This window comes from Enhydra lutris, unplaced genomic scaffold, assembly GCF_002288905.1.
Source record: "Enhydra lutris kenyoni isolate GAN:26980312 unplaced genomic scaffold, ASM228890v2 scaffoldscaffold41, whole genome shotgun sequence".
Classification (NCBI taxonomy): domain Eukaryota; kingdom Metazoa; phylum Chordata; class Mammalia; order Carnivora; family Mustelidae; genus Enhydra; species Enhydra lutris.
The window spans coordinates 15,039,905-15,111,993 of record NW_019154125.1 but is presented as its reverse complement, the minus strand read 5'-3'; the positions used below and the strand labels follow the sequence as shown (position 1 = coordinate 15,111,993).

Here is a 72,089-nt window from a genome sequence, read left to right as displayed (position 1 = left end):
TAAGCTGTTTATATACACTAACTCATTTAATCCTCATGGCAACCTTAAAAGTAGGTACTAATATTGTTCCTATTTTATGGGTAAGAACATGGAGTTTAAACAGATTTCCCTAAATCCTCTAGCAAGTTACAAAAGCAGGAAAAATGAGAAATGCTTGTGTGTGTGTGTGTGTGTGTGTGTGTGTGTGTGTGTGTGTGTTTGGAAGTACATAAATGAAATATCAGTCCCAGTAATTAACTAAAAGTTGGGGGTATTAGAAAGGTGGGTAAGCTTTTTACTTGTTTGTTTTTTATTTATAATCAGACATGAGAGAAACAAGGCTCAGTGATTGGGTGTTTGATCTTATGAATTGCTCTGTGGTGATGTTCTACTTTAGAATGTGCTTTGTTTAGAATGTACTTTGTTAGCAATGCCTGATGTCTCAAATTCATGAGATTACAACCAGTGTCTTCACAGTGGAATCTTTCAATGAAAGTAACAGGTCATCCCTCTAGGGGTGGATTCTCTTTATAAATTGAGACTATATTACACAAAATTTGTAAATATAGTGGGAGGTGTTATAACAGCAGGGTTACACCAAGACACATTATAATTATATTGTCAAAAGTGAAAGACAAAGAAAAAAATTGAAGCAGTAGGAGAAAAGAGAGGTTACATAATTCATATGACTGTTGGCAAATTTTTAACAGAAATGAATGATATATTCAAATTATTGAAAGAAAAAACTGTCAACCAAAAATTCTATATCTAGTGATGATGAACATTTTTTCATATGTCTGACAGCCATTTTTATGTCTTCATTGGAGAAGTGTCTGTTCATATCTTCTGCCCATTTTTTGATATGATTCTCTGTTTTGTGTGTGTTGAGTTTGAGGAGTTCTTTATAGATCCTGGATATCAATCTTTTGTCTGTACTGTCATTTGCAAATATCTTCTCCCATTCCGTGGGTTGCCTCTTTGTTTTCTTGACTGTTTCCTTTGCTGTGCAGAAGCTTTTGATTTTGATGAAGTCCCAAAAGTTTATTTTGGCTTTTGTTTCCTTTGCCTTTGGAGACATATCTTGAAAGAAGTTGCTGTGGCTGATATCGAAGAGATTACTGCCTATGTTCTCCTCTAGGATTCTGATGGATTCCTGTCTCACGTTGAGGTCTTTTATCCATTTTGAGTTTATCTTTGTGTACAGTGTAAGAGAATGGTCGAGTTTCATTCTTCTACATATAGCTGCCCAGTTTTCCCAGCACCATTTATTGAAGAGACTGTCTTTTTTCCACTGTATATTTTTTCCTGTTTTGTCGAAGATTAACTGACCATAGAGTTGAGGGTCCATATCTGGGCTCTCTACTCTGTTCCACTGGTCTATGTGTCTGTTTTTATGCCAGTACCATGCTGTCTTGGTGATCACAGCTTTGTAGTAAAGCTTGAAATCAGGTAACGTGCTGCCCCCAGTTTTATATTTGCTTTTCAACATTTCCTTAGCGATTCGGGGTCTCTTCTGGTTCCATACAAATTTTTGGATTATTTGCTCCAGCTCTTTGAAAAATACCGGTGGAATTTTGATTGGAATGGCATCTAGTAAAGTTTTCCTTCAGAAATGAATTATGAAGACTGTCCCAAAACAAACAAATGAAACAAAAACTGAAGGAGTTCATTACCACAAGATGTGCCTTATAAGAAATGTTAAAGGGAGTTCTTTAAGTGGAAGTAAGAAGACATTGATAAAAGTCATAAAATTATTTTAAAAAGGTAGCATTAAACTTGCTGGTAATGGTAAACACATGGTCAAAATTATATTCTGTAATTTTGTTATGGTGGTCCATAATTCACCTACAAGTCTAGATTAAAAGAGGGGGAAAAAAAGAGAAAAAGAAAAATAACCATAACAACCAAAATATGTTATTACAAATATATCTGTCCTCATACCAAAAGCAGATAAGGACACTAATAGATAAGAAAAACACAGGCTGATATCCATAACGAATATAGATGTAAAAATTTTCAATAAAATATTCACACATTGACTTTAGCTGCACATTAAAAATATCATTCACCATGATCAAGTGGGATTTATCCCTGGAGTGCAAAGGGGTGGTTCCACATACACAAATCAATCAATGTCATATATTACCTTCATAAAAGAAAAGCAAAGCATCATACAATCCTCTCAATAGGTGCAGAAAAAGCTTTTGATAAAATTCAACACCAATTCACATTAAAAACCCTTTAACAATTTAGGCATAAAAAGAACATGTCTCAACATAATAAAGGCCATATATGATAAGCCCATAGCTAACATCTTATGTACTCAACAGTGAAAGGTTGGAAGCATTTCCTTTAAGACCAGGAACAAGATGAGGGTGCTCCCTCTAATCACTTCTATTCAAGATCATACCAGAAGCCTTAAATAGAATAATCAGACAAGAAAAAGAAATAAAAGTTACAACAATTGGAAAGTATGAAGTAAAATTGTCTTTATTTGCAGATGGTATGATTTTATATAGAGAAAAATCCTAAAAATCCAACCAAAAAACTGTTAGATCTAATCAATGAATTCAGTTAACTTGCAGGATACAAAATTGAGATTAAAAAATCGGTATCGTTTCTATACACTAACAATGAATTTTCTGAAAAACAAAGGTATTAATACCATTTATGATATTGTCAAAACCAATATAATACTTAGAAAGTAGTTTAACCAAGGAAGGGAAAGATATGTACTCTGAACACTACAACACTAATGAAAGAAACCAAAGAAGACACAAATAAATAGAAAGGCATTCTATGTTTACGGATTGAAAAAGAATGTTAAAATGTCAATATTACCAAAACCATTTATACATTCAAGGCAATCCTTATTAAGATTCCAATGGCATTTATTACAGAAATAGAAAACAAATTCTAAAATTTATATGGAACAAAAGACCTCAAATACCCAACAAAATCCTGAGAAAGAAGAATAAAACAGGAGACATCACACTCTCTGATCTCAAGTTTTATTGTAAACCTATAGTCATCAAAGCAGTATGATACTAACATAAAAACAGACAGATAGACCAATAGAACAGAATGAAGAGTCCAGAAGTCAACTCAAGCATATATGGTCATCTAATATTTGACAAAGGAATCAAGAACACTCAATGGAGAAAAGACAGTGTCTTCAATAAATCGTACTGGAATAATTGGATATTCACATGTAAAAAAATGAAACTGGACACCTATCTTATTCTGTTAAAAAATTTACTCAAAATAAATTGAAGACTTAAGTGTAATGCCTAAAACTGTAAAACTTGTAGGGAAAAAAAAAAGGAATAAATTTCTTTGACATGGGCCTTGTTAATGATATTTTGGGTATAACAAGGCACAAGCAACAAAATAAAAAATAAACAAGTGGGACTACACCAAACTAAAAAGCTTCTGCACAACAAGGCACTTGGGTGGCTCAGTCATTAAGTGTCTGCCTTCAGCTCAGGTCATGATCCTGGGGTCTTGGAATCAAGCCCCACATCGGGCTCCCTGCTAAGTGGGGAGCCTAATTCTTCCACTCCCCCGCTTGTGTTCCCTCTCTTGCTGTCTCTCTCTCTGTCAAATAAATAAATAAAATCTTTAAAAAAAAACATAAAAAATTAAAGTAAAAACTTCTGCACAGCAAAGAAACCATTAAAAAAGTGAAAAGACGACCTATGGAATGGGAAAAAAAAATATTTTCAAACTGTATATCTGATATAAGATTAATACATAAAGAACAAATATAACTCAGTAGCAAAAAAACAAATAATCCATTTTAAGAAATGGTCTGAATAGATCTTTTTCCAAAGAAGATACATAATAAATAGGTCAGCAGCTACATGAAAAATGTTCAACACCACTAGTCATTAGGGAAATGTAAATAAAATCCCCAATGAGATATCTCCTCATGTATGTTAGAATGACCATCACCAAAAAGACAAGAATAACAAGTGCTGGCATGGATATGGAGAAAAAGGATTCCTTTGCACTGTTGCTGAGATTTCATATTAGTACAAACACTATGGAAAGTAGGATGAAAGATCCTCAAAAAATTACAAATGGAACTATCATTGATCCAGCAATTCCATTTCTTCAAATATATCCAAATATGATGAGAACATTAACTCAAAAATACCTGTACCTTTATATTTATAGTAGCATTATTTACCATACTTAAGACATGGAATCAACCTAATTGTCCGCTGATAGATGAATGGAGAAAGTTGTGGCATATTCATACAATGAAATAGTATTCAGCCATAAAAAATGAGGAAATCCTACCATTTGTGACAACATGAGTAGATCCCGAAGGTATTAAGCAAATTCCAATAAATCTGACAGAGTGTGGGCATTCATAGTGCCTGGATAGATAAGATTTAGGTGAAATACGTCTTCCAAGGTGAGACCAAGTAAAAAGCAAAAGAGGGTGCCTGGAATGCTGGGTCTTCTTTAAATTTTCTGAGCTGTCGGGGTGCCTGGGTGGCTCAGTTGGTTAAGCAGCTGCCTTCCACTCAGGTCATGATCCCAGAGTCCTGGACCGAGCCCCACATTGGGCTCCCTACTTTGTGGAGAGCCTGCTTCCCCCTCTCCCTCTGCCTGCTGCTCTGCCTACTTGTGCTCTCTCTCTCTATCTCTCTGTCAAATAAATAAATAAAATCTTAAAAAAAAAAAGAAGTTTCTGAGCTGAAAACAGCCAGATCCTAACGGGCTGAACCCTCTTACCTAGGGACTAAACGTTTAACTTAGATGAGAAACACTCACCTTTTAGTCATGTATTCATCATACCCTTAGCCTACACGCATATCACGAACACCCTTTGCTTCAATCATGCGTTGCTCCATATGTCTATATCTTGATTATTAAAGCCTAACATTCCTTTCTATTTTTCTGCTCTTACTTGGTGCATTGTTAAGACTTGCAATAAAAGTGGAGACTAAATCTGGCTCTGGGCTTTTAGCCACTAGAGCAACTGAGCCCCTTGCCTTCTCCTTTCTCTTATGTAGGTGTCTGGAGTAATCTTTTCACTCACCACCTCAGGGTTTGCTGGCCAAACCCAGCAACAGAGAAAGACGAATACTATCCAATCTCACTTATATGCGGGATTAAAAAAACTCGCACAAAAAGAGATTAGACATGTTGCATGTTGTTACCAAATGCAAAGGTTTGGGGGAGAATGTGGTCAAAAGATACAGATTTCCAGTTATAAGGCAGATAAGTACTAGGGAAGCAATTTACAACATGATGACTATACTTAACACTACTATATGATATATGAGTTCACCTCAAAAGGAGAAAATTTGCTTCTTTTCTTCTTTCTCTTTTTATTGTATCTATATGAGATGATGGACAGTACATGAACCTATCTCAATAATCATTTCACAATATATGTAAATCTAACCATCATTAGTGTTTTAAACATATTGAATGATGAATGCCAATTATTTCTCAAGAAAACTAAAGAAAGAAAAACAGAGAGTGATTAAAGGGAAATCAAGACATTCACAGGTTAAGTAAAACCAAGAAAATTATGAGCCATAGACTCACTCCAAAAGAACGGCTAAAATATCTTTTGTAAGCATAAAAGAAATTACTAAAAGCATGATCTTGGCATATTAGGAAGTAAAAAGAAACAATAGAAAAAGTAAACCTGATTAAAAACAAGTTTAGCTTCTCATTTTGAGCTTTCTAAATTATAAATGATGGTTGAAACAAAACTAATCACACTAAATATGTTTCCAATGCTATATCATGAATATGACTGTAATATAATATTATATAAAAATTATAATAATTCATTCACTAGTATTTAGGATAGGAGACTGTAAGCAATCAAATTGATTACCCCAGGCTACCATAAAGCAAATATATTGCTGCCTCTTTATTACTGCATGAATTGTTACACTTGTAAATAAATATGAATTTCTTTTTCACATTATATTTTCTTTTTTGATGTCTAGGGTTGGTAACATGTAAACATCTACAGTGTTTTATATCATGTAAGTCAATATTAAAGTAGGAACTAACAGATGACTAATCTTGCAAACACATGACATAAACTTATGGTATCAATAAATACAGTAGTTTTATAAATGTATTTTCTCTTCCTTATGATTTTTTAGTAAACTTTTCTTTCACTAGTTGACTTTATTATAAGAATATAGTACGTAATATATTTAATAAATGAAACATGCAAAATATGTTACCTACTGTGTGTTATTGGTAAGGATTCCAGTCAACTCTAGGCTATTAGTAATTAAATTGGTGGAGAGTCAAAAGACTTAGGTAAATTTTCAACTTCACAGGAATTGGTGCCCTGCACCTCTGCATTGTTCAAGGGTCAACTGTACTTTTTTATACCTGAGAAGCAGCATACTGTTATTTAAGACTAAAATTCAAGTTGTTGTAAATATATATTGTAAACTGTAGGGCAACTATCCAAAAAAAGTTAAAAAGAAAAGTAATCAATATATTAAGACAAAATTAAAAAATGGAATTCTATAAGCTGCTCAAATTAGACAGAAAAAGAGAGCAAGATAAAAAGGGAAAAAAAGAGTAACTGCATAAATTTAAAAAACTATCCTTATATACATGCTAGATATTAAATCAGCTATATAAATAATGACATCAATGTCAGCAGTATAAATATAGTAATGAAATGCAAAGATTTTCAGAGTGTATAAAAAAAGGCCAACTATATGTTATCTTCAAGAAACTCATTTTAAATAATAGAGACATAAGGAGAATGGAGAAAGGTATTCTATGCTCACACCAATAAAAAAAGAGAAGTAGCTATTGCAGTTTGCAATAAGGCAGATAACAGAATGAGGAGACAGGGATAAAGAAAGGCATTATATAATGATGAAAGGGTCATTTCCTCAGGAAGACACAGCAATCCTTAATGTGTATGTGCCTAAAAGAGAGTATCAAAATTTAGGAGTTGGGGAGGAAAGCCCTGGGGTAGAACTACAAGAAGAAATAGGTAAATTGGTGACATTGGAGAGGTCAATACCTTTCTTTCAATAACTGATAGATTTTGCAGGCAGAAAAATGAAAAGTGGTTTAACTGAATAGCAACATTAATGAAATCTAATTGACATTTATAGATTAATCCACCTTTCAATAGCAGAATACACATTATAGTCAAGCTCATATGGAAAATTCACCAAGATAGACCACATTCTAGGCCATAAAAACCAATTTACCAAATTAAGAATAAATAGAAAATATGTAAAATATGTTCTCAGGCAACAATGGCATCAAATTAGAAACAAATTGCAGAAAGATAGCTATAAAATACTAAAATACTTGGATATTAAATAATAAACAGTAATACATGGGTTTAAGAAATCACAGATAATTTTACAATATTATTAAATGCATAAATAAAAATAAATAATAATTTGAAAAATATTCTGCATTCATGGTTTGAAGATTCAAATTGTTGTCAATTTAACTAATGAGCTACAGATTCAAAGTAGTCCCCAGTTAAAATTCCAACTAGCTTTTTTATGGATATCCACAAACAAATTTTTACAGATTATCTCAAAAAGTGAAGAATCAAAAAATAGCCAACACATTACTGAAAGAGAAGGACAAAGTTGGATGTTTCATATTATCCAAGTTCAAGTATTAAAGTTACAATAATCAATACAGCATGATATTGGTAAAATAATAGACACAGTGGGGGCGCTTGGGTGGCTCAGTGGGTTAAGCCTCTCCCTTCAGCTCAGGTCATGATCTCAGGTTCTGGGATTGAGCCCCGCATTGGGCTCTCTGCTCAGCAGGGAGTCTGCTTTCCCCTCTCTCTCTCTGTCTGCCTCTCTGCCTACTTGTAATCTCTGTCAAATAAATAAATAAAATCTTTAAAAAATAATAGACACAGTGATTAATGGAATAGAATGCAATGCCCAGGCATAGATCTACACAAATACAGTCAGTGAATCTTTGACTAAATAACAAATATAATTACATGGAGAAAGGTTAGACTTTTCAAGTAATGGTGTAGGATCACTTGGATACATACACAATCTAGAAACAAAGCTTATGTTGTTTTAAAAGTTAACTTTAAATGGATCACTGACCTAAATGTAAAATACAAAACTATAAAAATTCCAGGAGGAAATATAAGAGAAAATGTAGGTTGCTTTCTGTTTATTGATGAGCTTTTAGATACAACACAGAAAGCATGATCCATTAAAGAAAAAATTGATAAATTAGACTTTATTAAACCTTTATCAAAAACTTGTGCTCTGTGAATGATATTATTAAGAAAAAGAAAAGACAGACTAAGAAAAATTCTTCCCAAACACACATGTGATAAAGGAATGTTACAAAAAAATCCTCTTAAAACTCAACAATAAGAATACAAGGCAATCAAAGAAGGGCAAAATGTCTGAACAGATACCTCATAAAAGAAGATCTAAAGATGACATGGATATGAAAATATATTCAAAATTATGTTTTAGAAAACTAAAAATTTTAAAAATAGATTTTAATACACATCTATTAGAATTGCTAAAATTCAAAACACAACACCAAATTCTAAGATGTGAAGCAATGTGATCTTCCTTTAGTAATGGTGAGAATGAAAATGGTACAGCCACTTGGAGGACACTTTGTTTGTTTCTTAAAATCTAAAGATAAGCTTATTGTACAATCTAGCAGTTGTGCATCTTGATATTTACCTGATTGACTTGAAAAATTATGCCACATGAAAACCCGCATAAACATGTTTATTGCTGTTTTATTTATAATTGCCAAAAAATAGAAGCCTCCAAGATGGACTTTAACAGGAGAATGGATTAAAAAAAAAATCGGTGGTTCATCCATATATCTACACATCAATCAGCAATAAAAAGAAATGAGCTCTCAAGCCACATGATGATGTAGAAGGACTTTAAATGTATATTGCTAAGTGAAGAAAGCTAGGGTGAAAAGACTACATACTATAGGTTTCTAATTACATGGTGTTCTGGAAAAGAAAAAATATATATAGGGACAGTAAAAAGATCAAGGGTTGCCTGGGTTTAGAGAGGAGGTATAAGGGTTGAATAAGTGAAACACAGAGGAGTTTGTGTCTTAGTCCGTTGAGGCTGCTAAACAGAATACCACAGACTGTCTGGCTATGGAAAAGAGATTATTCCTCACAGTTCTGGAGGCTGGGAAGTCCAAGCTCAATGCATCAGCAGATTTGGTGTTTGATGAAAACCTGCTTCCTTACACACATCCATAAACAGCCATCTTTTTACTGTATTCTCACATGGCACAGGGGGCATGGGAATTCTCAGGGGACTCTTTCAAGGGTGCTAATTCCATTGATGAGGCCTCTGCTATCATGACCTAATTGTGAACCAAAGGCCCCATTTCCTAATACGTTCACGTTGGGAGTTAGTATTTCAATAAATTAATTTTGAGGAGACATGAATATTCAGTCTATAACAGGCAGTAAATCTATTTTTTTATGCTACTGCAATGGTTGGTACCTGACCTTAAGTATTTTTCAAAACCCATAGAACTTTACAGCACAAAGAATGAACCTTAATGCATGCAATTTAAAAAGGCCATTTCAGAGGTGAAGGATCCCAGGAAACAATGCAAACTGTGACAAGATCATCTAAGTATATGACAAATGTATTAAATATCCCCACTAAAGGAAAAAGTGAGAGAAGGCAATGACCTAAGTAACTTGAAATCAGTAGGCCCTATAAGAATAAAGGGAAGAGATGCTGGACATAAGCAGTGTACTTGTTGATAAAGTTGTTTCCCATAGGAGGAATGGTTGACACTCAGATGCTGTTATATGTGTATGCTGGAATGAAACAAGTAAGTAAGTGGATGGCAAATAGTAGGAGCCAGTTTTCTTACTGTTAGAGGGGGAAGGAAAGAGATAAGACTAACCCATATAGTGGTGGGTTAGAGTTGAAGACATCAGTAAGATGCAGTACTGATGCAGATGCTTACACATACAGATCAGTTAATATTACATATTTAGGTAGTATACATACTTCTATTTCTTTTCTGTGCCAGTAAAAAAGTGCCAAAATGAAACAATACTCTACTAGTAATGAGCACACATACCCCACAGATCTTAATTTTTAATTTCATCCTCAATTAAAAAAAAAAAAACAAAAAACAGGATCCTTGGAGAAATGGCTGATATTAGGAATGGGAGAGGAGAATGGGAGAGGAAAAATATAAGATGAAATTGGAGTACTTGCCATGCCAGAATGTAAGTGTGCTAAAAAAACAACAAAGAGCCAGGGAGTCAAGATAGCGGAGAAGTAGCAGGCTGAGACTACTTCAGGGAGCAGGGGATCAGCTAGATAGCTTATCTAAAGATTGCAAACACCTACAAATCCAACGGGAGATTGAAGAGAAGAAGAACAGCAATTCTAGAAACAGAAAATCAACCACTTTCTGAAAGGTAGGACTGGCGGAGAAGTGAGTCCAAAGCGACGGGAAGATAGACCGCGGGGTGAGGGGCTGGCTCCCGGCAAGTGGCAGAGCAATGGAGAACAAAATCAGGACTTTTAAAAGTCTGTTCCGCTGAGGGACATCGCTCCAGAGGCTTAACTGGGGTGAAGCCCATGCAGGGTCAGCGTGGCCTCAGGTCCCACAGGGTGACAGAAGGATCGGGGGTGTCTGAGTGTCACAGAGCTTACACGTATTAGAACGGGGAAGCCAGCTACAGAGACAGAGCCAAGGAGTGAGCTCTAAGCTTGGGGTTACCTTGAACCGGTCGAAGGCTCAGTCAGCTCGGAGCGTGGCCAGAGGCCAGGGTGACGGGAGTAATTGGGCGCTATTCTCTGAGGGTGCACTGAGGAGTGGGGCCCCGGGCTCTTGGCTCCTCCAGGCCGGAGACCGGGAGGCCGCCATCTTCATTCCTGCCCTCCGGAGCTCTATGCAAAGCGCTCAGGGAACAAAAGCTCCCAAAAGCAAACCCGAGCGGATTACTCAGCCTGGCCCCTGGTAGGGGCGGTGCAACTCAGCCTGGGGAAAGACACTTGAGAACCACTACAACAGGCCGCTCTCCCAGAAGATCAACAAGAAATCCAGCCAGGACCAAGTTCACCTACCAAGGAGTGCAGTTTCAATACCAAGGAGAGCAGCGGAATTCCAGAGGAGGAGAAAGCAAAGCACGGAACTCATGGCTTTCTCCCCATGATTCTTTAGCCGTGCAGTTAATTTAATTTTTTTTTCTTTTTCAATTTTTTTTTCTCTTCTTCTGCTAAATTTTTTAAACTTTTACCCTTTTCTTTTTTAACGTTTTTTAACTAGTTTATCTAATATATATATTCCTTTTTATATTTTTTCTTTATTGGCTTTCTTTTTTTAATTGTTTCTTTTTTTTTTTTTTTTTCTTTCTGAACCTTTTTATCCCCTTTCTCCCCCCCTCACGATTTGGGATCTCTTCTGATTTGGCTAAAGCATATTTTCCTGGGGTTGTTGCCACCCTTTTAGTATTTTACTTGCTCCTGCATATACTCTTATCTGGACAAAATGACAAGGCGGAATAATTCACCACAAAAAAAAAAAGAACAAGAGGCAGTACCAAAGGCTAGGGACCTAATCAATACAGACATTGGTAATATGTCAGATCTAGAGATCAGAATGACGATTCTCAGGGTTCTAGCCGGGCTCGAAAAAGGCATGGAAGATATTAGAGAAACCATCTCAGGAGATATAAAAGCCCTTTCTGGAGAAATAAAAGAACTAAAATCTAACCAAGTTGAAATTAAAAAAGCTATTAATGAGGTGCAATCAAAAATGGAGGCTCTCACTGCTAGGATAAATGAGACAGAAGAAAGAATTAGCGATAGAGAAGACCAAATGACAGAGAATAAAGAAACTGAGCAAAAGAGGGACAAACAGCTACTGGACCACGAGCGGAGAATTTGAGAGATAAGTGACACCATAAGACGAAACAACATTAGAATAATTGGGATTCCAGAAGAAGAAGAAAGAGAGAGGGGAGCAGAAGGTATATTGGAGAGATTTATTGGAGAGAATTTCCCCAATATGGCAAAGGGAACAAGCATCAAAATCCAGGAGGTTCAGAGAAACCCCCTTCAAAATCAATAAGAATAGGTCCATACCCCATCACCTAGTAGTAAAATTTACAAGTCTTAGTGACAAAGAGAAGATCCTGAAAGCAGCCCGGGAAAAGAAGTCTGTAACATACAATGGTAAAAATATTAGATTGGCAGCAGACTTAACCACAGAGACCTGGCAGGCCAGAAAGAGCTGGCATGATATATTCAGAGTACTAAATGAGAAAAACATGCAGCCAAGAATACTGTATCCAGCTAGGCTATCATTGAAGATAGAAGGAGAGAAAAACCTTCCAGGACAAACAAAAACTGAAAGAATTTGCAAACACCAAACCAGCTCTACAGGAAATATTGAAAGGGGTCCTCTAAGCAAAGAGAGAGCCTAACAGTAGTAGATCAGAAAGGAACAGAGACAATATACAGTAACAGTCACCATACAGGCAATACAATGGCACTAAATTCATATCTCTCAATAGTTACCCTGAATGTTAATGGGCTAAATGCCCCAATCAAAAGATACAGGGTATTAGAATGGATAAAAAAACAAAACGCATCTATATGTTGCCTACAAGAAACTCATTTTAAACCCGAAGACACCTCCAGATTTAAAGTGAGGGGGTGGAAAAGAATTTACCATGCTAATGGACATCAGAAGAAAGCAGGAGTGGCAATCCTTATATCAGATCAATTAGATATTAAGCCAAAGACTATAATAAGAGATAAGGAGGGACACTATATCATACTCAAAGGATCTGTCCAACAAGAAGATCTAACAATTTTAAAGATCTATGCCCCTAACGTGGGAGCAGCCAACTATATAAACCAATTAATAACAAAATCAAAGAAACACATCGACAATAATACAATAATAGTAGGGGATTTTAACACTCCCCTCACAGAAATGGACAGATCATCCAAGCAAAAGATCAACAAGGAAATAAAGGCCTTAACTGACACACTGGACCAGATGGACATCACAGATATATTCAGAACATTTCAACCCAAAGCAACAGAATACACATTCTTCTCTAGTGCACATGGAACATTCTCCAGAATAGATCACAACCTCAGTCCTAAATCAGGTCTCAACTGTTATCAAAAGATTGGGATCATTCCCTGCATATTTTCAGACCACAATGCTCTGAAGCTAGAACTCAATCACAAGAGGAAATTTGGAAAGAACCCAAATACATGGAAACTAAACAGCATCCTTCTAAAGAATGAATGGGTCAACCAGGAAATTAAAGAAGAATTGAAAAAATTCATGGAAACAAATGATAATGAAAACACAACGGTTCCAAATCTGTGGGACACAACAAAGGCAGTCCTGAGAGGAAAATATATAGTGGTACAAGCCTTTCTCAAGTAATAAGAAAGGTCTCAGGTGCACAACCTAACCCTACACTTAAAGGAGCTGGAGAAAGAACAAGAAAGAAACCCTAAACCCAGCAGGGGCAGAGAAATCATAAAGATCAGAGCAGAAACCAATGAAATAGAAACCAAAAAAGCAATAGAACAAATCAATGAAACTAGGAGCTGGTTCTTTGAAAGAATTAATAAGATTGATAAACCCCTGGCCAGACTTATCAAAAAGAAAAGAGAAAGGACCCAAATAAATAAAATCATGAATGAAAGAGGAGAGATCACAACTAACACCGAAGAAATACAGACAATTATAAGAACATACTAGGAGCAACTCTACGCCAACAAATTTGACAATCTGGAAGAAATGGATGCATACCTAGAGACATATAAACTACCACAACTGAACCAGGAAGAAATAGAAAGCCTCAACAGACCCATAACCAGTAAGGAGATTGAAACAGTCATCAAAAATCTCCAAACAAACAAAAGCCCAGGGCCAGACGGCTTCCCAGGGGAATTCTACCAACGATTTAAAGGAGAACTAATTCCTATTCTCCTGAAACTCTTCCAAAAAATAGAAATGGAAGGAAAACTTCCAAACTCATTTTATGAGGCCAGCATCACCTTGATCCCAATACAATGGGATCCCATCAAAAAAGAGAACTACAGACCAATATCCTTGATGAACACAGATGCAAAAATTCTCACCAAAATACTAGCCAATAGGATTCAACAGTACATTGAAAGGATTATACACCACGACCAAGTGGGATTTATTCCAGGGCTGCAAGTTTGGTTCAACATCCGCAAATCAATCAATGTGATACAACACATTAATAAAAGAAAGAACAAGAACCATATGATACTCTCCATAGATGCTGAAAAAGCATTTGACAAAGTACAACATCCCTTCCTGATCAAAACTCTTCAAAGTGTAGGGATAGAGGGCACATACCTCAATATTATCAAAGCCATCTATGAAAAACCCAGCGCAAATATCATTCTCAATGGAGAAAAACTGAAAGCTTTTCCGCTAAGGTCGGGAACACAGCAGGGATGTCCGTTATCACCACTGCTATTCAACATAATACTAGAAGTCCTAGCCTCAGCAATCAGACAACAAGAGGAAATTAAAGTCATCCAAATTGGCAAAGAAGAAGTAAAACTATCACTCTTCGCAGATGATATGATACTATATGTGGAAAACCGAAAGACTCCACTCCAAAACTGCTAGAACTTGTACAGGAATTCAGTAAAGTGTCAGGATATAAAATCAATGCACAGAATTCAGTTTCATTTCTGTACACCAACAACAAGACAGAAGAAAGAGAAATTAAGGCGTCAATCCCATTTACAATTGCACCCAAAACTATAAGATACCTAGGAATAAACCTAACCAAAGAGACTAAGAATCTATACACAGAGAACTATAAAGTACTCATGAAAGAAATTGAGGAAGACACAAAGAAATGGAAAAATGTTCCATGCTCCTGGATTGGAAGAATAAATATTGTGAAAATGTCTGTGCTACCTAAAGCAATCTACACATTTAATGCAATTCCTATCAAAGTACCATCCATTTTTTTCAAAGAAATGGAACAGATAATCCTAAAATTTATATGGAACCAGAAAAGACCTCGAATAGCCAAAGGAATATTGAAAAAGAAAGCCAAAGTTGGTGGCGTCACAATTCCAGACTTCAAGCTCTATTACCAAGCTGTCATCATCAAGACAGCATGGTACTGGCACAAAAACAGACACATAGATCAATGGAACAGAATAGAGAGCCAGGAAATAGACCCTCAACTCTATGGTCAACTAATCTTCGACAAAGCAGGAAAGAATGTTCAATGGAAAAAAGACAGCCTCTTCAATAAATGGTGTTGGGAAAATTGGACAGCCACATGCAGAAAAATGAAATTGGATCATTTCCTTACACCACACACGAATATAGACTCAAAATGGATGAAGGATCTCAATGTGAGAAAGGAATCCATCAAAATCCTTGAGGAGAACACAGGCAGCAACCTCTTCGACCTCAGCGGCAGCAACATCTTCCTAGGAACATCGCCAAAGGCAAGGGAAGCAAGGGCAAATTGAACTATTGGGATTTTATCAAGATCAAAAGCTTTTGCACAGCAAAGGAAACAGTTAACCAAACCAAAAGACAACTGACAGAATGGGAGAAGATATTTACAAACGACATATCAGATAAAGGGCTAGTGTCCAAAATCTATAAAGAACTTGGCAAACTCAACACCCAAAGAACAAATAATCCAATCAAGAAATGGGCAGAGGACATGAACAGACATTTCTGCAAAGAAGACATCCAGATGGCCAACAGACACATGAAAAAGTGCTCCATACCACTCAGCATCAGGGAAATACAAATCAAAACCACAATGAGATATCACCTCACACCAGTCAGAATGGCTAAAATTAACAAGTCAGGAAATGACAGATGCTGGCGAGGATGCGGAGAAAGGGGAACCCTCCTACACTGTTGGTGGGAATGCAAGCTGGTGCAACCACTCTGGAAAACAGCATGGAGGTTCCTCAAAATGTTGCAAATAGAACTACCCTATGACCCAGCAATTGCACTGCTGGGTATTTACCCTCAAGATACAAATGTAGTGATCCGAAGGGGCACGTGCACCCGAATGTTTATAGCAGCAATGTCTACAATAGCCAAACTATGGAAAGAACCTAGATGTCCATCCACAGATGAATGGATAAAGAAGATGTGGTATATATACACAATGGAATACTATGCAGCCATCAAAAGAAATGAAATCTTGCCATTTGCGACAACGTGGATGGAATTAGAGGGTATCATGCTTAGCAAAATAAGTCAATCAGAGAAAGACAACTATCATATTATCTCCCTGATATGAGGGAGAGGAGATGCAACATGGGGGGTTAAGGGGGTAGGAGAAGAGTAAATGAAACAAGATGGGATTGGGAGGGAGACAAACCTTAAGTGACTCCTAATCTCATAAAACAAACTGAGGGTTGATGGGGGGAGGGGGGTTGGGAGAGTGGGGGTGGGGTTATGGACATTGGGGAGGGTATGTGCTATGGTGAGTGCTGTGAAGTGTGTAAACCTGGCGATTCACAGACCTGTACCCCTGGGGATAAAAATATATGTTTATAAAAAATAAAAAATAAATAAAAAAACAACAACAAAGAAACCCATAAAACCCCAAATAATGGGGACATATCAAAGGAAGCCAAAGGAGTAATCTTTCATGGACCAAAGTTGGAATCTTTGAACAACAAAATGAACAGGATCAGATTATAACTCAATGTATAAAATAAACAAACAAACAAATAAATAAATATCTATTCATACTCACATATATAAATGATTAATTTTGCATCTCAACTTGACTGGCCATGGGGTGTGTAATTAAACTTTATTTCTGATGGCATCTGTGAGGGTATATCTAGATGAGATTAACATTTGAATTGGTGGATTCAATAAAGTAGGTTTTCCTTCACAATGTGAGTGGGCATTATCCAATCCGATGAGGAACCAAATAGAACAAAAGGCTAAAGATGGAGGGATTCACCCTTTTCCCTGAATCACTGAGCTGAGACATCTTAGCTCATCTTCTCTGGCTCTTGGACTGGATTTTACACCATTGATTCTTCTGGTCTCAGGCTTTACGATATGGACTGAAGTACACAGCTGATTTTCCTGGGTCTTTAGCTTATAGACAGTAGATCTTGAAATATTCCACCCTCCAAAATAAAGTGAATTAATTTCTCAAAATAATTCTCCACTATATACATGTTTTGGTTTTCTGGAGTACCTTGACTAGTACATGGGCTGTGCATAGTGACTTCCTTTGGTAGAGCATAAAGTATAATATGGAAAGGAGGGGTAAAGAAGAAACTTTGCAGTGGAGAAACTTCAACCACGTGATCAAAAGTATGACTGAAAAGTCATGTTGTAGTATATACACTTAATATGATTAGGTGAAAGTGACATTATACTTTTGTGCTCTTCCTCCCCCAAACGAATTAACTCAGTTTCATCATGAGAAAAACATGAAAAGTCTGAGAAACTTTGACCTCCAATAGAAGCATGACCATTAAATATAATAAATATTGAAAAGAATTATTAACAAATTAAATGGGACTAATACATAGATCTCTGTGAATTTTTATAAGGGTGTTTTCATGTCTGTTTTTTTCAGCGTATGTATCCCAGTTAATAATTACACAAGTAAGGGGTGCCTGGGTGGCTCAGTGGGTTAAGCCTCTGTCTTTAGCTCAGGTCGTGATCCTAGTATCCTAGGACTGAGCCCCGCCTGGGACTCTCTGCTAAGCGGGGAGCCTGCCTCCTCCTCTCTCTCTGCCTGTCTCTCTGCCTACTCATGATCTCTGTCAAATAAATAAATAAAATATTTAAAAAAATAATTATACAAGTTATATTTTTATTGAGTACAACCATTATTCATCAAGAACCTTAGGGGCATTTTTCAGAAAGTTTGCAATCTAGATACAATGTATCTTCAAACAAGCAGTGGCACACTTTGTAATGCTAACTTTCATGAAAGTCAGTAATGCCATGTACAAGTGTGTCTAGCAAAAATCCAGCCTGTGCTTAGTTTTCCAAGCTGCATGCACTGATGTAGGTGGATATACATGGAGAAAGGAAGAATTTTTTTTTAATATGGGCAGGGGCAACATGATTGCATTTTTATTGCTATTTTCTATCAAAAGATAAAAAAAAAAAAGATAAAAGAGTATCATCAGCTCAGCCAAGCCAGAAATCAGTCTGTTCTTTGACTTGAATGACTACTTTATTACTCAAATCCAATTAATCAATTCCTTTGCTTCTACTCAATTTGCATCAGTGATATATTAATACTTAGGTCACATTCCTATAAATTTGACTTTGAGACCAAGATTCTTGTGCAAATTATTAAAAAGGCAGTGCTCTTTAGAGAAATCAGAAAGGCAATCAGGAAAGCAGAACAGGCCAAGGGAAACAGACAAACAAAGGTGTGATTATAATCAAATATCATCTTTAGTGTGAATCCACAGGGGAGCTCTGGTTTGTCCTGGAGACAAGAGAGGTGGGCCTTCATTCATACTTCCAAACTAGTGAGTCATTGGTTCCAAACCCAGGTTCTCTTTCCATGCTGTTGCATTGGAACAGAACCGTTGTACATGGGAGCCTTAGAATTTAAGAGTGAGCCCTACAAACAATAGTTCATAAAAAAAAAAAAAAAAAACAAGAGATGGGCTTATGGAAATGTTCAAAGGATTGTGAAGAGATCTGGAAGAAGCATCAACTTTCATAATTCTTATATGTTAAAATTTTCAGCCTACTACCACCTCTTGCCCAGAACATTTATTTCCTCCCTATTCTTCTTGCCAAATGTTTTGACCTGTTCTAAAAACCCACCATGCTGCAACCATAGCAACCTTTCAAAGATCTGATTTTGTTGCCTCCTATTTGATACTTTTCAGAAATTTTCCACCACTTTTATTTTAAAGTCTATTATTTAATATGACACAGAGAAGATTGTATGACCTGGATCCTCCTGACATTTTCACCTCTTCCCCTTTACAGCATATATTTTAATCATATTAAACTATTGGTTATGACTCGATATGTCAGATTCTATTTTACACTGGGCCTTCACATGTATCTTCTTTACCTGGAATGCCTTTCCCTGTACCTGTATTATTCTTCTGTATCCTTCAGAGTTAACTCAGCTGTTGCATATATTGAGGAAGACCTTCTGACCTCTGTCCATCCTATAGCTCCTGCTGAAAGCTCTTTAATGTGTCCTGCTTTTGCTTTTCCATAATAACCTCTGTAAGGCAACACAGATGATTATAGAATATATTTTTAATTGTTCATTTATCAGTACCCACAAGAAGAGTATGACTACATAAATTCTGGGGTTGTTTCATATGCCTCAATTATATCCTCTGTGTGAGAATAATACCTGATGCATTACAAGAATTTAATAAGTACTATATGCTAATTAAATATTGAAAATGAAATGCTGAAATAAAGATGTGGGAGCTTTCATATCACTTTGTCTAATATAAGTCTTTTCAAATGAATAATTTCCACCCTACATAAATTTTATAAAAGTTGCTTATGGTGAGCTTCTATTTGTAGATATTTTGTGTTGTAAAACTTGCATAAATGTGAGCAATAAAAAATAATTTCTTGATTTCATTGAGAATAGATATGTTTTCAAAATATCATCTATGTGTAATTCAATTCTAAATATGAAAACTACAAATAAGGAAGGCTCAGCAACATTTTACAAAATATGTCAAGCTTGATAAATGCCTACTGCAGGCAATTCATTAACTCTTATCAGGGAGAATAAATATTTAATGAAATAGTAGCACCTCAAGCAAATGTGAATATTCTTTGAGATTGCTTTGATTGAATGAAGCATTCAAATAAATTTCAAACTCATGTACTCAAACTCATCAACCCCATCTCTAGGAAGCAGCTGAAGGTAACTGACATCAATAAGCTAAGCTAAATGTTTCATGTTTACTAGGGTATTTACAAGATCTAAAGGTTTATAAGAAAATAGAACATCTTAAAAGTCTATATGAGCAAGAAGTTTGTTCTGGCTTATTTATTTTACAGCTGTTCGCTTGTTTCCATGGAGATCAATATTCAGATGGAGTATATCTGGATGCAGCTTCTAGGCAGAGTGCTGTGGATATAAGGATTCTTGAGAAAATAACCAGAGAAGCAATTCTTGGGTGATATCTCTAATCTTTATGTGTGGATTCAGGCAATTTTTCAGTCATCTCTTTTCTAAGGAAGGGGGTATCCACCACAGAGAACATGTGTATGAATGAAACACTTTAGCTTTCATTTTTAAAAGGGCACATTTTTTATACATGACTCATCTTAATGATTATTTAGTTAATTGTGCACACAGCTGTACTTGTTCAGATACTAATGGTTTTAGCAGATGGTATGTTCAAATCTAAATTTTTAGAATTCCTAAAATTATTATGGCAACAGTTAAGTAAAAGATTCTGAGAATGACCTTTTAATTCTGTGGGTGTGAGTTGTTTAGTGTATGTAAAAGATTTTTGCTTCTTTTAGCTAAGTTTCCATAATTTAGATTCAGTTCATTTTTTTTCTGATAAAGGTAGTTTAATAATTAGTATCTTCTAATTTCCTACCAATCTGAAATATTAATATGTTAAGACTTCTAACTTTTTTAAAAGATGTTATTTATTTATTTGACAGAGAGAGAGATCACAAGTAGGCAGAGAGGCAGGCAGAGAGAGGGAAGCAGGCTCCCTGCTGAGCAGAGAGTCCGATGCGGGACTCAATCCCAGGACCTTGAGATCATGACCCAAGCTGAAGGCAGAGGCTTTAACCCACTGAGCCACCCAGGTGCCCCAAGACTTCTAAATTTTAATACTCACTTTTTCCACCTGACATAGCCAAGCCTATTTTCATTCTTAAATTTATGACTAATACAAAGAAGAAACCCATTTTCAAATTTGATGACATGAAGAATTAAGTTGATCTTTTTAGTGTTATTATAAGAATATATATATATGTATATATATATATATATATATACCATATGTGAAGAAAAAACTTAGTTCTTTATGCTTCTTTTTTCCCCAACAATGATGTTTTAATATTTTTTCTAAAAAAAACCTGTCCCTTTATTTTACTCTTTTTTATTGCTATATTCTGTATTTGCAATCATACACCTAATCAGTTATGTTATGCTATCAAATGACCCTTCCAGGAGTTATTTGGTTGTTTCGTTGTTTGTTTGTTTGTTTTGCTTTATTTTGTGTAAGTGCATACTTTCATACTCTTATTCCACAGATTTGTTATGAACTTTGTAGTCACTAATACAAAGAACTATTATTGACTGTCTACAAGAAAAAAATTTTTAATTGCTGAGAAAATTTTCAGCTGTTTTCAGTAACTGGATCAGAATAAAATGTCCCATTATATTCCTCCTAGAAAAGTCACTGATTAACAAATAAGCAAACAAAAATACTGCTAGAAATGACTCTTTTTATTAGATACAGAGATGAGCTCATTCAGAATGGCTAATTCTTTATAGACAAATCGGTGGTGTGGGTTAGAAACAGAAATGAAATATGATAGGTCTATACAGATTTCTAGAGTCTGACTAACCCTTTGGTAGGCTTTAGATTATCATTATATTCACTATGTAGTATTTAGATATACAAAGCTTTTGACAAACCAGAACTGGCAACACTTTTAAGATTTTTTTGTCCCTGGTAACTGGATTGAAGATGCTCATGGTGCTGAGTAAGTGTACAGCATTAGCAGTTTCTTAGCTGTGCAAGGGCTGATGACTTCTTATTAAAAAAAAAAAAATGTAAAAACTGTATAGCCAACAAAGTCCTGGGCATGATACAGGGACACCACATCTGTCCTGCAATGTGTAACAGAAAAGTCATGAATAAAACAAGACTGTCCTCAAGAGATAATTTTGAACAATATGAATCTAAACCTAAATTATTTACCTAAAATTATTATAAATTATTTCAGATTAAAAGGTATAAAAATAAAGTTATATAAGGTACCCATATAGTCATTATGCTGCTAACATATAAATTATTACCAATGTAATGGTAAAGCCTCCATATACCCAGTCCAATAATAAGCATTCCACTTATCTAGGACACCTACTCTTCTGAGTTTGGGCTTATTATTATAATTCCTTTGTTTATTTTTACATATCATTCATCCTTATTCAAGATATTTTATAGCTTTGCATGCTTTTAAATCCTTGTGTAAATGGTGCCATACTGCATATATTAGTTTGCAATTGTACCAATGTTTAAAATAAAACATTTGAGATTTACCCAATGCTGATTCATACAGGTCTTATTTATTTATACTCACATATTAATAAGTGAAAACATACACACACATAAATGAGTAATTAACACATGCTGGATTTAACTTGGAACACTTTGGATGTATTAACTCATTTAATCATCACAACTCTTCTAAGATAGCAATATAATAAAATCTGTATTATATCTAATTTAAAAGTGAAAAAAATTGGCACAGAAAGTTTATATTAATCTACTTTATCAATTTTCCACAAAGTAGTTATTTAATCCTTTAATCTCCTATTGATGAACATTTGTGATTTCTTTAAGTATTTGCTATTTTAAAAAATGCTGCGGGACATTCCTGTGCAGACATCCTTGTGTATGTATGGACCATGCAGGTGGCTGTGAACTTGCCCCAAAGTGATAGATGGCTGTGGGAACTCATTTTGGTTTCGTTGGTATTTTCCTAATTAACTTTGTTTAATGCTACTGACCATCCACTTTTTCTCTTCTTAAAAACATCTTTTCGCAGCTTTCATGTGTTTTGTAATTTTTTCTTCCAGTAATCAACCTTTATTTTAATTGGAATGTTTTAATATTTTGAACAACTGCTGCTTGTTTTATATATGTGAAACAAAGATTTCCCTCTCTGTGGCTTATTTATAACTTTATTTTTGTTTGTTCAGTGCTTTTATGTAGTAATATTTATCAGTAACTACTTTTATGGTTTATGTTTTTTTGATTTTAAGAAACTGTTCTTTGCGTATCGTTATGAAGATATCCTCAAATATTTTCCTCTAAAATGTTATGTAGTTTTTTTTAAGAAGATGGAACTGATTTTTATGAACTGCATGACATTAAAATAATTTGTCTTTATATGAAAATATAGCCAGTTCCTTTCCATTAATTTTGAGTAGGCTATCATTTTTTATGGATAATTTGTGTTAGCTCTGCCACATATTAATTTCCATATGTAGATTTCTGTGTGGCTCTATTGTTTTATTGATCCAGAGCACTACCAATTTGAAGGGTCTAATTAATATGACTACAATAGGTCTTGCTATCTGGTGGATCAAGTTGCCCATGTTGTTTGCATTTTATTTACTTATTTTTATCTATATTATATATTTGATTATTTTCTTTTTTTTAATTAATATATAATGTATTGTTTTAGGGGTACAGGTCTGTGATTCATCAGTCTTACACAATTCTTACTGCTCACCATAGCACATACTCTCCCCAATGTCCATCACCCAGCCACCCTACCCTTCTCACCCCCTTCCCCTCCAGCAATCCTCAGTTTGTTTCCTGAGATTAAGAGTCTCTTTTGATTGTCTCCCTCTCTGGTTTCATCTTGTTGCATTTTTTCCTTTCTTTTCCTTGATCCTCTGCCTTGTTTCTCAAATTCTGCATATTAGTGAGATCATATGATAATTGTCTTTCTCTGATTGACTTAGCATAATACCCTCTAGTTCCATCCACATCGTTGCAAATGGCAAGATTTCATTTTTTTTTCTTTTGATGGCTGCATGTTTGTATTCTTTATGATTGTCTACATATCCTTTTTCTGCATATGTGGACTTTTTAGGATTAGCTTATTATTCACAGTGATAGTAATCACGACAGTTATCAAATTGCATTGGCTCCCTGAGCTTCAGTCTCCACAAGGTGAGGTGATAAAGGTCAGGGGTTGCCTGCACTTATAGTGGAGGTTGTTACAAGGAGGGAAACCCTGAGATTAAGAGATGCTAATATTGTATATAGGAGGCTGACAAGCCTGCCAAACCTCTCCTCCAGAGAGACACATTGTCTTTCTTAACCCAGAGTGAAAGAAAAGCTACTCTAGGGAGGGGAAGAAAACATATATTTATTATCCTTGAGTTTTTCTGTGGAGTCAATTTGAATTTAAGGTTTAAAATACAGTAAACCTAAGTACTAATGCCACTAATTGATGGTTGTTTTGACTTTAGGCAACTGATTTTGTAAATCGTAGGAACAAGGACTACAAGACAATATAAATTTGTGTACAACCATGGCTCTGTCACATATTGGGCATAGAACAAGTTAAATGTCTTTGGCCTCAATTTTCTCACCTGTAAAATTAGAATGCTAAAATTTAACTGTAATGATAAAGGACAATGCCTGTAACACAGTAGGCACAATAATATTGGGGTTTTTTTGGTCACTTTATTGATTAATTGGTTTTTCATAAATGATTTACTAACTAGTTTTTTCCTTTTTCTAAAGAAGTTATATATACCTGTAAACATTTTTTTCCATTCTTTATTATGGTAAAATACACAAATATAAAGTTTACCATCTTAACCATTTGTAAGTGTACATTCATGACGTGTGGCCATCACCATCATCCATCTCAAGAGCTCTTTTCATCTTCTAAAGCCACAACTCTGTACAGAAGAGTAGCAGAATCTGACATCTTTTTTTTTTTAAAGATTTTATTTATTTATTTGACAGAGAGATCACAAGTAGGCAGAGAGGAAGGCAGAGAGAGAGGAGGAAGCAGGCTTCCTGCTGAGCAGAGAGCCCGATGCGGGGCTCGATCCCAGGACTCTGAGATCATGACCTGAGCCGAAGGCAGCGGCTTAACCCACTGAGCCACCCAGGCGCCCCAGAATCTGACATCTTAAACGTGCCATTCTAACATATTGATTACTTTTAGCTATAGGTACTTGAAAAACAGCAAAATGCAGGGAGGGTCTTTCTCTGAACTCCCTTTATCTCCCTTTATCTGCTTCTAAAAGGCATTCAGTTGTACAAAGTCCCTTCCCAGGAGTCTTCAACCAGGCAGAATGAGTGTTACCACAGGAGAAGAGACTGGAAATCCATACCACACCCAGACAAAACTTACCGCAAATTAACTCCCATCTGTGTTTTTAAGTGCTCATTCATCTTCCCTTCCCCTCTCCCCATTTACTCTTCCTTCAGAGGACTACTTCCCCGTCCTTTTCCCTAGTAAAATGATATTTAATCCTGAATTCTAAGCGACCTTAGAATTACTCACTTTTTCCTGGATATTCCCCATGTATCTGTAGGCTATACATGTTAATAAACTTCTGTTTTTTTTTGTGTTAATCTATTTTTTTATTGCAGGGGTCTTGGCTAACAACTCAGAAAGATAGAGGGAAATTTTTTCCTCCCATATAATACTCATTAAACAATAAAGCCCCATTCTGCCATTACTCTGAGCATCTAGCAACCACCATTTCACTTTTTATCTCTACAATTTTGACTATTCTAAGTACCTCATTTAAGTAGAATCATATGGTATTTGTCTTTTGTAACTCTCTTATTTCACTTAGCATAATGTCACCAATATTTATGCATATTGTTAGCCTATGTCAGCATTTTTAAGACTGAATAATATTCCATTGTGTGTACATAACACATTTGCTTATCCATTTATCTGCTGATAGTTACTTGAGTTCCACATTTTAGCTATCATAAATACTGTTGTTTTGAATATAGATGTACAAATACCACTTCAAGATCCTGCTTTCAAATTTTGGGATACATAGCCAGAAGGGTAATTACTGGATTTTATGATAATTTTATTTTTAATTTTCTGAAGAATAACCATACAGTTTTCCACAGCAACTCTCTCATTATATATTCCTACCAACAGTGTACAAGAGTTCCAATTACTCCACATTTTGTGGTACTTATTATCTCTGTTTTCTTCTTCTTTTTTTACTAGTAGCCAGACTACTGAGTGTAAGGTGATATCATGTAGCTTTGATTTACATTTCCATAATGATTAGTGATGAACATATTTTCTTGTGCTAGTAGGCCTTTTGTATATCTGCTTTGGAGAAATGTCTATTCAAATCCTTTGTGAATATTAAAATTAGGTTATTCTTTCATTATCGAATATATGGTAATTCACTATCTATTCTGGATATAAATCCCTTATCAGATAGATGTTTTGTAAATATTTTCTCCCATTCTGTGGGTTTCTTTTTTATTCTCCTGATAGAGTTTTTTGATGCAAAAATTTTTTAACTTTTAGGAACCTGTCCATTTTTCTTTTGTTGACTGTGCTTTTGGTGTCATATTCAATAAATCATTGCCAAATTCAATGTCACAAAGATTTTGTCCTATGTTTACCTACAAGAGTTTTATATTTTAGGTCTTATATTTAGGTCTTTGATCTATTTTGAGTTAATTTTTGTTTTGATATTTGGTTAAGGGCCCATTTCATTCTTTTAAATGTAGATATCCAGTTTTCCCAGCAGCTTAAAAAAAAGAAAGAAAGAAAGAAAAGAGACTGTCTTTTCTCATTGAATGAATTTGTTACTCTAATCAGAAATCATTTGACCATATATGTATGGATTTATTTCTGTGCTGTCTATTACATTGATTTATGTGTTTTTACATCAGTCCTACTCTGTTTTGATTACCATAGCTTCATAATAGGTTTAAAAATTAGGAAGTGTGGTTCATTCAGCTTTGTTTTTCTTTTTCAAATTTGTTTTAGTTGTCTGGGTTCCTTTGAGATTCCATATGAATTTTAGGATGGGATTTTCTATTTCTTCAAAAAAATGTAATTGGGGTTGTGATAAGGAATGTACTAGTAAAGTTAATTCCCAAGAATCTTAGTCTTTTTGATACTCTCATGAACTGATTTGCTTTCTTAATTTCCTTTTAGGATTGTTTATTGTTAGTGTATAGAAATGCAACTCATTTTTGTATGTTTACTTTGTATCCTGCTACCTTATTGGTTTATTTATTAGTTCTAAATTTTTCTGTGGATCTTTAGGATTTTCTGCATATACAATGACATCATCAGCAAACAGAGATAATTTTACTTTCTAATTTGGGTTCTTTTTATTTCTTTCCTTGGATAATTGTTATGGATATAACTTTCAGTATTATACTGAATAAAGGGATCAAAGTGAGCATTCTTGCATTATTCAAAATCTTAGAGCAAAATCTTTCTGTTTTTCACAAGTATGATGTTTCCTGTGAGTTTTTCATGTATGGCTTTTATTATATCAAGGGGTTTTCCTTCTATTCTTAGTTTGTTGAATGTTTATGCTATGAAATAGAGTTTAAGTCGGTAAAATGCTTTTTCTGCATCCATTGAGAGAATCATTTGTGGTTTTTACTTTATTCTGTTAATATGAAATTTACTAATGATTGCTTTTGTATTTTATTTTTTTAAAGATTTTATTTATTTATTTGACAGAGAGAGAGAGAGAGTGCATGCTCAAGCAAGGGGAGTGGTAGGCAGAGAGAGAGAGAGAGGCAGGATCCCAGTTGAGCAAGGAGACTGACTTGTATTATTTTGGAACTTCCTCAAGATCAAAAGCTTTTGCACAGCAAAGGGAACAGTCAACAAAACAAAGAGGCAACCCACAGAATGCGAGAAGATATTTACAAATAGCACTACAGACAAAGGGCTGATATCCAAGATCTATAAAGAATTCCTCAAACTCAACACATACAAAACAGATAATCATGTCTAAAAATGGACAGAAGACATGAACATCACTTCTCCAAAGAAGACATACAAATGGCTAACAGACACATGAAAAATGTTCATCATCATTACCCCTCAGAGAGATTAAAATAAAAACCACATTGAGATACCACCTTACACCAGTTAGAATGGCCAAATCCACAATATTGTAAACAACAAGTTTTGGGGAGGATGTGGAAAAGGGGGAACCATCTTACACTCTTGGTGAGAATTCAAGTTGGTACAGCTACTTTGGAAAACAGTGTGGAGATTCCTCAAAAAATTAAAAACAGACCTTTCCCATGACCCTGCAATTGCACTACTGGGTATTTACCCCAAAGATACAGATGTAGTGAAAAAAGGGCCACCTGTACCTAGCAGCAATGACCACAGTCGCCCAACTGTGGAAAGAACCAAGATGCCTTTCAATGGATGAATGGATCAAGAAGATATGGTCCATATATACAATAGAGTATTATGCCTCCATCAGAAAGGATGAATACCCAACTTTTGTATCAATATGGATGGGACTGGAAGAGTATGCTGAGTGAAATAAGTCAAGCAGATAGAGTCAATTATTATATGGTCTCACTTACTTGTGGAACATAAGGAATAACATGGAGGACATTGGGAGATGGAGAGGAGAAGTGAGTTGGGAGAAATTAGAGGGGGAGACAAACTATGAGAGACTCTGGACTCAGAAACAAACTGAGGGTTCTTGGAGCAGGGAGCCTGGTGGAGGGTATTATGGAGGGCATGTATTGCATGGAACACTGGGTGTGGTGCATAAACAATGAATTCTGGAACACTGAAAAGAAATAAAATAAAATAAAATGAAAAAAGTCTATTGTGTATGTATTAGCATAGCCTACCATACTTTTTGATGGTTATTATTTATATAGAATGTTATTTTCCATCCTTTCATTTTCAACCTATTTGTGTCGTTGGATCTAGGGTGTGGATTTTGTAAACTGAATATAGTTGAATCATATTTCTTTTTGAATCAATTCTGCCAATCTTTGTTATTTGATTGGAAAGTTTAATTCATTTGCATTAAAGTAATTCTTGATCAAAGAAGGGGATTTTTTTCATTCTGTTTCTTATTTCCTACATATCTTACATATGCTTTTTTCCCTCTCATTTCCTTTATTACTGTCTTCTTTTGTGTTTACTTTTTGGCATTTAAATTCTTTTGTCCTTTTTTTTTGTGTGTGTATGTTCTATTACTATTTTCTTTGTGGTTAGCCTGTGGATTACAATTAGCATCCAAAAATTATAGTGTTCTAATTTGAATTTATAAGTTCAACCTCAAAAATATACAAAACTCTGCTCCTTCATAGCCCCATCCTCATGTTTTCAGTTATTGATATCATGAGATAGTATCTTCATACATTATGTGCCCCAAACAGGAACCAATAACTATTTTAAATGAATTGATACCAATTCATTTAAGTTATATATAAAGTTAAATTATATATAAAACAAGTTAAATTATATATATAAGTTAAATTATACATAAAACAAATGTGGAGTTATAAAGCAAAGTTAAAATAAAACTAGACTTTAGACTATTGTTTTTCTTAAAGGTATTAGCATCTTAAATCATGTAAAAACAAAAGTGGAGTTACAAACCACTGATGTAATAGTACTTGCTCTTATAGATGCTTATTTACCTTTATTGAGATTTTTATTTCCTTATAAGCTTCAAGTTACTGCCTGGGTTCCTTGAGTCCCTTGAGCATTTCTTGCTGAACAGGACCAGAGGAAATCAACTGCCTCAGCTTTTGTGTATGTAAAAATGCTGTAATTTTCCCCTTGCTCTTAAAAAGCAGTTTTGCCAGTCATTTGCTAGGATTCTTGGTCACCAGTTTCGTGGTTTTGTTTTGTTTTGTTGCTTTGTTTGTTTTTGAGAACTTAAATATATTAGCTCACTGCCTTTTGGGCTTCAGTTTCTGATGAAATATTCAGATAACGTGCATGTAATGAGTTCTTTCTTTCGTACTGCTTTCAAGATTCTCTCTCTCTCTCTCTCTTTTTGAAGTTTTATTTGACACACAGAAAGAGAGAGAGAACACAAGTAGGCAGAGCAGCAGCTAGAGGGAGAAGGAGAAGCAGACCCTCCACTGAGCAGGGAGCCCGATGTAGGGCTGGATCCCAGAACCCTGGCATTACAAATTGAGGAGAAGGCAGCAGCTTAACTGAGCCACCCAGGTATCCCTCAAGACTCTCTTTTTATCTTTGGCTTTTGAAAGTATAATTATAGTGTGTTTCAGTGTACATCTTTTTGAGTTCATCTTACTTTAGATTCATTGAGATGCTTAGATGTTTATAATCATGTTTTTGATAAAATTTGGGAAGTTCTCAGAAATTATTTCTTTAAATATTCTCTCTGCCCTTTACTCTCTGCCCTCTTCTTCTTCTGGGACTCCCACAGTGCATATGTTCTGTTTATGGTCAAATGTGTCTCTTAGGCTCTTCACTTTTTGTCAATCCTTTTTTTTCTTTTTGCTCTTCAGGTTTGATAACTTCCCCTGTCCTATCTTTAAGTTTACTGATTCTTCTGTTGCTGAAATCTTCCTTTGAGTCCCTCTACTTAATTTTTCATTTTAGTTCTTTTATATGTCAGCTCCAGAATTACTTTTTAGTTTCTTTTTAGGTCTTCTATCTCTTTTTTGATATATTCATTTTGCTCGTACATTGTCTTCTGAACTTTCTCCATGCCCTCCTTTTGTTTTTTGACCATCTTTAAGACAATTGTTTTGAGGGGCACCTGGGTGGCTCAGTGGGTTAAGCCTCTGCCTTCAGCTCAGGTCATGATCTCAGGGTCCTGGGATCGAGCCTTACATCGGGATCTCTGCTAAGCAGGGAGCCTGCTTCCCCCTTTCTCTCTGCCTGCCTCTCTGCCTACTTGTGATCACTCTCTCTCTCTGTCAAATAAATAAATAAACCTTTAAAAAAAAAGACAATTGTTTTGAAGACTCTGTCTAGAAAATCTAGCAACAAGACTTTTCAGGGACAGTTTTGTTGATTTATTTTTTTTTCCCCTCTGAACAGCTCATACTTTCCTGTTTCTTTGTATGTCCTATAAATTTTTGGAGAAAACTGGGCATTTGTATCTAATAATGTGATAACTCTGAAAACCAGATTCTCCCTCTTCCCCTGGGTTTTCTTCTGTTATTTATTTTTGATTTTTTTGTTTGTTTTTTTATTGTTATAGTCTGTCTCTGTGCAAAGGATCAGCTTGTGATATAAACTTCAAGTCTTTTCAGTTCTTTTTGGAACCTGTTATCTTTATCTAGGCATGCATCATGACTTTAAAATTTTCCTCACAGGGCGCCTGGGTGGCTCAGTGGGTTAAGCCTCTGCCTTCGGCTCAGGTCATGATTTCAGGGTCCTGGGATCGAGCCCTTCATCAGGCTCTCTGCTGGGCGGGGAGCAGGCTTCCCCCTCCCTCTCTGCCTGCCTCTCTGCCTGCTTGTGATCTCTGTCTGTCAAATGAATAAACAAAATCTTTAAAATAAATAAATAAATAATAAATAAAATAAAATAAAATAAGATAGAATTTTCCTCACTTACATAGTAGCTTTTGAATGCATTAGTCTTTCATTTCTGGCTTCCAAGAGTGGTTAAGAGAAAAAGAATGGAGGCAAAAAAAAAAAAAAAAAAAAAAAAGAAAGAAAAAAAGGACACTGGCCTTTAAATTTTCTGGAGTTCATTTCAGCTGTAGGGGAAAGGGTTTGCTATAGTGGGAAAAGTGCAGAAATAATGGCCATCAGCTCTTTGTCTACATTTCTGAGATTAGAAGCAACAAGAAAGCAGCAAAGGATAGATTTCTAATATGTGGAGAACAGAGACCAACAGTTTTGACCACCTTGGCTCCCATAAACTCCATGTAAGCTGCTTTTGCAATGCATGCAAGGTGGCCTGTGGAAGGGTGGGTTATGGGTAGCTCTTATTATGCTAAGACCTGAAATTGACTGAAATTTGTCATCCAAATTTTCCCGGGAAGGTGCAGGCCTTCCAGAGATTCCAAAGGTCCAAAATAGATTCTGCCAGTGCACCTGTTATATAGGTGGGGAGATCAATTTCTGGTACTTCCTACCCACCATTATCACAGAATCCTTTCTTAAGTTTTTTTTTTTTTTTTTTTTTTTTTTTTTTTTTTTAATAACAGATATCAGACCATATACCCAGTGGTCCAATGAATCTGTCTCATTCTTCAACACTGTTTGGATAGAATAAACCCAGGGAAGCACTTTCTATCAGCCTCCAACCACCTTTTAGCCTTTTTTTTAGTTGCAAATTTTAGAGCCATCTTCTCAGCCACCCTCTGCTTCAGGACCAGCCAACAATCTATTTTGAGTTTGCATTGACTTTAAAATTTTCCTCACAGGGCGCCTGGGTGGCTCAGTGGGTTAAGTCTCTGCCTTTGGCTCAGGTCATGATTTCAGGGTCCTGGGATCGAGCCCTGCATCAGGCTCTCTGCTGGGCAGGGAGCATGCTTCCCCCTCCCTCTCTGCCTGCCTCTCTGCCTGCTTGTGATCTCTGTCTGTCAAATGAATAAACAAAATCTTTAAAATAAATAAATAAATAATAAAATAAAATAAGATAGAATTTTCCTCACTTACATATCATCTATTGTATCTAACTATATTTTTTGTATACACATAGGGTTTTTTCTTCTCAAAAATTTGTGGTGCAACTTCTCCTAATAGATCAAAATATACACTAAATCTAGCTCCAGGCTTGTTCTAGTCTCCAGCCCAAGCAAATTCTCTCCACTTTTTTTTTCTTTATTCTCCCAACCAACTTACTTTATCAATTCATTCTTTAGCAATTAAAAAAAAAGTTTTTTTCTCATCTTTATAGGCTTATTCCATCTCTTCATTGTGCCTCCCCTTATATATGTTTTTCATCCTTTAAAATTTTGGGAGGTAGTTCCTACTAAGAGACCAAAATACTCCCAAAATTAAGTGAGTGACCTTGTTCTAGTTGCCAGTCTAATATATATATATATATATATATATATATATATATATATATATTTCTTTTTTTAATATTTTTCTTTACTTGTTTTCTTTTTTAAACTTTTTTTAATCCCGTTTCTCCCTCCCATGATTTGGGGTCTCTTCTGAATTGGTTAAAGCACATTTTCCTGGGGTCTTTGCCACCCTTTTAATGTTTTATTTGCTCTTTCATACATTCTTATCTGGACAAAATGACAAGGTGGAAAAACTCACCACAAAAAAAAAGAACAAGAGGCAATACCAAAGGCTAGGGACCTAATCAATATGGACATAGGTAATATGACAGAGCTGGAGTTCAGAATGATGATTCTCAAGGTTCTAGCTGGGCTCGAAAAAGGCATGGAAAAGATTAGAGAAACCCTCTCTGGAGAGATAAAAGCCCTTTCTGGAGAAATAAAAGAACTAAAATCTAACCAAGTTGAAACCAAAAAAACCAATAATGAGGTACAATCAAAAATGGAAGCTCTTACTGCTAGGATAAATGAGGCAGAAGAAAGAATTAGTGACATAGAAGACCAAATGACAGAGAATAAAGACGCTGAGCAAAAGAGAGACAAACAAATAATGGACCACGAGGAGAGAATTCGTGAGACTAGTGACACCATAAGATGACACAATATTAGAATAATTGGGATTCCAGAAGAAGAAGAAAGAGAAAGGGGAGTGGAAGGTATATTGGAGAGAATTATTGTAGACAATTTCCCTAATATGGCAAAGGGAACAAATATCAAAGTCCAGGAGATGCAAAGAATGCCCCTCAAAATCAATAAAAATAGGTCCACACCCCATCACCTGATAGTAAAATTTACAAGTCTTAGTGACAAAGAGAAAATCCTGAAAGCAGCCCGGGACAAGAAGTCTATAACATACAAGGGTAAAATATTAGATTGGCAGTAGACTTATCCAGAGACCTGGCAGGCCAGAAAGGACTGGCCTGATATATTCTGGCATGATATATTCAGAACACTAAATGAGAAAAACATGCAGCCAAGAATACTATATCCAGCTGGGCTTTCATTGAAAATAGAAGGAAAGATAAAAAAGCTTCCAGGACAAACAAAAACTGAAAGAATTTGCAAACACCAAACCAGCTCTACAGGAAATATTTGAAAGGGGTCCTCTAAGCAACAAGAGAGCCTAAAAGTAGTAGATCAGAAAGGAACAGAGACAATATACAGTAACAGTCACCTTATAAGCAATACAATGGCACTAAACTCATATATCTCAATAGTTACCCAGAATGTAAATGGGCTAAATGCCCCAATCGAAAGACACAGGGTATCTGAATGGATAAAAAAAAAAAAACAAACCCATCAATATGCTGCCTACAAGAAACTCATCTTAGACCCGAAGACACCTCCAGATTTAAAGTGAGGGGGTGGAAAACAATTTACCATGCTAATGGACATCAGCAGAAAGCTGGAGTGGCAATCTTTATATCAGATCAATTAGATTTTAAGCTAAAGACTATAATAAGAGATGAGGAAGGACACTATATCATCCTCAAAGAATTTGTCCAACAAGAAGATCTAACAATTTTAAATATCTATCCCCCTAACATGGGAGTAGCCAACTATATAAACTAATTAATAACAAAATCAAAGAAACACATCGACAATAATGCAATAATAGTAGGGGACTTTAACACTCTCCTCACTGAAATGGACAGATCATCCAAGAAAAAGGTCAACAAGGAAATAAAGGCCTTAAATGACACACTGGACCAAATGGACATCACAGATATATTCAGAACATTCCATCCCAAAATAACAGAATACATATTCTTCTCTAGTGCACATGGAACATTCTCCAGAATACACCACATGTTGGGTCATAGATCAGGTCTCAACCAGTATCAAAAGATTGGGATCATTCCCTGCATATTTGCAGACCACAATGCTCTGAAGCTAGAACTCAATCACAAGAGAAAATTTGGGAAGAACACAAATACATGGAAACTAAACAACATCCTTCTAAAGAATGAATGGGTCAACCAGGAAATTAAAGAAGAATTGAAAAAATTCATGGAAACAAATGATAATGAAAACACAATGGTTCAAAATCTGTGGGACACAAAAAAGGCAGTCCTGAGAGGAAAATATATAGCGGTACAAGCCTTTCTCAAGAAACAAGAAAGGTCTCAAGTACACAACCTAACCCTACACCTAAAGGAGCTGGAGAAAGAACAACAAAGAAAGCCTAAACCCAGCAGGAGAAGAGAAATCATAAAGATCAGAGCAGAAATCAATGAAATAGAAACTAAAAAAAAAAAAAAAAAATAGAACAAATCAACGAAACTAGGAGCTGGTTCTTTGAAAGAATTAATAAGATTGATAAACCCCTGGCCAGACTTATCAAAAAGAAAAGAGAAATGACCCAAATAAGTAATATCATGAATGAAAGAGGAGCAATCACAACCAACTCCAAAGAAATAAAACAATTATAAGAACATACTATGAGCAACTCTATGCCAACAAATTCAACAATCTGGAAGAAATGGATACATTTCTAGAGACATATAAACTACCACAACTGAACCAGGAAGAAATAAAAAACCTGAACAGACCCATAACCAGTAAGGAGATTGAAACAGTCATCAAAAACCTCCAAACAAACAAAAGCCCAGGGCCAGACAGCTTCCCAGGGGAATTCTACCAAACATTTAAAGAAGAATTAATTCCTATTCTCCTGAAACTGTTCCAAAAAATAGAAATGGAAGGAAAACTTCCAAACTCATTTTATGAGGCCAGCATCACCTTGATCCCAAAACCAGACAAGGATCCCATCAAAAAAGAGAAATATAGACCAATATCCTTGATGAACACAGATGTGAAAATTCTCACCAAAATACTAGCCAATAGGATCCAACAGTACGTTAAAAGGATTATTCACCACGACCAAGTGAGATTTATTCCAGGGCTGCAAAGTTGGTTCAACATCTGCAAATCAATCAATGTGATACAATACATTAATAAAAGAAAGAACAAGAACCATACGATACTCTCAATAGATGCTGAAAAAGCATTTGACAAAGTATAGAATCCCTTCCTGATTAAAACTCTTCAAAGTGTAGGGATAGAGGGCACATACCTCAATATTATCAAAGCCATTTATGAAAAACCCACTGCAAATATCATTCTTAATGGAGAAAATCTGAGAGCTTTTCCACTAAGGTCAGAAACACGGCAGGGATGTCTGTTATCACTACTGCTATTCAGCATAGTACTAGAAGTCCTAGCCTCGGCAATCAGACAACAAAAAGAAATTAAAGGCATCCAAATCAGCAAAGAAGAAGTCAAACTAGCACTCTTTGCAGATGATATGATACTATATGTGGAAAACCCAAAAGACTCCACTCTAATACTGCTAGAACTTGTACAGGAATTCAGTAACGTGTCAGGATATAGGGGCGCCTGGGTGGCTCAGAGGGTTAAAGCCTCTGCCTTCAGCTCAGGTCATGATCCCCAGGTCCTGAGATCGAGCCCCGTGGAGAACTTGCTTCCTCCTCTCTCTCAGCCTGCCTCTCTGCCTACTTGTGATCTCTGTCTGTCAAATAAATAAATAAATAATCTTAAAAAAAAAGTGTCATGATATAAAATCAATGCACAGAAATCAGTTGCATTTCTTTACACCAACAACAAGACAGAAGAAAGGGAAATTAAGGAGTCAATCCCATTTATAATTGCACCCAAAAGCACAAAATACCTAGAATAAACCTAACCAAAGAGGCAAAGGACCTATACTCAGAAAACTATAAAGTACTCATGAAAGAAATTGAGGAAGACACAAAGAAATGGAAAAATGTTCCATACTCCTGGATTGGAAGAACAAATATTGTGAAAATGTCTATGCTGCCTAAAGGAATCTACACATATAATACAATGCCTATCAAAATCCCATCCAGTTTTTTTCAAAGAAATGGAACAAATAATCCTAAAATTTATATGGAATCAGAAAAGACCTTGAATAGCCAAAGGAATATTGAAAAAGAAAGCCAAAGTTGGTGTCATCACAATTCCAGACTTCAAGCTCTATTACAAAGCTGTCATCATCAAGACAGTATGGTACTGGCACAAAAACAGACACATAGATCAATGGAAAAGAATAGAGAGCCCAGAAATAGACCCTCAACTCTATGGTCAACTAATCCTTGACAAAGCAGGAAAGAATGTCCAATGGAAAAAAGACAGCCTCTTCAACAAATGGTGTTGGGAAAATTGGACAGCCACATGCAGAAAAATGAAACTGGACCATTTCCTTACACCACACATGAAAGTAGACTCAAAATGGATGAATGACCTTGATGCGAGAAAGGAATCCATCAAAATCCTTGAGGAGAACACAGGCAAAATCCTTGAGGAGAACCTCTTTGACCTCAGCCTCAGCAACTTCTTCCTAGGAACATCGCCAAAGGCAAGGGAAGCAAGGGCAAAAATGAACTATTGGGATTTCATCAAGATCAAAAGATTTTGCACAGCCAAGGAAACAGTCCACAAAACCAAAAGACAACTGACAGAATGGGAGAAGATATTTGCAAACGACATATCAGATAAGGGGCTAGTATCCAAAATCTATAAAGAGCTTAACAAACTCAACACCCTAAGAACAAATAACCCAATCAAGAAATGGGCAGAGGACATGAACAGACATTTCTGAAAAGAAGACATCCAGATGGCCAACAGAAACATGAAAATGTGCTCACCATCACTTGGCATCAGGGAAATACAATTCAAAACTACAATGAGATACCACCTCACACCGGTCAGAATGGTTAAAATTAACAAGTCAGGAAATGACAGATGCTGGCGAGGATGCAGAGAAAGGGGAACCCTCCTACACTTTTGGTGGGAATGCAAGCTGGTGCAACCACTCTGGAAAACAGTGTGGAGGTTCCTCAAGAAACTGAAAATAGAGCTTCCCTATGACCCAGCAATTGCACTACTGGGTATATACCCTACATATACAAACGTGGTGCTCCGAAGGGGCACGTGCACCCGAATGTTTATAGCAGCAATGTCCACAATAGCCAAACTATGGAAAGAACCTAGATGTCCATCAACAGATGAATGGATAAAGAAGAAGTGGTATATATATACAATGGAATACTATGCAGCCATCAAAAGAAATGAAATCTTGCCATTTGTGACAATGTGGCTGGAACTAGAGGATATTATGCTTAGTGAAATAAGTCAGTCAGAGAAAGACAACTATCATATGATCTCCCTGATATGAGGAAGTGGAGATGCAACATGGGGGGCTTGGGGGGTAGGAAAATAAAAAATGAAAGAAGATGGGATCAAGAGGGAGACAAACCATAAAAGACCCAATCTCAAAAAACAGACTGAGGGATGCTGGGGGGAGGCAGGTCAGGAGAGGATGGTGGGGTTATGGACATTGGGGAGGGTATGTGCTATGGTGAGTGCTGTGAAATGTGTAAACCTGGTGATTCACAGACCTGTACCCCTGGGGATAAAAATACATTATATGTTTATAAAAAATTTTAAAAATTAATAAAAAAAATACAATAACAAAAAAATCCTTTAATACATTGGCTCAAAAGTAGAAGAGAAGCTGAAATCATCAGTGAAATTAAAAATAGAACAATTTTTAAAAAAGAGAATGATTTAATTATATATTCTGGATAACAGTGAGAACATTAACTTGAAAATCTGAAAACTCAGGGATGTGAGGGAAATAACAAAAGACCAAACTTTGGAGCCACAGAAAGAGAGAAAAAGATGTAGCTGAAAATGTATTCAAAGAAATAATGGATAAAAACTACTCATAATGGCAAAATATATCAGTCTTGTGACTCAAGAGGCTGGAGAGATTCCAGAAGAGATAAAACCTCAAAAATCCATTCCAAGGTACATCATTATCACACATTTGAAAACTAAAGACAAAGAAAACCTTTTGAAAGCTGACAGAGAGAAATAACACATTGGCTGTAGGGGAAAAACAATTTGAATCATAGTGAATTTTTCATCAGAGACTGTGGAAACTGTAAGCTATTGGCAAAACATTTTTTGAGTGCTGAAAAAAGAGCATCTCAGAGTCCTACAGATAGAACTTAAAGGAAAATTAGAGAAAGGCACAATTTAAGTTGGAAACTTCAACACTGCTCTCTTTAGTTATTGCAAGTAGATAGAAATTCAGCAAGGACATAAAAGAACTGAGCACCATTAAATAATATGAGTTAATTGACATTTACAAAGCACTTTACCCAAACAGAATACACACTGTTTTCAAGCATCCATAGAATATGTACCAAAATAGACTATATCCTGGTACATAAAAGAATGTTCAACAAACTTTAATAGTTGAAATCATATATTCTCTGAGAACAATGAAACCAAACTAGAAATCAATAACAGAATGAAAACAGAAGTATCTTCAAGCATTTGAAAATTAAACTGTATACTTCCAAATATATAACTAATGGGTCAAAGAGAAACTCTGAAGGGAAATAAAAAATAAATAAAATGAATGAGAATACAAATACAGCATATCAAATTTATGGGACATAGAAGGGCAAATTAAAGCAATAAATAAAATAAATGCTTATATTAGAAACAAGGAGAAGTTTCACATCTGTAATTCAAACTTCTACTTCAGGGAATTAGAAAAAGAAGAGCCAAATCATCAAAAGCCATTATAAGGAGGGGAATAAATTATCAAGTTTGAAATAAGGGACACCACAACAGATCTTGTTTACATCTAAGAATAAAGAAATGCTAGAAACAACTTTAAATACATAAAGTTAATCATTTAGATAAAATGGATCAATTATCTTGTAAAGTACAAAGAAAATTTGCCCAATATGAAATTGAAAAATTTGAATAGTCCTAAAACTGTGAGGAAATGGAAACTTAAAAACAAAAGACCAACCCCCCCCCAAAAAAAAAACTTCTGAAAAAGAAATCTTTGGGCCAAGGTGATTTTACTGACGCATTCCACTAAATATTTAAAACAAACAAACAAAAAAATTAACACCAATTCTACACAATCTAGCATCTCTACATAATGTAAATTTTAAAAATCTGAACAAAATATCAGCAGGTAGAATTCACTAATATATAAAAAGGTTTATATAACATCATTAGTTGGGGTTCATTTTAGCAATGCAAAGCTGGTTTAATATTGGAAAATCAAATAATGTAACTCACCTGATTAACAGGTTAAAAAAAGAAAAATTCTATGATTATAAGAATTGATGTTGAAAAGTCATTTGACATAAATTATTAAAATGCTCAGAAAACTAAGACTAGAAAAGAACTTCCTCTATTTGACAAAGAACATTTACACAAAACATCATACTTATAGTGCAGGACTGAATGATTTCCCCTTAAGATCAGAATCAAGGCTAAGATGTCAACTCTCCCCTGCTACTTATAATAGTACTGGAAGTTGTAGCCAGCAAAAAGGCAGTAAAGGAAATAAAAGTCAAATAGATCCAGATGGAAGAAATATAATTTTCTCTGTCTTAAGAATACATAACTCTCTACATGGAAAATTGTGAAGAATCACTCAAAACAAACAAGCAAAACCAAATAAAACCATCTAGTGCTAAAAAGTTAGTTCAGCAATATCACAAAGTACATCAGCATACAATGAGGAAATGATCATTTCAACAAATATTTCAGGACCAACTGAATAACAATAGCTAAAAAAAACCACTGCTTATGCAAAATTTAATGCAAAGTGAATCAATGTGAAATGTAAATTCACAAAACATTTAGAAGATAAAAGAGATATTCTATAGGACTTCATATTCAAAGACTTCCCCCAAACCTGCATCTACGAAAGAAAATTAAAAGAAATTAGGCTTCACTATCACAACACAACATTTTTTGTGCCTTGAAAGATACCGTTAGAAGGGTGCCTTGAAAGAGACCGTTAGAAGGTCAAGGGTGAGCCTGGGTGGCTCAGTCAGTTAAGCATCTGTCTTCGGCTCAGGTCATGATCCCAGAGTCCTGGAATTGAGCCCCTGGATTTTCTTTGTCTCCCTGCTCAGTGGGGAACATTCTTCTTCCACTGCCCCTCTCCCCTGCTTATGCTCTATTCTCTGTCTCTCTGTCTCAAGTAGATAAATAAAAACTTTAGGGGGCAAAAAAAAAAAAAAAAAAAAAAAAAAGAAGGAGAAGAAGGGTGAATGCACACTAGACAAAGGAGGAAACTTTTGTAGGCCGCATATGTGACAAAGCACTCATATTGAGAATATATGCAGAATAAAAAACTCAGGGTGCCTGGGTGGCTCAGTGGGTTAAAGCCTCTACCTTCTGCTCAAGTCATGATCCCAGGGTCCTTGGATAGAGCCCCACATTGGGCTCTCCGCTCAGCGGGGAGCCTGCTTCCTCCTCTCTCTCTCTCTGCCTGCCTCTCTGCCTACTTGTGATCTCTATCAAATAAATAAATAAAAAATCTTAAAAAAAAAGAATAAAAAACTCAACATTAAAAAAAACTAATTAGAAAATGGGCACCAATGAATAGACATTTCAACATAGAAAATATACAGATGGCATGTAATGCATGAAAATGTATTCTACATCATTAGCCAATAATAAATGTGAATTAAGACCAAAATGAGCTATCATTACAAGTTTAATATAACAGGTAAAAAAAAAAGTAGTGACCATATTCTGACAAGAATGTGGAGAAATTGGGTCTCCCTTACATTACTTATGGGAATGGAAATTTTTTTTTTTTTTAAGATTTTATTTAGTTATTTGACACAGAGAGAGATCAGAAGTAGGCAGAGAGGCAGGCAGAGAGAGAGGAAGAAGCAGGCTCCCCGCCGAGCAGAGAGCCGAACACGGGGCTCGATTGCAGGACGCCGGGATCATGACCCAAGTGGAAGGCAGAGGCCCCAACCCACTGAGCCACCCAGGCGCCCCGGGAATGGAAAATTTTAAGGCACATGAGAAAATAGCCTGGTAAAATAAACATACACTTACCATTTGACCTAGCAATTGTCCTTTTGGGCATTTATCCCAGATCATTTAAAGCCTATGTTCACAGAAAAACCTATGCAGTATTGTTTCCAGTGGCTTTACTTATAGTAATCCCAAACTAGAAACAACAAAAATGTCCCTTAATGTGTGAATGTTAAGCAATCTGCACACATCCAACCATATGCTATTACCAGAAATGAAAAGGAACAAATTATTGGCACCTGGAAGAACTTAAATGAAGGTCAAAGACACTATACCAAATGAAATAAGCCAATCTCAAAAGGTCATACACTGAATGATTTCCTTTATATAGCTCTCACAAAGTAGTCATTTCAGCAGTGGTTTGGGATGATGGAGAGCAGAAGGGTAAGTATGACTGTAAAGTTGTGTCATGAGTCAGATCTTTGTGATGACAGAATAGTTCTACATCTTCACTGCAGTAGTGGTACACACATCTAGACATGTGATACACAAATAAGGTATTGGCTTTGACATGGCACTGTGATTGTGTGAAATGTAATTAATGGGGGAAACTACATAAGAGTACAAAGGACCTCTTTGCACTATCTTAGTAACTTCCTGTGAAGTTGTGCCTAAAATTTTGGAAAAAAAAAATTCAGAGATTAAAAACCATGCATTTTCTCCCCATAAGCCTGTATTTAACTTTATAATTATCTTCATATGAACATGTATATGTATACAAAAGTTGTCTGTTTTAAAAGAAATCGCTGACTGCTCTGTGTTTTTTTGTTTGTTTGTTTTTATTTATTTATTTGTCAGACAGAGATCACAAATAGGCAGAGAGGCAGGCAGAGAGAGAGAGGAGGAAGCGGGCTCCCTGCTCAGTGGCTCCCTGCTCAGCAGGGAGCCTGGCACCCAGCTTGATCCCAGGACCCTGGGATCATGACCTGAGCCGAAGACAGAGGCTTTAACCCACTGAGCCACCCAGGCACCCCTGCTCTATGTTTTCTAACTTACTTTTATCATGTGAAAATATACTGAGGATTTTTTTTTCCTTCTCATTCACTATTTCCTTTATTAATATGTTTTGATGACAGTGGTTTTAAGTGTATTTGCCTATTAGTTTAAAGCTTAATTATATTATTTCATATCTTTATGGATATCAATTTAATTACTGATCTCTTTAAATAATGTTATTTTGTATACACTTATACATGGATTTCTTATAATAGAGCTGGACAGATTCCTGAAAGCAGAATTATAAGGCCAAAGGTATAAATAATTTGAAGTTTTTGATATTTATTTAATGAATTTCTCACAGAAATACTCTATCAATTTACATGACTTTTAGCAATATATTCAACTTTGAGTTTCCACAGGGCAAGAACTTATGTGTGTGTTATTGACTTATTTACTTAATTACTGGTAGGGTTGCAGCTTCTTTTCAAATACTTACTGATCTTCTTTAAACCCTTAATTTTTACTTATAGTATTTTTTTTTGCAATTTGTCCATTGACTCATTGTTTATTATGTTGCATATTTTCTATACACTTACACATAACAGTAACAATTTATTTTATAATGTAAATGTTGTTTTCCAATTTAACATTTGCCTGTTATTTGACATGCTACTTGCCTATTACTTTACATGCAGATATATCAAATTATTACCTAATTACACATACCAATGTTTTTTTCTTGATGACTTTTTTTTCTTTTTTAAGATTTTATTTATTTATTTGAGAGAGAGAAAGTACATCTTGCAAGTGAGGCTCTAACTGCACTTCCTCTGGACTATATTAGCAAGGATGTTTTTATAGCTAAGTGCTTCCAAAGATAGAACTAGTGTCTTTCTCCATAGCATATAGCACATTTGCTTACAGCCTTGGAAAATAGAGATAATGCCTCCCCCTGGAGCAAAGGGCAGGCATGCTTACTGCTCAATATAATAGAGATAATAGCTTCCTCTGAAGCGCTGTTCGGCATACTTACTGTTCATTATAAAACTCTGGTTTTCGCCATTGTAATGCAACCCAGACCATGTATCATCTGGCCTTCTTTTCATTGCTATTTGGGAATTGAGGGTCAGGAAACTAGTGCAAAAATAATGAACTTCTGGCTGCTGCAAGCAGTGTGACTAACAAACTTACCTTTAACACTTACCTAAGAGTCTCATGTCTTCTACCGACATCCATGAAATTCTTATGTTGCAACATGTTGGCTTGCAAGTACGTAGATCTCAGAACTTTGATAACTCTTGACAATCCTATATATAATACCTTAAATATTTTTCTTATTTTCTATTCCATTCAGTTATTTTTTACTTAACATTTAAATAAGTTGGGCATTTGACTTAGAAGATTGTTAAAAGATACAACTGTGAAGCCAGACCACCTGGGTTCATACCTTATGCTACTCAGTAGCTTCATGAACTAGAGCATGAATTATAATCTCTTTATAATCTCTCTTATATAATCTCTCTTGCCCTCAGTGTAATGTTTACAAAGTAGACAACACTTCTTCATAGAATTTTTATGAGGATTGAGTATGCTGATTTATGTAAAGTACTTGAAACTGTGTCTGGCACATATTACACACTATGTAAGTGTTGTTTACTTTAGGGGCTAAATTTCAACTTACTTGAAGGGTTAATTTATTGGTTGATAATTTCACTGTACACTAGAAAGGATAATGCTTTTTTTAAAATTAAAAAACAAAGATGACAAAACCATATTTTGTGCCTACTCAATCTACATCTTAGAATCTTTGCAAGTAGATTCTGCTTTATTTATTTTTAAACAATATTTAAAATTAATGTTCTAAATAAATTTAAATTTCCATACAGGAGAACAGAAAATAGTTTTGTGCCCTTGGTTTTGGGAAAGAATTCTTAAATAGGACATAAATATTACTGAACACTAAGGAAAATAATTGGGCAATGTTTAAATTAAGAATTTATGTTCATCAAAGTCACCTTGAAAATGGGTAAAAGTAAGCCAATGACTGGGAGAGGGTATGCAGAATACATTTATTTGGTAAAGAACTTTTATCTCTTATATATATATATTCCTAAGTGTGATGGGCCTGATGAAGAAAATGTGTGTGTTAGATAAGCTTCATTATGTTATAAGTTATAGCGCTGTTTGTGTGAGTTCAGTATTGAAGAATCAACAGTATACAACACATTAAATAATATATTTCAAAACAGAATCATACCCAAAAGAGTTATGTACTGATCAATTGACAAAAATGTTGTGACCAGAGTCTTGCAGGAACTTAATCTTGTATTTTCCATAAGAGCACTGCTTCAGTGTTTGCTAATTCGTGCTTGCAGTGACTTTATAGAACAAAACTGCCACAAATAATTAGATTCAAATGTGTGTATGTGTATATTTGAATTCTACAAATCAATTATACAAAAATCAATTATACAAAGGCAGATAGCTTTTTTTTTTTTTAAGTGAATAAAATGTCTAAACAGAACAGGTACTTCACAAAAGACAATTAACACAGAGCAGACTGACAGGTGTTTTCAGAAAGCCAGAAATAAGTCAAGCCAGTCTCTCCCATTGGCAGACCCTAAAAGGAAGCTAATGGAAGTTTATAGGCTGCCTCTCCTTACCACAGAGAGAGAGATATATAAAGGGCTTAAGACACACACACTGTTCTGCAAACATACTAAATGGGAAACCCTGTCCAGAGGTTGAGGTTCCCAGTGGTAATCACAGATGACAGTTGCTAGATTGTGTAAATCCCAAGCTTCTTTTATTATCTTCAGAAATATATAAGTGATTTCAAATATTGAGTATAACCGGACATTTTTGCAGTCTTCACGTCATGGGCTGAGTGGATTTAATTTGACTTAGAAGAAAATCAATTTTCTTCCCAATGAAGACTGTTCTACCATATTCAAAAGTATTTGGAGATGTTTTGATTTCATTTGACTGAAGGACAAATTGTACAGTGTGGAAGTTATCTAATTCTAAATTTGTAAAAATTTGACCATAACTGTGCCCAAGCACAGTTATATTTTCAGTAACATTTTAAAAACTTTAAAGTTGGTGTGCCTGGGTGGCTCAGTTGTTAAGTGTCTGCCTTTGGCTCAGGTCATGACCCCAGGGTCCTGGGATCAAGCCCCACATCAGGCTCCCTGCTCAGCGGGAAGCCCTGTTTCTCCTTCTCCCACCTCCCTGCTTGTGTTCCCTCTCTTGATGTTTCTCTCTCTTTCAAAAAAATAAATAAAAATTTAAAAAGAAATCAAGTTTATTCTATGATTATATTCATCCATATATATTTGTTTAATTTAAAAATATATTACCTTGTAATTGTTTTGATGTATTAGAAAACTGTGGTAACTGTATAACTATTTATCTGTATGTGTAATGTGTATTAATTTCATTTTTTACATAGTATGTTTTATATCTTCCTTCTTTTAATGTACTCTAAGATATTTATTTAATTGGAGGTATTAAATCCATTTTCATTTTTCTTATTTTGTCTATTTTTCACTTTACATAGTACTCTCTCCTTATTAATTTTATATTATTTTTCATTTTATTTCTTACATTGATTTTAATTTATTTTATTTTATTTTTTAAAAAATTTTATTTATTTATTTGACAGAGATCACAAGTAGGCAGAGAGGCAGGCAGAGAGAGAGAGAGGAGGAAGCAGGCTCCCTGCTGAGCAGAGAGCCCAATGTGGGACTCTATCCCAGGACCCTGGAATCGCGACCTGAGCCAAAGGCAGAGGCTTTAACCCACTGAGCCACCCAGGTGCCCCTTAATTTATTTTCATACATTAAATAATCAAAACATTTAATCCTATGGTTATTCCTAAGGGCAACATTGTGGCTTTCTCCCTTAAAGTTTGATACCTGATAGTCTAATCAATAGTATTTTCAAGTGTTTTATAATCTCAATCATTCTGTTTGAATAATCAATATTTAGGACATATTTTAATCCTTACAAAATTAGTTATGGTTATTTTAAATTTTGATGTTACAGCTTATCTCCAGTTTATCAAGCTGCATCAGAAAAAGACCAGTTAAATTTCTACTTTTTACATTTATTGAAATTGTCTTGTGACCTAAGTATTATATGAATAGTTTAAAAACTATTTACAAATATGTAATTTTTCAGTTTTATTGAGTTATAACTGATAAATGAAATTGTAATATATTTAAAGTATACAATGTGATGATCTTCTATATGTGTATATTGTGAAAGAATTTCTAACATCAAGTTAACACATCCATCACCTCACTTTATTTACTTTTTTAAAAAAAGATTTTATATATTAAGGGGCGCCTGAGTGGCTCAATGGGTTAAAGCCTCTGCCTTCGGCTTGGGTCATGATCTCAGGGTCCTGGGATCAGGCTCTCTGCTCAGGAGTGAGCCTGCTTCCTCCTCTCTCCCTCTCTGCCTGCCTCTCTGCCTACTTGTGATCTCTGTCTGTAAAATAAATAAATTTATTTGAGAGAAAGAGAGAGAAAGCAAGAGTGGGAGGGAGAGGCAGAGGGAGAAGGAGAAGCAGACTCCCTGCTGAACAGAGAGCCTGATGTGGGGCACCATTCATCACCCTGTGATCATGACTTCAGCCAAAGGCAGAAGCTTAACTGACTGAGCCATGCAGGTGCTCCTTTGTTGGTGAGTTCTGCTAAGCAAATTTTAATTATACAATACAGTACTCTCAACTATGTTTACCATGTTGTACAATAGACACCCTGTCTTTTTTATCTTTTATAGTGTAAAAGTTTGTACCTTTTACCAGTCTCTACCAATTTTTCCCACATCCTCAGTCCCTGACAACCACCGTTCTGGTTCTTATTTCTATGAGTTCCACTTCTTAAAAGATTCTACATATAAATATTACCATTCAATATTTATCTTTCTCTGTCTGGTTTATTTCATTTAGCATCATGCCTTCCAGGTTCATCCATGCTGTACAAAACTGACAGGATTTACTTTTTTTTTGTTTTTTATTTATTTGAGATTGAGAGCTCACTAGCAGGAGATGGAGAGGGAGAGGATTAGATAGAGAGGGGCAGAGGGAGAAGGAGACGCAAACTCCCTGCCGAGCAGGGAACCTGATGTGGGGTTGTATCCCAGGACCCTGGGATCATGACCTGAGTGAAAGTAGATGCCTAACTGGCTGACCCACCAGGCACCCCAGGATTTACCTCTTTTAAAGCTGAATAATATTTTACTATATATTATATATCACATTTTCTTTATCCATTCATCTGTTAATGGACAATAATGAAGTGATAGTTTCACTTCTTCCTTACAAATTTGGGTTTATTTATTTCCCTTGTCTGATTGCTGTGGCTAGCACCTCCAGTATTATATTGAATAAAAGAGTTAAGAGTGGACATCCCTTGATCCTGATCATAAAAGAAAAACTCTTAGCTTTTCATAATTGAGTATGATGTTAGCTTGGGCTTGTCATACATGACCTTATTATGCTGAAGTATGTTCCTTCTATAACAATTTGTTGAAAGTGTTTATTAAAACCCAAATTTACATTGTGTTAAATGATTTTTCTGGATATAAGGAAATGATCAGAAGATTTTTATCATTTTTTTTAATGTGGGTATCACGTTGATTTATTTGTGAATTTTGAACTATCCTTGGTCCCTAGAATGAATCCCACTTGATAATGGTGAATGATCCTTTTAACATACTGTTGAATTTTAGTTTACTAATATCTTTAAATTATTTTTATTAACATATAATGTATTATTTGCCCCAAGGGTACAGGTCTGTGAACTGTCAGGCTTACACACTTCACAGCACTCACCATATCACATACCCTCCCCAATGTCCATAATCCAACCACCCTCTCCATAGCACCCCACCCCCCAACAAACCTTAGTTTGTATGGTGAGATTAAGAGTCTATTATGGTTTGTCTCCCTCCCGATCTCATCTTGTTTCATTTTTTCCTTCCCTACCTACCAAATCCCCCACTCTGGCTCTCAAATTCCTCATATCAGAGATATCATATGATAATTGTTTTTCTCTGATTGACTTATTTTGCTTAGCATGAAACACTCTAGTTCCATCCACGTTGCTGAAAATTCATATATATATATATATGAATGACATCTTCTTTATCCATTCATCTGTTGATGGACATCTAGGTTCTTTCCATAGTTTGGCTATTGTGGACATTGCTGCTAAAAACATTCAGGTGCACATGCCCCTTCAGGTCCCTACATTTGTATCTTGAGGGTAAATACCCAGTAGTGTGATTGCTGGGTCATAGGGTAATTCTGTTTTCAACTTCCTGAGGAACCTCCATGCTGTTTTCCAGAGTGGCTGCATCAGCCAGAATTTGCACCAACAGTGTGGGAGCGTTCCCCTTTCTCTGCATCTTCTCAAATACCTGTCATTTCCTGACTTGTTAATTTTAACCATTCTGACTGGTGTGAGGTGGTATCTCATCGTGGTTTTAATTTGTATTTCCCTGATGCCAAGTGATGTTGAACACTTTTTCATATGTCTGTCGGCCATCTGGATGTCTTCTTTGCAGAAATGTCTGTTCATGTCTTCTGCCCATTTCTTGATTGGATTCTTTGTTCTTTGGGTGTTGAGTTTGATAAGTTCTTTGTAGATTTTTGAATACTAACCCTTTATCTCATTTGCAAATACCTTCTCCCATTCTATCAGTTGTCTTTTGGTTTTGTTGACTGTTTCCTTTGCTGTGCAAAGGATCTTGATGAAGTCCCAATAGTTCATTTTTGCCCTTGCTTCCCTTGCCTTTGGCAATGTTTCTAGGAAGAAGTTGCTGAGGCTGAAGTCAAAGAGGTTGCTGCCTGTGTTCTCCTCAAGGATTTTGATGGATTCCTTTCTCACATTGAGGTCTTCCATTCATTTAGTGTTCATTTTTGTGTGTGGTGTAAGGAAATGGTCCAGTTTCATTTTTCTGCATGTGGCTGTCCAATTTTACCAACACCATTTGTTGAAGAGACTGTCTTTTTTTCCATTGGACATTCTTTCCTGCTTTGTAAAAAAAAATTAGTTGACCATAGAGTTGAGGGTCTATTTCTGGGCTCTCCATTCTGTTCCATTGATCTATGTGTCTGTTTTTGTGCCAGTACCATACTGTCTTGATGATCACGTATTTGTAATAGAGCTTGAAGTCTGGAATTGTGATGTCACCAACTTTGGTTTTCTTTTTCAACATTCCTCTGGCTCTTCGGGATCTTTTCTGGTTCCATATAAATTTTAGGATTATTTATTCTATTTCTTCGAAAAGAAATGATGGTCTTTTTTTAAACGATTTTATTTATTCATTTGACAGACAGAGATCACAAGTAGGCAGAAAGAGGCAGGCAGAGAGAGAGGAGGAAGCAGGCTCCCCACTGAGAAGAGAGCCAGAGGTGGGGATAGATCCCAGGGCCCTGGGATCATGACCTGAGCCAAAGGCAGAGGCTTTAACCCACTGAGCCACCCAAGCATCCCCCAAAATGATGGTCTTTTGATAGGGATTGCATTAAATGTGTAGATTGCTTTAGGTAGCATAGACATTTTCACAATATTTGTTCTTCCAATCCATGAGCATGGAACATTTTTCCATTTCTTTGTGACTTCCTCAATTTTTTTTCATGACTACTTTATAGTTTTCTAAGTACAGATTCTTTGCCTTTTTGGTTAGGTTTATTCCTAAGTACCTTACGGTTTGAGGTGCAATTGTAAATGGGATTAACACCTTAATTTCTGTTTCTTCTGTCTTGCTCTTGGTGTATAGGAATGCAAGTGATTTCTGGGCATTGATTTTATATCCTGACACTTTACTGAATTCCTGTATGAGACCTAGCAGTTTTGGAGTGGGGTCTCTTGGGTTTTCCACATAAAGTGCCGTATCATCTACAAAGAGTGAGAGTTTGACTACTTCTTTGCTGATTTGGATGCCTTTTATTTATTTTTGTTGTCTGATTGCTGAGGCTAGGGCTTCTAGTACTATGTTGAATAGTAGTGGTGATAGTGGACATCCTGCCATATTCCTGACCTTAGGGGAAAGCTGTCAGTTTTTCCCCATTGACAATGATATTCGCTGTGGACTTTTCATAAATGGCTTTGATGATATTGAGGTATGTACTCTCTATCCCTACACTTTGAAACGTTTTGATCAAGAAAGGACACTATACATTGTCAAATGCTTTTTCAGCATCTATTGAGAGTTTCATATAGTTCTTGTTTTTTCTTTTATTAATGTACTGTATCACATTGATTGATTTGTGGATGTTAAACCAACCTTGCAGCCCTGGAATAAATCCCACTTGGTTGTGGTGAATAATCCTTTTATTTATTTATTTTTTAATTTATTTTTTAAAGATTTTATTTATTTGTCAGAGAGAGTGAGCAGAGGAAGACTAAGAGTGGCAGGCAGAGACAGAGGGAGAAGCAGACTCCCTGCTGAGCAAGGAGCCTGATGTGGGACTCGATCCCAGGATGCCGGGATCATGACCTGAGCCGAAAGCAGCCGCTTAACCAACTGAGCCACCCAGGCGTCCCTGAATAATCCTTTTAATGTACTGTTGGATCCTATTGGCTAGTATTTTGGTGAGAATTTTTGCATCAGTGTTCATCAAAGATATTGGTCTATAATTCTCCTTTTTGGTGGGGTCTTTGTCTGGTTTGGGATCAAGGTAATGCTGGTCTCATAAAATTAGTTTGGAAGTTTTCCTTCCATTTCTATTTTTTGAAACAGTTTCAGGAGAATAGGAATTAATTCTTAAATGTTTGGTAGAATTCCCCTGGGAAGCCATCTGACCCTGGGATCTTGTTTGTTGGGAGATTTTTGATGACTACTTCAATCTCCTTACTGGTTATGGGTCTGTTCAGGTTTTCTATTTCTTCCTGGTTCAGTTTTGGTAGTTTATATATCTCTAGGAATTCATTTCTTTCAGATTGTCAAATTTACTGGCATATATTTGCTCATAATATGTTCTTATAGTTGTTTGTATTTCTTTTGTGTTGGTTGTGCTCTCTCCTCTTTCATTCATGATTTTACTTATTTAGGTCCTTTTTCTTTTCTTTTTGATAAGTCCAGCCAGGGGTTTATCAATCTTATTAATTCTTTCAAAGAACCAACACCTAGATTCATTGATTTGTTCTACTGTTCTTTTGGTTTCTATTTTATTGATTTCTGTTCTGATCTTTATTATTTATCTTCTTCTGCTGGGTTTAGGCTTTTTTTTTTGCTGTTCTTTATCCAGCTCCTTTAGGTCTAGGGTTAGGGTTGTGTATTTGAGACTTTTCTTCTTTCTTGAGAAAGCCTTGTATCACTATATGCTTTCCTCTCAGGACTGCCTTTGCTGTGTCCCACAGATTTTGAACAGTTGTGTTTTAATTTTCATTTGTTTCCATGAATTTTTCAATTCTCCTTTAATTTACTTTTTGACCCATTCATTCTTTAGTAGGATGTTCTTTAGCCTCCATGTATTTGAGTTCTTTCCAACTTTCCTCTTGTGATTGAGTTCTAGCTTCAGAGCAATGTGGCCTGAAAATATTCAGGGAATGATCCCAATCTTTTGGTACTGGTTGAGACCTGATTCGTTACCCAGGATGTGATCTATTCTGGAGAATGTTCTGTGTGCACTAGAGAAGAATGTGTATTCTGTTTTCTTTGGGATGGAATGCTCTGAATATATCTTTGATGTCCATCTGGTCCAGTGTATCACCTAAAGCCTTTATTTCCTTTTTGATCTTTTGCTTGGATAGTCTGTCAATTTCAGTGAGGGGGGGTGTCAAAGTCCCCTACTATTATTGTACTATTGTCAATGTGTTTCTTTGAGTTTGTTATTAATTGGTTTATGTAGTTGACTGATCCCATGTTAAGGACATAGATATTTAAAATTGTTAGAGCTTCTTGTTGGACAGACCCTTACGTATGATACAGTGTCCTTCCTCACCTCTCGTTATACTCTTTGGCTTAAAATCTAATTTGTCTGATATAAAGATTGCCACTTCAGCTTTCTTTTGATGTCTGTTAGCATGGTAATTTGTTTTCCACCCCCTCACTTTAAATCTGGAGGTGTCTTTTGGTCTAAGATGAGTTTCTTGTAGACAGCATATGGATGGGTTTTGTTTTTTATCCATTCGGATACCCTGTGTCTTTTGATTGGGGCATTTAGCCCATTTACATTCAGGGTAACCATTGAAAGATAAGTATTTAATGCCATTGTATTGCCTGTAGGGTAACTGTTACTGTATATTGTCTCTGTTCCTTTCTGGTCTACTACTTTTAGGCTCTTTCTTAGCTTAGAGAACCCCTTTCAATATTTCCTGTAGGGCTAGTTTGGTGTTTGTAAATTCTTTTAATTTTTCTTTGTCCTGGAAGCTTTTTATCTCTCCTTCTACTTTCAATGATAGCCTAGCTGGATATAGTATTCTTTTTTTTTTTTTTTTAAGATTTTATTTATTTTTCAGAGAGAGAGAGTACACACAAGCAGGCAGAGAGGCAGGCAGAGAGAGAGGAGGAAGCAGCCTCCCTGCCAAGCAAGAAGCCCGATGTAGGACTCAATCCCAGGACCCCAGGATCATGACCTGAGCTGAAGGCAGTGGCTTAACCAACTGAGCCACCCAGGCGTCCTGGATATAGTATTCTTTGCTGCATTTTTTTTTTTTTTTTCATTTAGTGCTCTGAGTATATCATGTCAGTTTTTTCTGGCCTGCCAGGTCTCTGTGGATAAGTCTGCTGCCAATCTAATATTTCTACCATTGTATGTTACAGACCTCTAGTCCTGAGCTACTTTCAGGATTTTCTCTTTGTCACTGAAACTCTTAAGTTTTACTATTAGATGACGGGTGTGGGCCTATATTTATTGATTTTGAGGGTAGTTCTCTGAGCCTCCTGGATTTTGATATTTGTTTCCTTTGCCATATTAGGGAAATTCTCTACTATACTTCACTCCAATATACTTCTGCCCCTTTCTCTCTTTCTTTTACTGGATTCCCAATTATTCTAATATCATTTCATCTTATGGTATCACTTATTTCTCGAATTCTCCCCTCATGGTCCAGTAGTTGTTTATTTTTCTTTTGCTTAGCTTCTTGATTCTCCATCATTTGCTCTTCTATATCACTAATTCTCCCTTCAGCCTCATTTATCTTAGCAGTAAGAGCCTCCATTTTTGATTGACCTTCATTAATAGCTTTTTAAATTTCAACTTGGTTGGAATTTAGTTCTTTTATTTTTCCAGAAAGGGCTTTTATTTCTCCAGATGGGGTTTCTTTAATATCTTCCATGCCTTTTTCGAGCCCAGCTAGCGCCTTGAGGAGTACAGTCATTCTGTACTCTAGTTCTGACATATTACCAATGTCCATATTGACTAGGTCCCTAGCCATTAGTAGTGCCTCTTATTTCTTTTTGTGGTGAGTTTTTCCTCCTTGTCACTTTATCTAGATAAGAGTATATGAACAAGAGAGTAAAATACTAAAAGGCTTTCAAAGACCCCAAAAAAATGTATGCTAACCAAATCAGAAGGGACCCAAAACTGGGGGAAAAGAAAGGTGGAAAACAGAAGTCATATAAAACAGGGCCACTCACTTGATTTTGGGTGTATTTTGGACTCTTAGAAGTAACTACCTAGCAAAATTTTAAAGAAAGAAAAAGTTATATATATAGATGTATATATATAACTTTTTCTTTCTTTAAAATTTTGCTAGGTAGTTACTTCTAAGAGTCCAAAATACATATATATGTATATATATACATACACACACACACACAAATAAAGATAAACATGATGAAGGGATGGAATATGACTGTAAAGATCAAAATTTAAAAAAAATTCTAAAAAAGGAATTGATAAGTTGGTTGGTAAAAGAAAAAAAAAAGAGAGAGAGAATGTGCTTAGGCTGGAGAATGGATCAAAGCCATGTGCTAGATTTAGGTATATTTTGATCTATTAAAAGAAATTGTATTCCAAAATTATTTTAGGAAAAAAAAACCTATATGTATACAAAAAATAAGGCTAAATAAAATGAGGGGATAAAATATGACTATGACAATGAAGGTTTAAAATTTTTTTTTTAGAAACGTATTGTTAAGATAAACTAGTTAAAAATGTTAATAGAGGAAGGAGGAAAAGTTAAAAAAAATAGAATAAGAAAAAAATAAAATTAAAAAAATAACTTTGCAATACTAAAGGATCATGGGGAAAAAGCCATGAATTCTATGCGTTGCTTTCTCCTAGTTCTGAAGTTCCACTGTTCTCCTTCATCTGTGAGCTTGGTCTTGGCTGGATGTTCTTGGTGATCTTCTGTGGGAAGGGCCTGTTGCTGTGAATCTCAAATGTCTTTGCCTGAGGCGGAATTGCACTGTCCTTGCCAGGGGCCATGCTAAGTAATCTGCTTGAGTTTGCCCTCAGAATCTTTTGTTCTCTGAATGCTTTCCATTGATCTCTGGAGGACAGGAATGAAAATGGCAGCCTCCCAATCTCTGGCCTGGAGGGGCCAAGAGCTCAAGGCCCCACTCTTTGGTGCCCCCTCAGAGATAAGAAGTCAATCACTCCTGTCTCCCTGGTCTCTGGCCCTGCTCTGTGCTCACCTGGCCTGTGACTGAGAATTTCTATCTCTGGTGCACAGCCCTTTTTGGATTCTCCAAACCCAGCAGATTCCTGGCACATTGTTCCTCCAAGAGGAGGATGGTGAGTCTTCTCAGATCTGCCACTTGTGGGGTCCCTGCTTGAAGAGCAGTGGCCCGACTGTGCCTTGGATCACTGTTTGAGGTGACCCCTATCTGAAAGTTCACTCCTTAGCTCTGTCTCCATAGTCAGATTCCCTGCTCTGATACCTGGGAGCTCTGCCACACTCAGACACCCTCGATCTTTCTGTGACCCAACAGAACCTGAGACCACACCATCACTGCAAGGGTTCCACCCCCACTTAGCCTCTGGTGTGATGTCCCTCAGTGGAGCAGACTTCTAAAAGTTCTGATTTTGTGCTCCACTGTTCGACACCTTGCCAGAAGCCAGTGCCTGCCTCCCACGGTCTATCTTCCAATTGCTTTGGATTCATTTCTCTGCAGGTCCTACCTTTCAGAAAGTGGTCGATTTTCTTTTCCTAGAATTGCTGCTCTTCACCTCTTCTATCTCTTGTTGAGTTTGTACATGTTAGGAATGGTTTGATAACTATCTGGCTGAACTTCTGGGACCTGATGTTATTTCAGTCTGTTACTCCTCCGATCTCACCTCTCTGAAGTGTTCTGTCTTCTATTTGTTTTTGTTTGTTTGTTTGTTTTTGTTTTTAAGAATTTGAGAAGTATCAGTAATAGTTCTTCTTTAATTCTTGGTAAAATAAAACAGTGAAGATATCTGGTCTTAGAGTTTTCATTCTTGGGAACTTTACTGATACTGATGCAATTTCCTTACTAGTATCTGGTCTGTTCAGATATTCTATTTTTTAGTGATCAAACTTGGTAAATTGTATATTTCTAAAAACATATCCATTTCTTCTGGATTATTTAATTTGTTGGCATGTAATTATTCATAGGAGTTTCTTATGATCCATAGTATTTATTTTATCATCTGTAATGATACTTCTTTCATTTCTGATTTTATTTCCTTCTTCTCTCTTTTTTGCTTACTTAGACTAGCTAAAGTTTGTCTCTTGTTTATCTTTTTTTAAATCTCTTAATTACTTTAATCTTTCCTTTTGTCTTTCATTCTCTATTTCGTTTATTTCTGCTTTAGTCTTTGTTTTCCCTTCCTTCTAGTAAGTTAGAACTAGACTGTTCTTTTTTACTGTCTTGAGGTATAAATCTAGGGTGTTATTGAAGGTTTTTTTTTTTTTCCAAGTTGTTGTCTAATCCCTTCCTCTTCATCTTACTACTTGGTGTCCACATTCTCGGATATGTTGAGAGGACAAAGAAGATACTGTTTAAGATTTATTTATTTATTTACTTATTTGAGAGAGACACAGTGAGAGAGAACGTGAGAGGGGAGAAAGTCTGAGGGAGAAGCAGACTCCCTGTGGAGCTGAGACCCCGATGAGAGACTCAATCCTGCGACTCTGGGATCATGACCTAAGCCAAACACAGTTACTTAACCAACTGAGCCACCCAGGCAACCAAAGATACTGTTTACATTTTATCTTTGTGCCTACAATAAATCTTGTGTAAAATTTAACTTTTGTCATTTAAGGCTATAATCATTTCCCCTTCATAGTTCAGATGTTACATCTTCATGCACTCCATATGTGGATTGCTTACTTGGCTGCTGTTATTTGACTAGTCACTGATTAGTATGTTAGCTCTCTTTGTATCTGAGTATATTTTCTTTAGATATCTCTTTGGATGCTATTAGAATCAATTCTCCAAACTCAAGTAGAAGATCTAGAAGTTAGTTTACTTTGAAAAGAATAGGAATAAATCATAAGAGATGGATGATAACAGAGAAGAAAGTTATATGACAGAGCCAGATTGTGTGCATTCCTGACAAGTGCTTCCTTATCCATCCTTGCCTTGCCCTTAGAATAAAACTTGCCTCTTGCTCTATTATGTTGCCTGTAAGACCAGAGCCCCTCAGACACAGCTGCTTTTAAATTCTTCTGACCTTCAGTACTGTAGGGCTTTTTGCAATGTCCCACTGCCTGACTTTGCCTGCAGCTCTTCCTCCATCACAAGGAAACATTCATGTGGTCCCGGAGTGTTGTATCCTCACTTCTAAGAGGTCATACTCTTTTCTCAGAGAAACTATATTTTAGCCAGAAAAGTGTTTCTATTTAATGCCCTCCCTTCATAGTAAATTAAGTTTCTGTTTTGTTGATTATTGTCCTTCATAGCTTCCAATACTTCTGCTGATGCTGTAGCTATTATTTATTTTTGATGTTATCTTTAAAAGTGTGGTTAGAATTTTCTTAAGAGTTAGCCAAAAGTTTTCTTCCTTCTTAAAGAAAATGCATGCCTATGTTTACTTACTTATTTCTGAGATCATCTATTTTATTATGTTGTGACCTTAGGTGACCCCCCAGAAGCTGTTGAGGTATTTGGAACCCTTTATTAAAATACTACTGGAGGGGCACCAGTGTGTCTCATTTGATTAAGTCTCCAACTCTTGATTTCAACTCAAGTAATGATCTCAGGGTTGTGGGATCAAGCCCTGCATCAGGTCCACCCTCAGGGTGGTCTGCTTGTCCCTCTCCTTTTTCTTTTTTTTTTTTTTAATTTTATTTATTTATTTGACATACAGAGATCACAAGTAGGCAGAAAGGCAGGCAGAGAGAGGGGGAAGCAGGCTCCCTGACGAGCAGAGAGCCTGATGCGGGGCTCTATCCCAGGACCCTGGGATCATGACCTGAGCTGAAAGCAGAGGCTTTAACCCACTGAGCCACCCAGGCACCCCTGCCCCTCTCTCTTTGCTCCTCCCGCTGCTCTCGCTCTCTCTCCCTCTCAAGTAAATGAATAAATAAAATCTTAAAAAAAAAAAAAACCACTGGACACACATGTTTGTGTTGACAACCTTTTTCACTACTTTCTGTCATTTCTAATAAGGTACTCCATTTTCCAATTTACTCCACAATGAATATACTTAAACAAATAAAAGAAACAGATTAAAAAAATAGGTGATATGTTATGAATTATAAGTAGAATCATGACAAATTGTATTAGAGAACTGATGGTATTTTCTACAAATATGCTTCCTAAGAAGGCATCACTTTTGTGACTTCTTCTTTGAGTTGTGACAAAATTTTTACTTCTTTTTTAGTTCTTAACAATATTTAAGACAGTTGAACTATCAGATGAATAACTCCTGGAGAGTAGCTTTACATTAACTCGCCTATGTTTAAATAAAATGAAATCCGACACTAAAACTACTGAGAACTATTACTTATATCTTTCCTTAAATAAAAAAGCCTATGTAATCTCTCAGAAGGTAAACACCTAATTTTTAGGTGTTAGAAAGAAAATGTTTTCCCCCTTGAAGTATGTTTGTCTTACTAAATAAGAAACTTTACACACCTGGTTTGTGCTGTTGCTATTTTGTCTCATCACATTCATTGTATTCTGCATTTTTACAGATATTCCCTAGAGTTACATTAAGGAATATGTACTAATCATTAAAGAGAACTGAGAAATGTTTCTTTCCCCAAAGTCATCATAGCAACATAAGCAATGATACCCTGTAGACCTGTCCCTAAAAAGTAACTAAAATTTAGTTTCATACATTATGGATTTGTTATGATGTTAACTGATTTTTAAATTTAAATAGATAAGAAAAGAGAAATCAGAACTTCATACAAGGACCTCATACTCCAAACTCTGACATTCCTCAGATCCTTCAATAAAGGACTAAAGTGATGTTATACACTATTGACTTTATACCTGGGCAACATTTTCCCCTCCCCAAATTGTGAAAGCCAAGCATATACAGAAAGAGTAAATAGATGATTTTATATTCAGCACTTGAAATCAAAGCAAATGAAAAGTAATTTGCTCAGAAAATTATATTTCTGATAACTTGAAATCAAAGCAAATGAAAAATAATTTGCTCCACAAATTATATTTCTGACAACTCTGTCAGGAATATTTTTCAGTCAACCTGTGTATGTGCCAGTATTCCCTTTATAACAGTTAAAAGTACCTCTATGATCTTGTCTTGCCTTTTCTGATTACTCAAAAGCAGACCTATCTTTGTGTCCCAGTGTATCACAGACATGATAGTTTTTTGATTTCTTAGCCACAGCTATCTTCACTGATGCTGATATATGGATTATCATGCCTGCTTTTGCTGGTTTTTAGTTTTCTGTTGAGAGTCTTTGCCTTCTAAAGGCCTAAATGTTATAACATTGCCCTTAGAACAGTTGTTCCATTTCATTTATTTATTTATTTATTTATTTATTTATTTTGTGCAAGTAAGAGTTAACATTTATAGAACACCATAACATGCAGAATAGTCTTATAAGCTCTTTATAGGAAACTTATTTCACCTTCATGCAATTCTATGAGACATTGCTAGTATTATCAATGGACATTTTTACAGATGTAAAAACTGATTCTCCAAAGTAATTTGCCTAGAGTCATCTAGTCAGCAAGTGAATGATCTGGGCAAGGTGACTCTGGCCCTCAAGTCTTTAGCTATTGAAAAGACACTCAAAAGATCTAAAAGACTGAGATGTGAAGAGAATGCAGAACTTTTTCCAGTGATGATATGCATATTAGTAATGATTATTTCAGTTATATATACAAACAAAAAGTGTTATTTTTAAACTATGAGTGAGAACACTCATTTCTCTATCACTCAAATGGGAACTGAAATGGACCACAGCAGCTGACTATAGGTATGGTATAGACTCTTGCTTTGCTATGATAAAAAGAAACATCTTAGAGTGGAATTCTTGTTATTCTGGTTAGTACTATTCATCCATCCTTGAATAAAATCTCTTCAACAGTGTACAAAGCCAATGCACTGCCCTCAGCAAGCCTGTAGTTTAGCATACTCCAAGGAACTCCACCCGTTGACCGACTCTGCACTCTATCTTTTTTGCTGAAACTCTTGCCATCATTTGCTTGAACATGCTTCCTTACTGCAGTGATGGGCATAGTGATGTGTCATTAATGATTTTTTGTGTTTCCTGGCCATTAAGGACCTCAGTTCTAAAATAATTGGGAAGACTCAAAGAAATTAGAAACATACTACTGACAGTCTAACCACCTCAAGCCACATTAACCTTATCTAAATGCGTATTATCATTTTTTGTTTGTTCCATCTATGACAGTGACTTTGAGACATTCAAATAACTTATCTTCTATCATGGTCAAAATTTTACAAGCAATGCCAGAAATTTTCTGAATTTCTCTGAACTCTGAGGAAATAAAGGAATTTGCTCAGAACACAGGATTTTTGAAATTTATGGCAGAGCTAGGCTTTTAGAAAATCTTTATTAGTCAGTGTTCTCTGAAGAAAGAGGATGAACAGGATATCTATATATATAGAGAGAAATTTATTTTAAGTAATTAATTCATGAGATTGTGGAAGCTGGCAAGTTCAGAATATATAGGGGCTCAACAGGCAGGACACCCAGGAAAAGTTGTAGTCTGAGTCCCCAAAATCCTTCATTTTTACTTAGATTTCCTTCTGATTCAGGGAAAGTCAGTCTTTGATCTATTTTAGCCTTCAGCTGATTGGAAAAGGACCACCCATATTATAGAAGGCAATCGGCCTTTCTCCAAGACTTCCAATTTAAATGCTAATCTCATTCAAAAACACTTTCAAAAAAACATCAGAATACTATTTGACCACATATCTGGGCACCATGGTCCCACCAAGTTGATACATGAAATTAACTACAACATCATCCTATTTTTTTGTGTGTGGAGTATGAGACTGGTTTGTTAAATACATATCCTTAGCTCTTCCTTAGATAAGCCACTTTGTGATAATTTTACTCCATCAAGATTACAATTTGGATGAATTTCAAAATAATTATGCTAAATGAAAAAGTCAGTCTCAAAAGTTATAGATTATATGAGAAATTGGTGAAATCTGGATAAGATCTTTGATTCTACCAATGTCAATATTTGATTTTGTTTTATAATATTCTTATGCAAGGTATTACAATATGGGGAAACTAGATAAAGAGCACATAGAATTTATCCATACATTTTTTTCCCCAAGTTCTGGTAAAACTATGATTATTCCAAAGTAAAAAAAAAAAAAAAAAAAGAAAGAAAAGAAAAAAAAAGTTAAAGAAGCTTGATATTTAGTTACAAGTTTAAAACTTACATCCACACAAAAGCCTGTACACAGATGTTAATATAAACATTGTTTCATTCATAATTACCAACATTTGGAAGAAGTTGTGATGCTTTCTAGTAGCCAAACGAATAAATAAACTGTAGTACATCCAGACAATGTAATATTATTCAGCTGACACACAAGACAAAAGAAATAAAATCATGAAAATACATACAGGAAACTTAAAAGCATAATGCTCACTGGAAGAAGTCAATCTTGATCCCAACAATATAACATTTTGAAAAAGACAAAACTATGGAAACATTAAAAACATCAGCAGTTGGGGCACCTGGGTAGCTCAGTCAATAGGCATCTGCCTTTGGCTCAGATCATGATCCCAAGGTCCTGGAATAGAGCCCCACATTGTATTCTCTGCTCAGCGGGAAGCCTGCTTCTTCCTCTCCCACTCCTCCTGCTTCTGTTCTTTTTCTCACTGTCTCTCTCTGTAAATAAATAGATAAAATGTTAAAACAAAAACAAAAATCAGCAGTTGCCAAAAGTTAGGTGGGGGAAGAGAGGTGAATAGGCAGGACATAGAGGATTTTTAAGGCAGACTCTAATCGTATGATATTATAATGGTGAATACATGTTATTGTACAGTTGTAAATCTATAAAATGTGGAACACTAAGAGTGAACCCTAATGTGAATTATGGTCTTTAGGTTTATGTAGATACATAAGTTGTAGGAAATGTACCACTCTGATAGGGGAATGTTGATCATGGGGGAGCCTATGTATGTGTGGTAAGGGGACATATGGGAAAACTCTGTATTTTCCTCTCAATTTTTCTGTGAACCTAGTACTAGTCTAAAAAATAAAGTCTATTTTATTAAAAAGTTATAGAAAATAAAGGAATGGTAAAATAGTATACATTACTAATCTTAAGAAAACAAATGGCTATACAAGAAACTGACAAGAAAAGGTATGTTTCCTTTGAAAAAGGGTTATTTCCTAATTATAAAAGGGCCAGCCCCTCAAAGAGACATCAATCTTAATTATGTAGGCAACTATTAAAAACTCAAGATTTATGAAGCAAAAACCAAAGGTACAGAAGAGAGATACAGACAAATCTAAAATTATAGTTGTTAATTTTTATACTACTCTCTCAGAAATTGATAAAACAAGTAGACAAATGTTAATAAGAATGCATAATATTGCTACAATATTATTGTCCAATGAATCTATTTATTGAATAGATATAAGAAAATAACATTAAATGCAGAATTCACATGCTTTTCAAGGACACATGACTTACTAACAAAGCCAGACCACATATGGGCTTAATATATTATATCATTAAAGTTAAATAAAATTATACAGAGTATGTTCACCTACCAGAGTAGAATTAAGATATATAACAAAAAGAAAATACCTAGAAAAATGTAAAAATATGTAGAAATCAAGCAATGCACTTCTATTTAATTCATGAGGCAAGAAAGTATTTGTAAGAACATTCAGAAATATTCAAACAGCATGATAAAACATTAAAATTAAAGAACAAGACGATAGATCAATAGAACAGAATAGAGAGACACAAACAGACTCTTACAAAGAAAGAAACAGGAAGTTTAGTGGAGAAAAGACAGTTTTTCAATAAATGGTGTTACAGTAACTGAACCTCTACATGCAACAACAACAACAAAATGAATCCAGACACATGCCTTCCATCTTTCACAAAATTTAACTACAAATGGATTATGGATATAAGTGGAAAATGGAAAACGATAAAATTCCTAGAGGATTACATGAAAAAAAGTCTAGATGACCTTGGGTTTGGGAACAGTTTTACATCAAAGCATGACCCATGAAAGGAAAAATTAATAAGTTGGACTTCAAGCAAATTATAAACAAATTCTGCTATGCGAGAAGCATGGTTAGGAGAATGAAAAGAAAAGTCACATACAGGGAGAAAGATTTGCAAATACAAACAAAAAACAACAACAACAAAACATAGCTGATAAAGGACTGGTATCCAAAATATACAAAGATCTCTTAAGACTCGGTAATATGAAAAAAAATTAAAATTGAATAAAAGATCTGAGAAAAGAAGGTATATGGATGGAAAATAAGAATTTGAAAAGATGCTCAACAAGCATATGTCATTAGATAATTGACAAAACAAAAATGGGATGCCCACTACATACCTACAGAGTTGTTAACATTCAAAACACTGACAACATGGAATCCTGGTGAAGCCGTGAACCAATAGAAGCTCTCATTCATTATTGGTGGGGATGCAAATGGTATAGCCATTTTGGAAGACTGTTTGACTGTTTCTTGTAAAAAATTAAATGTATTTTTACCATATGATCCATCCAATGTGTTCCTATCCAGGAATCCAAATGAGTTGAAAACTTACATCCACACAAAAGCCAGCACAAAATCCCTATAGACGATTTATTCATAATTGTCAGAAGTTAGAAGCAACCAAGATATCTTTCAGTAGGTGAATAAATGAGACTGTGGTGCATTCCTACAAGAGAATATTATTATATGGAAACAGCCCAAGTGTCCATCAACTGATGAAGGGATAAAGAAGATGTTGTGTGTATGTGTATATGTATACATACATGTATATATATATATATATATACATACATGTGTATATATGTGTACATATAAACATATATATATATATATATATATATATATATATATATATATATAATATATATATAAAAAAAAAATAAACAAGAAAAAGGGAAAAAAAGAAAGTTAGAGGCAAACCAAGAAATAGACTCTGACAAATAGACAACTGAGAACAAACTGATGGTTACCAAAGGGAAGGTGGGTGGGGATAGGTTAAATAGGTGGGCGGGGGATGGGTTAAATAGGTGATGGGGATTAAGGAAGGCACTTGTCCTGATGAACACTGTGTGTTGTATGGAAGTTCTGAATCACTATATTGTATGCCTGAAACCAATACATACTGTATGTTAACTAATTGTAATTTAAATAAAGATTTTAAAAAAATGAAACAAAAAATAAGCAATTAAATCACAGGAAAACATGGAGGAACTTTAAAAGCATATTACTAAGTGAAAGCATCTAGTCCTACTGTATGATTCCAACAATATGACATTCTAGAAAAGGCTAAGCTATGGAGATATTAAAAAAAAAAAAAAGAAAAAATCAGTGGTTGCCAAGGGCTTGGGATGAGGAAGGAAGGGGAATCGGTGGAGTACTGGGGATTTTTAGGGCAGTGAAACTATTCTGTTTGGTACAAATGGACACATACCATTATGCATATGCCAAAAACCATAGAATGTACAACACAAAGAATATGATATAAACTAATATAAACAGTAGGTTTTACATAATAATATACCAATATTGGTTCATCATTTGCAACAATGTATCACACTAATACAAGATATAAATAAGAGTGAAAAACATGTATATGTTGTTAGGAAGGAAGGTGCATAGGAACTCTCTGTATTTTCCAATCAATTTTTCTATACACTTAAAGCTCCTTTAAAAAATAAAGTAAATTGCTTTCATAAAAATATTATGGAATATAACTAATATAACAGTCAGAAGGAAACTTAAGGATGTTGATATTTATATTAGAAAAGTAAAGATTATTTTATTTTTTATTTTTTAAGGATGATTTAAAATTAGATACTTAACTTTCTAACTTCTTTTTTTTTTTTTTAAGATTTTATTTATTTGTTTGACAGACAGAGATCACAAGTAGGCAGAGAGGCAGGCAGAGAGAGAGGAGAAAGCAGGCTTTCTGCTGAACAGAGAGCCTGATGTGGGGCTAGATCCCAGGGTCCTGGCCATGACCTGAGCTGAAGGCAGAGGCTTTAACCCACTGAGCCACCCAGGCACCCCAACTTTCTAACTTCTTAAACTAGTTTAAAAGTAAAGATCAAATTAAATTTAAAGTAAATAATATGATAATAACAAATATCAGTGACATAAAATATAGCCAAATAAGAGAAGAAAATCAATGTAGTTAAAAGTAAGTTACATGAAAAAATTTATAAATTATAAAATCCCATAAGCAAGACAATCACCAAAAAAGAAATAGAAGGGAAACATAAGGGAAGAATATTAGAAATGAAAGAGAGAACTCCAGGACAGATTTTACAGATACTAAAAAAATAAGAAAGACTGGGACTAAAGAGATTATGCTAAGTGAAATAAGTCAAGCAGAGAGAGTCAATTATCATATGGTTTCGCTTACTTGTGGAGCGTAAGTAATAACAGGGAGGACAAGGGGAGATGGAGAGGAGAAGGGAGTTGGGGGAAATTGGAGGGGGAGATGAACCACGAGAGACTGTGGACTTTGAGAAATAAGCTGAGGGTTTTGGAGGGGAAAGGGGTGGGGGGTTGAGTGAGCCTGGTGGTGGGTATTATGGAGGGCATGTATTGCGTGGAGCACTGGGTGTGGTGCATAAACAATGAACTTTGGAACACTGAAAAAATATATTTTGATTAGGATGTGGGAACTTGTATATTCATCTGACAAATTTCATTACAGTGTATATAGTTAAGATCTATGAATTTCAGTGGATATAAATTGTTTCTCAATAAAACATAAATATACAATAAACAGAGAAAACCCCTAATACACAATACAGAAAAATAGCAAAGCCAGGAAATGGGTGTTTGAAACTGAAACCAAGAGGAAAGCCCTCATTACCAATATCAAGAAAATGATGCTATAACTACTATTTTATTTGAGGGGAAATGATTAGATATTAAAACAACTTTTTGTCAATAAATTTAAATTTTTGAATAAAATACAAACTTTGTAGAAAAAACATATAAAAAGAATTTAGATACACACAGTCAATATACCAAGTGATTTCCTCACCCCAAAACTCTCCACTAAGCTGACCATTTTAGTCAAACCCTCCCTCTACATGTGACCCCTGGCAACCACTGATTCATTATTCAGCCATAATTTTGCATTTCCCAGAATGTCATGGTACTGAACACATATACAGACTCTTTGGGTCTTGTTTCTCTCACTTGGCATAATGCACTTGATATTCATCCGTGTTGCTTCATGTATCAACATTGGTTTTTGTTTTTATTGCTGGGGAATATTCCATGGATGTACCACAGTTTGTTTCTCCATTTAACACTTGAAGGACATATGAATTGTTTCCAGATTTTTGACAGTTATGAACATTTTTGTGGATTTTGTGCAAACATAATTTTTTACTTCCCTTGATCAAACTGTATGAATATTTCTGTTATATCATTGTTCAATTTTATAAGAAATTACCAAATATTTCTATTTCACAACACTGCCAATTTTCATTCGTTCAGTAATGTATGTATGTTTCATTTGCTCCACAGTGTCACCGACAGTTAATATAACTAGTTGAGTAGTGTTATCTGAATTTGGTTTTAATTTGTATTTCCCTAATGACTAATGATGTTGAGCTTCCTTTCATATGCTTATTTGCCCTGTTATATTTCCTTTATAATGTTTTTGTTTAAGTCTCTTACCCTGTTTTTGGCTGCATTGTTTGTTTTCTTACTGTTGAGAGAATTATTTACCTATGTTGGAAACACATTCTCTGTCAGAGACATGATTTGCAAACTTTTCATAGTGTGTGTGTGTGGCTTATTTATTTTAAGATTTACTTATTTACTTGAGAGAAAGAGAGAGAGTGCACACATGGGGGCAGAGGCAGATGGAGAGAGAATCTCCAGCAGATTCCTCACCCACTGTGCATAGAGCCCAACGCAGGGCTCCATCACAGGACCCTGATATCCTGACCTGAGCCAAAATCAGGAGTTGGATGCTCAACTGACTGAACCACTCAGATGCCCCATGTGTGGCTTATTTTTAATCATTATCTTAATAAAATCACAGATCAAAAGTTTTAATTGATTAAGTGAGTTTATCAACTTTTCTGTTTTAATGGACTGTGATTTTGGTGTTACATCTAAACTCTTGGTATAATTTAGAGTCACAGATAGATTTTCATGTCTTTTTCCTAAACATATTGCGTAGTTTTCTGTTTTGCATTTGGTTCTATGATTTGTTTTCGACTACTTTGTATATACATGTGTGTGTCTTTGTGTATGTGAATGATAGGTATTAGAGAGGAATTTTTTTTCTTTTTTTGTGTATGATTTTCCAATGTTCCAGAACTATTTTGTCATTGAATTGCCTTTCTTTGAACCTTTGCCAAAAATGTGTTGAATATATTGTTTGGATCCTTTTTTAGATTCTCCATTATGCTTTACTTATACATGTGTCAATCCTTTTTAAAATACTGAGCTGTCCTGATTATTGTAGCCTTAAGGTGAGTCTTGAAATCCAGTATTGTTTGTCAACTTTGTTCTTTCACAAAATTGTTTTGACTGTTTTAATTTCTTCTGCCTTTCCATATAAATTTTACTTTTCATGTCTCAGTAACTGAAGGGGGTGCTGTGCTTTTGATAAAGACTAATTGAATCAATATATTGATTTGAAGACAACAAGCAGCCAAAAAAGTATTAGATTTCCATTCATGATTGTGATATGGTGCTCCTCTTACTTAAATTGTCCTAGGGTTCTTTCAACAGTGTTGCATAGCTCTAAACAATAAAGATCTTGCATGTAGTGGGGTGCCTGGGTGGCTCAGTGGGTTGAGTCTCTGCCTTCGGCTCAGGTCATGATCTCAGGGTCCTGGGATCGAGCCCCTCATCATGCTTCTCCCTCTCTCTTTGCCTGCCTTTCTGTCTACTTGTGATCTCTCTCTCTGTGTCAAATAAATGAATAAAATCTTTAAAAAAAAAGATCTTGCATGTAGTTTATAAGTATTTTGGGTGCTTTTGTAAATGGTGTTTTAAAATAAATTTCTACTTGTATATTACTTCTGCAATAATTTTTGGGTATTTTTTTTTGTATCCTGCCAACTTGTTAAACTCATAATTTGGAAACATTTTTTATAGGTTACATGAGATATTCTATGTAATATGTAATATGTAGATAGTCATGTCATTTGTGAATAAATAGAGCTATACTTGTGGCATTTAAATATTTCATCTTTAATTCTTTGTCTTGCCTTATGGCACTGGCTTGAAATTCAGGTATTATATTAAAAGAGGCATTGAGAGCACATATTCCTGCTCATTTCTGATCTTAGGAGGAGGTATTCAGTCTTGTACAATTGAAAATCATTTAATCTGTGTTTCTTTGTAGATTATCTTTTCAGTGTCAGAAAGTTCCCTTCTAGGGTATTAAGAGTTTTTATTTCAAATGATTTTTTTTTTTCAAATTTCTCTGTAGCTGTTGAGATGATCATGCAATTTTCCTTATTCACTTTGTTAATATGGTGACCTACATTAATGGATTGTCAAATATAGAATTAGCTTTACATTTCTCCTGAAGTAATCTCCACTTGATTATTGTATACTTTTAAGACTGGTGTCTGGGTGACACAGTTGGTTGATTGTCAGACTCTTGGTTTCAGCTCAGGTCATGATCTCATGGTCATGAGAGCAAGTTCCAGTGGGCTCCATGCTCAGCACCCAGTCTGGTCGGGATTCTCTCTGCCTCTCCATCTGCCCCTCCTACTCATGTTCTTGCTCTCTCTCTCTCAAATAAATAAATAAATCTTTAAAAAAGAAAGTGACTATCAATTTCTTGGGTACCTGGATGGCTCAGTTGGTTAAGCATCCAACTCTTAATTTCAGGTCAGGTCATGATCTTACATTGTGAGATCAAACCCCACATTGGGCTCCATGCCAAGCTTGGAGACTGCTTCAGATTCTCTCTGTCACTCTTCCTCTGCCTCTCCACAATCTCTACCTCTCATAAAAAAAATAAATAAAATAAAAAATTAAAAAGGACTACTAATTTCTTCTCAGTGAAACTTTAGCTATGTCTCATGTCTCTTTAATTCTCTTTTTCTTTCTGTTTCATTCCAAGAAAAAATAACTGGAACCTCTGTGTTGGTAAATACATTGGAGCACTGGGAGAGTAGTGTACCTGGAAAGGGCATGGACGCTCCCTGTTCCTGCCCTCCACATACACATTTTTCCATCTGGCTTTTCCTGAATTATATTCTTTATAATAAGATGGTAAGCTTAGAAAAAGCATATTGAAGCGAAGACAACTGAGAATGGCTTTCATTAGTTTGAAAAAGAGAACTCTGGCCTTGTGCAAAACATTGTTTTGTTTTTTTTTTGAAAATTTTAGAGAAACTAAGTGTAGAAGTTAACTTCACAAAGTCCCTTCTTGGTACAGCAGCTGATGATATAAAAGAGTATAAAGGATTGAGCTACCAGATGGAACCAGATTTCTGGGACCTAAATGAAAAGACACAAACAATAATCAATAAGATTATAGTTGATAACAATGATGGAGTGATGTTTCTGCAGACAAGGACATAAGTAGTGCAATAAAAGAACTTTTTGATATACTGAATAATATCTTCAGGAAATATCAAAACAGAATCAAAGGGAATTTTAACACCAAAAGAAAAAGATAGTAAAAAAAACTAAAAAAAAAAATATCAGTGATACCCTGAAAAATCTGTTTTAAAACTGGCAAAGCAATAAAATTTTCAAAAAGTGCCTATTAACTACTTCATTAAACAAACTCAGTGCTTCAGGTCTTCAAAACTGTGACCTGAAACTTATGTTAATAGATGTAGTTCTTAGTGGTAGTAGTGAGTTGCCTTTATCTGTAAATTTTAATGTTTGACTCTAAAAATGATTAGTCCTTTCTGAAGAGATGGAATCCAGAATCTTGAATGGGAGTATTACCCTTTTATGCCACATCATAATCTCACACTGAAAATTTTGCATTATTTTTACTATTATCATTCTTTTTTTAAAAATATTTTATTTATTTATTAGAGAGAGAAAGAGCACAACCAGGGGGAGCTGCAGGCAGAGGGAGAAGCAGTCTCCCTCACTGAGCAAGGAGGCCGATATGGTTTCAATCCTAGGACCCTGGGATCATGAACGGAGCCAAAGGCAGATTCTTAACTGACTGAGACACCTTGGTGTCCCCTATTATCATTCTTTTAAGAATTATAGGCTAAAAGAATCTACACTTTAATGTGTCATTATATAATATTCTTTAAAAGAATTGGAAATATTGGTGTTTTGTTCTGACCTTTTACCTTGAGCATAAGTTAAAGATCATGTATTTAACAATAGTTGGTAATATTCAATAAATAAGCTCCATTTGTTTAAAAAAGATAACCTACCAAAACTGGAAAAGAATAATAAGAAAATCTGTCTACTACTACTGTATTAATTTTTCCCCCCTTTGGGGTACCTGAGTGTCTCAGCCAGTTAAGCATCTGCTTTCACCTCAGGTCATGATCCCAGGATCCTGGGATCCAGTCCTTGCTCAGCGGGGAGACTGCTTCTCCCTCTGGTTCCACTCCCCTTGCTTGTGCACTCTGTCTTTCTGTCTCTGACAAATAAATAAACAAAATCTTTTAAAAATGGTTTTAAAAAAGGAATTATTTTCTTAAATTCTATAATGGCATATATTGGAGTTCACGTATAACACCCAAATTTTGGGAGTCAGGAATGAATTCTTGAGGAAGTTATAGATACCCTGAAGCCTGAGGATAAGTAAAATTTAATCTGTTAAAGAAGGTGTAAAAAAAAAAAATAGAAATACTATTCCTATTGACAGGAAGATTACTGACAGAGTTTCAGTTTATTTTGCCAAAACAAAGAAATCCTGAGTGTCTTTAAAAAGATTAACTAATGTTCATTTCTTTCTGTAATCAGAGTTCAGAGGTAGTTACATGGCCCAGAGCAGATAGGCAACTCTAATACATGAAATTCTTTTCATCTTTTCCTTTATGATTTTTTTGGGATATTTGCTTTGTAGGGATCCAAGATCGGTCAGATTCACAGAAAAAGAAAATTTTCAGACAAACTGACTTGTATTTAAATTGGACATAAATTAGAAGCTATAAAAATACTTCTGTTCACATTTCAGTATTAAAAGAAAAAACTGGTGCACATAGGTATATTTTACTTATTTTTTTTTAAAGATTTTATTTATTCATTTGACAGACAGAGATCACAAGTAGGCAGAGAGGCAGGCAGAGAGAGAGGAGGAAGCAGGCTCCCTGTTGAGCAGAGAGCCCGATGTGGGGCTCGATCCCAGGACTGTGGGATCATGACCTGAGCTGAAGGCAGAGGCTTTAACCCACTGAGCCACCCAGGTGCCCCGGTATATTTTACTTATTATGTAAGATCATTTATATGGGAAAAACTTTGAAAGCATGATGAATAAAACAAAACAAAACTGGAAGGATTTGTCAATATAGACTATAAAATGTCCTTGTCCATTTTTTCCTCAGAAAATTAAAAAAAAATAGAAATCCGTTGAAGCTACTTTTTTTCTTCTTTAATGTACTTTTTTTTTTTTCCTAACCATCATTTCTGATAATAGTTTGGCATGAAGATTTAAACCAAGAGCATATAGCATTTTTATTCAAGACTTTGTGATTTATTTTCTAAGACTAAGAATGGAAAAGAAGTTAATGCAATCAAATTAAGGTTGTAGAGACAATGAAATTAAAATATATTTAATTTGTGTTTACAAATGTTTAATACTGCTAACATATGCTAGTATAGTTGTTAATTAAATTTCAGCATATGCATTAAAATTATATAAAGAACAACCTGATTTTGTTGATATTTAAGAAACAATGGAAATGAGCACTTA

The 72,089-nt window shown here is 35.3% G+C and overlaps 1 pseudogene; it reads left to right on the top strand.

Moving 5' to 3' along the window:
* The first annotated feature begins 42,073 nt into the window (after positions 1 to 42,073).
* Positions 42,074 to 70,020, top strand: LOC111155406 (annotated as a pseudogene).
* Positions 70,021 to 72,089: the final 2,069 nt, after the last annotated feature.